General features: G+C 34.2%; 5 protein-coding genes across 10 annotated transcripts; 1 reads left to right on the top strand and 4 right to left on the bottom strand.

Annotated features, from left to right (window-relative positions):
• Window positions 1–10,030: 10,030 nt before the first annotated feature.
• Window positions 10,031–12,550, bottom strand: LOC114168794 (disease resistance protein RPP2B-like). Its single transcript, XM_028053746.1, has 4 exons — window positions 12,321–12,550; window positions 11,949–12,230; window positions 10,914–11,684; window positions 10,031–10,834 (listed from the first exon to the last, which is right to left on the bottom strand). Exons 1-4 carry the CDS (start codon window positions 12,540–12,542, stop codon window positions 10,265–10,267), a joined length of 1,845 nt encoding a protein of 614 aa, XP_027909547.1. The 5' UTR covers window positions 12,543–12,550; the 3' UTR covers window positions 10,031–10,264.
• A 12,227-nt stretch (window positions 12,551–24,777) lies between these two features.
• LOC114170268 (protein FAR1-RELATED SEQUENCE 9-like) lies at window positions 24,778–25,278 on the bottom strand. The gene has a single exon (XM_028055753.1). It carries the CDS (start codon window positions 25,276–25,278, stop codon window positions 24,778–24,780), a length of 501 nt encoding a protein of 166 aa, XP_027911554.1.
• Window positions 25,279–25,347: 69 nt separating this feature from the next.
• Window positions 25,348–26,577, bottom strand: LOC114170269 (protein FAR1-RELATED SEQUENCE 5-like). Its single transcript, XM_028055754.1, has 2 exons — window positions 25,701–26,577; window positions 25,348–25,475 (listed from the first exon to the last, which is right to left on the bottom strand). The coding sequence occupies exons 1-2, from the start codon at window positions 26,575–26,577 to the stop codon at window positions 25,348–25,350; spliced, it is 1,005 nt and encodes a 334-aa protein (XP_027911555.1).
• Window positions 26,578–27,312: 735 nt separating this feature from the next.
• On the top strand, window positions 27,313–28,405 carry LOC114170270. Its single transcript, XM_028055755.1, has 5 exons — window positions 27,313–27,556; window positions 27,643–27,779; window positions 27,853–27,954; window positions 28,043–28,099; window positions 28,190–28,405. Exons 1-5 carry the CDS (start codon window positions 27,313–27,315, stop codon window positions 28,403–28,405), a joined length of 756 nt encoding a protein of 251 aa, XP_027911556.1.
• Window positions 28,406–33,854: 5,449 nt separating this feature from the next.
• On the bottom strand, window positions 33,855–44,266 carry LOC114168792 (disease resistance protein TAO1-like). Of its 6 annotated transcripts, XM_028053742.1 has the most exons (9): window positions 44,122–44,266; window positions 42,913–43,541; window positions 42,535–42,813; window positions 41,511–42,281; window positions 41,253–41,433; window positions 40,810–41,117; window positions 40,570–40,610; window positions 34,319–34,372; window positions 33,855–34,235 (listed from the first exon to the last, which is right to left on the bottom strand). In XM_028053742.1, the coding sequence occupies exons 1-6, from the start codon at window positions 44,132–44,134 to the stop codon at window positions 40,882–40,884; spliced, it is 2,109 nt and encodes a 702-aa protein (XP_027909543.1). In that variant the 5' UTR covers window positions 44,135–44,266; the 3' UTR covers window positions 33,855–34,235; window positions 34,319–34,372; window positions 40,570–40,610; window positions 40,810–40,881. The 6 variants fall into 6 exon arrangements, with proteins under 6 accessions (XP_027909543.1, XP_027909544.1, XP_027909545.1 ...); XM_028053743.1 differs by lacking the exon at window positions 41,253–41,433 and having other exon boundaries at window positions 40,810–41,100; XM_028053744.1 differs by having other exon boundaries at window positions 40,570–41,100.
• Window positions 44,267–72,089: the final 27,823 nt, after the last annotated feature.

Consider the following 72,089-nt stretch of genomic DNA (forward strand, 5'->3'; position numbering starts at 1 on the left):
TGGTTTTTGGGCTAAAATCGACGAGTTTATGATCTTGGCATGTAATATGAATGGGATGGTTGGTTACAATGGTTGAAATGGAATTGGTATGTATAATGACTTTGTGTTGGTTGGAGAAACATGATTTTTTGTGTGGTCAGGACGTAATTCCATGAATCTCTAGGTGAGATCTCATGGTGGTGCCTCATTGGTCAGGACGTAATTCTATGACCCCTGTTAGTGAGAGCTCATGGTGGTGCCTCATGCTTAGGACGTAATTCCACAAAGTTCGTGATGGTGCCTCATTATATAATTTAGTAAGGATTCAAATAAGGATTGCATTCTGACTCTAAAGAGTCAGTGAGTCTCATGTAGAGTGTATTGGCCTTAGATGTTTGAAGGCTAACCTTGTGAGTGGTAGGGTGAAACCCATTGGCAATTGGCTCTACAAAGCAACAGAGGCCACCACAAGTGCAAGCATCCGGTGAATTCGACTAATTATATGTATCCGAATAATCGTGTCTTGAGTCGTAATGTTTTTTTGGGAGTCTTCACATGCTTGGTTGATGTATGTATCTTTGGCTGTAAAATTGCATACAATGGTATGATTAAACGTTTTTCTACTCTAGCTTACCCTTTCTGCTTGCTTGTATGTGTTGTGTGGTTTTTCTCCTTTTGTGATGATCATCAATTTATTGATGTGAGCAAATGCGAGAACTCCTCGAGGTCAACAGGGTGATGGAGATTTCGCTGCTGAACTCGTCTCGGGTCGAATTTCGCTTATTTTCGAGATTTCCTTTTGGGTTGTGGTCCATGTATTATCTGCTCTCTGAGCATTTATTTTGAATATTGTCGAACTTTTTCTCTGTCTCGTCATTGACATCGTGGTGTGCCTTAGTATTTCATTTTAAGTACTTTGGATATGTGTAAGGAGTGACTTTATACTCCACAACTTTGCTCTTTATGTTATCCTATGTAATATCCCATTTGATTATGTTATTATTTAAATGGGACGTTAGAATTTGGAATTTTGATTTTGGTATGGTAAATTTGTTTGACTTCACATTTATTGTTTGATTTTGTCAGTTTTCCTTCGTGTTTCTGTGATCTAGGATTAATTTTACTCAATCAAACTATTTGTTGAAATAAATTGACATTTTCAATTAAGACTACATATTCACATCTGAAATAAAGAATTGAAGTACCAAAAAAAACTTCCACTAACACCCAGTCTGCCAGTGTTTATCTTTCTTCCAATGGTTGCACTTAAATTATTCCTAGAGAATATGCTATATAGAAGGTGATTACTCTCCACACCGTCTGCTTGCAAATTAATATTTACTTTCTACAAAATATATATCATGCATTTTCTTTAGAATAGATAGAGCAATTGAACAAAAAAATTGCATTTCTGGCAAAAGCAAACGATCTTAGTATCTTTAATTGCAAATAAAGTGTGTTACCATTTATCTGTTTTCCTATATTTTATTACTTTATAAAGGACCTACTAAATGATTGAACAAAATTGATATGAACATATTGTCCTGTACTTTTTATACAAGCCTCCACAGAGCAATCTTTCACAGTTACAACTTCCATGCGAACTCAAAATACCCTAAGGACTGTATCCTCCTTTTTCCATAGACACTCTGGAAAACTCATTTCTTTTATCTTAAAATTTTTGTGCTGGAGTAAAATAAAAAGGGAGCACAACTCACTTGTCCACTTTTTCAAAAACCCCTTAACTTCCTCTCCACTTTTCTCTCTCAACTCCCCCCTCACAGTCACTATTCTCCCCTTTTCTAACTCAGTTGCTACCACTCCTTCAAATAGAGATTGAGTTTGAGATAGTTGCGAAGTTCTCCAGAGATCAAATCGAACCTTTCCTTCTTCCATGTAAGTTGAACTTCAAACTCCGTTTCCTTTTCCTCTTTAGTTTCAAAGTTTCTTGTCTGATTCGGTTTTTGGTCATGGACCTCACTGTCTTCTTCCTTTGTTCTTATTTGTGAGCTCCTTAAGTCGTATTCGTGTCGTGGTACTCTTCTGTTGGGGTTTATTTTTGCTGGGTTAGGATCTGTCAATGTAAGGGAAGCTAGGATTTTAAAGCTTTTTAAGAGTCTTGCATGTTTTTGGTCCTTAATCGGGTTTGAAATGATGGTTTAATGCTTGTGATTGTGTGGAAAATGAACTGTGTGTGGTTTGGATTGAATTTCTGAGTTTGCATGTGTGAGCAAGTTAGAAACTTATTGCTCTTGCCCAAGCGAGCAACACTCGCCTAAGCGAGAACACTACAAGAAAAACCGATATTATCGACGGTCAAAATCCGTCGGTAAATCAATATTATCGACGGATTATTGACGATCAAAAATTTGTCAGTAAAATGCTTGTCAATAAAATTTTATCGACGAAAATCATGTTTCGTCGGTAATTACCGACGGAAAAATCCGTCGGTAATTATCAAAAAATTCGTCGGTCATCTTCTTCCTCCTCCCTCTTTCAATTTTTTTTCGTTTTTTTTTCGTGGTCGCCGTCGCCGTCGTTGCCACCATCGTCGCCGCTGCCACCATCGCCGCCGCCACCACCGCCGATGCTGCCACCGCTGCTGCCGCCGTCGTTGTCATCTTCTTCTTCTTCCTCTTTCTCCTTCATCTTCTCCTTCTTCCACTTCTTCTTCTCATTCTTCTTCTCTTTCTCATTCTTTTTCTTCTTCTTCTCCTTTTTCTCTTCTTCTTCTTCTTCTTCTCCTTCTTTTTCTTATTTTCTTCTTCTTCTCGTCTCCTTATAAGATAAGATTTGGGTGGGAAAATTTTCGCTTTTTTTACCGATGGATAAATCCATCGATAAATTCGTCGATAAAAAAAAATTATCGATGGATTTTATCGACGAATTTTGAGTCATGTAAGTATCGACAGATTTACCGAGGGAAAAATTCGTCGCTAATTCAAATTTGAGCGGGAAATTTCTCGCTTCTTTTACTGACGGAAAAATCTATCGATAAATTTTTCGGTAAAAAAATTTGAGTTACAAATGGATTTTACCGATGGATTTTTCTGTAAGTAAAATTTGAGAATCCATCGGTAAAAGCCTCGGTAATTCAAATTTACCAACAAAAATATATTCGTCGGTAAAATTCCGTCGGTAATTTCAGTTTTTTTGTAGTGGAATAGCAGAAAACTCACTTTTGCCTCTTCGAGTCGTTACCTTTTGAGCGTAAGATTACGTATATGATTCAATCCATTTAGAATTTCATTCATCTGTGTTTTCACCAATATATTACGCAGGTTAAAATACCTTTTTGGTCCCAATTTTCATCAAATTTTTTCAAGTAAGTCCTAATTTTAGTTTTATGTTCAAATAAGTCCCAATTTTCGTCAAGTTTGTTCAATTGGGTCTTTTTTTGCTAACACCGTTTAAATCATTAACGACCATGAACAGTGACTGCCACATGTCACTTCGTGGTTTTTTTGAATTTTTTTATTTTTATTTATTTTAATTTTTTTAATTTTTTTTAAAATGTACACGTGTCAACGTAGGAGTGTGCCACGTGTCACTTCGTATTTTTTTTTGAATTTTTTTAAATTTTTTTAAATTTTTATAAATGTCCACGTGTCAATCCAGTAGCGTGCAACGTGTCAAACTCAATGTTCTAAATTCAATTTGGTCCCTATATTTGTTATTTTTGTTCAATTAGGTCCCAATTTTTGTTAACATTAACCAATTTGGTCCCTCTCCAAATTAAAACCAAATTTAATTTTTATATTAAAATTCACAATTTTTGTTAAATATTTTTATATAATATATTAAAATTTACATCATTATAACTTTGATATAAAAATTAAATTTGGTCACATCTTCGATAGGGACCAAATTGGTTAATGTTAACAAAATTTGGGACCAAATTGAATAAAAATAACAAATATAGGGACCAAATTGAATATAGAATATTGACTTTGACACGTGGCACACTATTGGGTTGACACGTGGACATTTAAAAAAATTCAAAAAAAATTCAAAAAAATAAAATAAAAAATTCAAAAAAACCACGAAATGACATGTGGCACGCTCCTGAGTTGACACGTGTCAATTTAAGAAAAATTTTAAAAAAATTTTAAAAAATATTAAAAATAAATAAAAATTAAAAATAAAAAATTTCAAAAAAACCACGAAGTGACACGTGGCGGTCACTGTTCATGACCGTTAATGATATAAACGGTATTAGCAAAAAATGACCCTATTGAACAAAATTAACGAAAATTGGGACCTATTTGAACACAAAACCAAAATTAGGACTTATTTGAAAAAACTTGACGAAAATTGGGACCAAAAAGATATTTTAACCTATTACGCATTGGTCTTGGTCCAATTGGGAATAAATAAACACCTTTATTATGCACCTTATATTGCTTATGAGTTATGCTTTTATGGACATTACTCAAACAACTTATTAATTGAACAATATTAGTCAAACAAGTGTAGAGTTAACTTATATAATTCATCTCCTCATATGCCCACCTTATCTTCTTTATCAATCATGGTTTACTGTAATTGACTCAAACAAGTCCAACCATTCAACACTGTTACTAAAACTTCTCATTTGTTCAATAACAATTCATTACAAAAACAAACAACCAAATACATACCTTCCTACTCACTACAGGACTGACTTTTACAACACTTCATGGGATTTGTAGCAACTTCCAAACTAATATTACATTAATCAAATCCAAGAAAAGTATAATCCCACTTCAAAACTTAACGCATTTTTCAGAAACCATAAATGACTTTCTTTTTCGTATATCTTTCTCCTTTGTCTCCCAATGATAGCATCTTTTTCGTCGTCATTATCTTCATTGAACCATTTGAAGTAATTCCATCCTTTAAATAGCTCATTGACATCACTCCGCTGCTTACAAAAACCAACAAAGCACAATTCCTCTATGAAAACAAAACAATGATTGCGAAAAGGATAGCATTACAACTTTAATAAAAATGAAATTAAAATAAAAAATTTGACATTGAAGTTAGGGTAACCCCAAAATTCCTTTTCCACCATTCTCAATTGTTTTAGCCACTCTCAACATAACAACCTTGTAACATTCTAGTCGAATATTACTTATTTAAATAGAATTTAAATCTTACATAGACATAAATCATCAATATATAAATAAACCTTTTTTCCAAAGCGCGTGAAAATTTTTAAATTTCATTAACGCGTCAAAGTTCAAAATACAATAAATCCTCAAAGGTTCCATGTCTCCCATTCATAAAGTAAAGTATCAGAAATACAAAGAAAACAATGATATAATAGTCTCTATGACATCCCCATACTAGCCCTGCTCCAACACTAAGCAACACCACTTGAAAAATCGTCTACTCCATGTAACAAGTTCCACAATTGTCAACACCCAATTTCGTCTGGGTAACTAAATAATAAATAAAATAAAAAAAAAATATTTTTTATTAACAATAATTTTATTTTTCTTATTTCTTAGACAACTAATTTAAATATATAATATAACATAACTAAACATTTTTTTAAATAGAAAAGTAAACAAAATAGAAAAAGACAAGACAAATACTTTTATAGTGAAAATGAGTTTTTAAAAGACAAATACAAAAAAACATAAAAAATAACTTTTATGATTAAGAATAAGAATAAAAAATAACAATAATAAATTGAAAATAAAAAAATAATTTTTAAATAACCAAAATAGTTTTATAAAATAATTTTGAATTTATAAAAAAATGGAAAAAAGATAACGGTAAAAAAACTATAAAAATATTGTGTTAAAAAAAATATTAGACTAATAAGTATATAAAAAACAAATAAAAAAAAGATATATATATATATATATATATATATATATATATATATTCTACTAAAGAAAGAAATAAAATTAAAATTAGGAAAAGTAAGAAAAGTTATCTTTCAAAATAATTTGTTATATGTTACCAGTACTCAACTACATCCTTCTTATACTCCCACAATCTAGATTCTCTTCCCATTTCTCTCAACCTCCGCACATAGTTAATATCTTAGACGATGCTAAAAAAAATAGAAAAAGGTCCTAGGATCTCATAGTCTTTGACGTTGGTTCCTCGAGTTCTTTTTTTTTTCTCCATTTCATTAAAGACAGGGTTTTCACACGATACATAACTAGACATTTCTCCTTTATCTACTGTCATCTTCTTATCAAATCATGTCATTGTATAAACTATACATAAAGTATAAAATAAAATAAAATGTACATGTAATTTTCTTCTATCCAAACTCACTGAATAAAATTATATTTACTTTTACTTTACATTCATTTATTTATTTTTTAATTATAAAATGATCATAAAATAAGAATCAAAGCAAAAAATTTAAATAAATAATTAGATAATGATTAGAATGTTATAAATAAATATAATAATAAAAATATAAATTAAACAGGACTAGTGCGTAACTGGAGATATATTAAATTAAATAAATTAAAAAGACTGGTTCATAACTAGAGATAAATTAAATAAAATAAATAAACATGATCAGTGCATAACTGAAGATAAATAAAATAAAATAAATAAATAGGACTAGTACATTACTAGAGATTAAATAAAATAATAAATAAACAAGACCAATACTTAACTAAAGGTAAATAAAATAAAATAAATAAATAGGACCAGTGCATAACTGAAGATAAATAAAATAAAATAAATAAATAGGACTAATTAAATAAAATAAATAAACATGACCAATGCATAACTGAAGATAAATAAAATAAAATAAAGGATTAAATATGTTTTTGGTCCCTTAAGTTTCAGTGAAATTTGGAATTAGTCCCTCTTCAAAACTTTATACCAATTTAGTTCTTCATCTTTAAAAATGTGTGAATTTAGTCCTTTTAACCAAATTTTGTTAAGTTTATCTAACGTTTCAAGCGCATTTCATGATAATATTTGAATTATTTACATTGTTTGACACATTTTCGCTTCAATGTTAACTCAAATATTATCATAAAATGTGTTTAAAATGTCAAATAAACTTAACAAAATTTGGTAAGAAGGACTAAATCCGCACATTTCTAAAGATGAAGGATTAAATTGGTATAAAGTTTCGAAGAAGGACTAATTCCAAAATTCACTTAAACTTGAGGGACCAAAAACACATTTAACCCTAAAATAAATAAGTAGGACCAATGCATAACTGGAGATAATTTAAATAAAATAAATAAATAGAACTTGTGCATAACTGAAGATTAAATAAAATAAATAAATATGACTAGTAAATAACTAGGGATTAAATAAAATAAATTAAATAAACAAGACTAGGACTAGTACATAACTGAGAGATAAATTAAATAGACAAGATTAGTGCATAACTGAAGATAAATTAAATAAAATAAAGGAACAAATCAGTACAGATAAATTAAATAAATATAAGAGGATAGTAAATGAAAATAAGTTAAATGGAAGTAAATAAAATAATATATGATTCAAAAAAAATAAGAGATTAATATAACACCCATGAGTTTATCAAGATTAATGTAAAAAAAAGTTTAACCTCACTCCCCCTTACCTTGTTTGATTGAAGGGCACACTAATAGAATTTGAAGAGGACTAGAATCTCTTTGAATCTTTTGCTCTAAACTTTCTCTCTCTATTTTCTCTTTCTCTTTCTCTCTTTTCTTTCTTTCTCTCCTTTCTTTCTCACTTTCTTACATAACTCACCTTCACTCTCTCTACATTTCTTTCATGTATTTATAGGTTAGGATAAGATTCCTTTTATTAATGAAAGGTAAGCCAAAACCTTCCAAAGTAATCCATGTAATACATGTGGATGAAGTAATCTTAGGTCATCTTTCTTTCATCCATTTCCAAGCCATGCATGTGCCAACTTGTCCAAGTAATGAATGGATGCATGAAATATAAGGTTATCACTTCTAATTATTCTTATCTTCCATGTATTAAGATAAAACTCCTTTAAATTTCCTTATCTTCTTTCTTTTTCTTTTTATTTCTTTTCTTTTCTTTTCTTTGTTTTTCTTTTTCTTTTCTTTTTCTTTTCTATTTTTTTTCTTCTTATCTCTTTAGAAGATTTTTTTTAATACACACACCTATTTAATAATTTTTTAATTAATATATTTTTACCTAATATTTTTTTGGGTTAAGTATGTTTTTAATCCCTGAACTTTGATCCAAAATTGGAATTCGTCCATGGTCGAAACTTTGATAAATTTTGGTCCCTAAACTTTGAATATTTTAACCCAATTTTGTTAACTTTTTTTAGGTTTCGAACGGCTTTCTCAGTGAATATTGAGTCGAGAATGTGTCAAACAACGTAAACAACTCTAATATTTACTGAGAAATGCGTTCGAAACCTAAAAAAAAGGTTAACAAAATTGGGTTAAAAGCACCATATTCATTCATTTTTAAAGTTTAGGGACCAAAATTTATCAAAGTTTTGACCAGGGACGAATTCCAATTTTGGGCCAAAGTTCAGGGACTAAAAACATACTTAACCCTATTTTTTTTAATATATATATATATATACACATATTTTATTAGTTTTGTTTTATTCTTATTGTTATTTTCAATAAGTAAAAACTACATCATGATAAAATATATTTTTAATATTTAAATTACATCATAATAAAATAAGAAAAATTAGTAAAAGTAGAAGATTTTCTAAGTGTTTTATTTAAAATAAATAATACAATTTATTAAAAGTAAGGATGTTACAACAACTTTGGATTGCAAGGTGCAGATATCATGATTTATCTATAATTGAGATAATGGAACGCTGTATGAATTTATTTTAAATTGACGTGTTGAAACAGTTTTAAATTTTCCCGCGTTTTGGGAAAATAAATTATAAATAAATGAGGTTATTCATATATTATCTTTTTTTTATTTTAAATAAGTAATTTTCGGTTAAGACGTTACAGTTCATAGCAGAAACCTAGAAACTAGGTTTGTTCAACATGAATCGCCTGATGGCTTTGAAAATGAGCACTCATGCATCCATTCTATCATGTAATAACAACAAATCAAATCAAAATACAATTGCAACTCCCCTAACCTAGTTTCCTTGCTCCAAGAGTGCTCTTAGGCTCCCTCATTGATCCAAAATCGTCCTTTCTTTTATCTCTATCCATAAGAACCCTCTCTAGCCCTCTTTGCACTCTTTAGATCACTAGAACAACGTTCTTCTAACCCTCATTCAGCTGGTATGCAAATTTCACCCTTTAGTTCACTCTCTTCTCTCTTTCGATCCAAAAATAAATAAAATTATATAAAGAAAAACAAAAATCCCATTAACTAGAGTTAATGGCCATTTAAGATTACACTCCCTCAGTTCACTCTCCTTTCTCTTTCCATCCAAAAAGAAATAAAATTATAAAAAATAACAAAAATTCCATTAACTAGAGTTAATGGCCATTCAAGATTACACAAGTAAAAATAATTATTTGGTTTTCGCTAAGGTTGGAACCTACAATCACACAATTATCAAGCCAATGCATAACCAACCAACCAATTCATATTTCTTAGTAATTCATACTTATCTATGCTTATATCATCATGTTCTACGATCAAGCATACATACCAAACAATAAAACAATTAAATTAACACATAAATGACATACATGGGACTTTAATCCAAGACCTCCATAATAGTCAAGTACTCTCAACCATTTAAACTAGTATTATTTCTTATCTTCTTTCTCTCTATATTAATTAACTTAGAGATTCCTGCTCACATTTATTAAATAAATATTTATTTATTTATTTAATTTTCCCGGATCTTACAAACCTTCCCATATTATCACATTGGTCATTCACTCAAGCCTCTAATTAAACCACAAGGGGAGGAGACGCTCTACTTCTGTGAACCCCACGAAGAACATGAACACCCTTCATTGCGAGAGATTGTAGAATTCAACAACCACCACCACCTCTTTGGGGATCAAGAACAAATTGAAAAGGAAAGGAAAAAGACAACGCACACCCAATTCACTAATCAGGGCACAACTTCAAAAGTCTCCCTTAATAGAAGAAAACCACGTCTACAGTTATGTTTTTACACACCAATTTGTTCTCATTTGACACGTATCTCTTCTCCACTGTCACATCACCACATTCTAAACGTCATATGTGAGAATTTAACATGATAGACCGCATTGATACATTAACCCCAAACTGGGTATTATCCAAGTAATTATTTGTGTATTAAATTTACCTGACTTGAGATTTTTTTATGGAATGGTGGTTGGGAAGAAATTTTTAGGCAGAAAGCTCTCCGTGGTTAATCAATTGTTAGAAGCTTCCTCGTTCGATATGAGGAATTTTCGCCGAAAAACATGTTTGAGTTTAGTTGTTGAAGATCCTCCTGAAATACCCAACGATACCCGCAATTCTTCACCACAACACGTAAACCTTTAGGACTTCGAATCGAAGTTTCGAATTCAATGCTGTGAAGATCATGCATGGTATTTGGATGTCTGCCTAGAAGATGAATGAATTCTTGCCGACAGCAAAAGACTGTCAACAAGTGATCTAATCCAATTGTCACCAAATCATTCTTGAAATGTATTGGAACTACTAAATAATATTTTGACAAATGAAAGACATTATTGAAACCGTATTCAATACCACGGTAAGGATGACCATATATTTCACCCAAATTCATAGGATCTTGGTGTGTGACAAATAGAACGCAAATGGCAACACCTATCCAATTTGGGTCATCTATAATAGCAGATGGGTCCATTCTTACTGATCTTGTTGAATACTGTTTGTTGAACCACTTTGGAATTTGACTTCCAGGAGTAACAATTTCCATCCTAGCTGGCGAAACAGTAGGTTGCAAGTAAACCTGATTAAAGCAAATTTAGTCATACATAAAGAGTGTACACAAGAAAAATGAGAAACGAAAGAAAGAATGGAGTCATCACCTTAAGAGTTTGTGTCATCCAAGGAAAAACCATGCTATAACAGTGTTCCATATCACTCAACTTGGGGCAATCAAAAACGTATAATCCCATAGGGTATCTGCCATTTTTTCCTGTTATTGTTGGAAGCTCAGGCAAATATTTCAGCTGTTTGCAGTGTTCTAAGTTGAAACTTTGAAGATTTGAAAGTTGCTTGATGGTGCTTGGTAGTGTCACAAATTTGTTTCCCCCCAACTTTAGTTTTGCCAAACTACGTAAGTTCCCAATTTCATCTGGGATTCGAAGTAGACCGCAGAAGCTTATATCAAGTTCAAACAAACACGGGGCAGAAAAAGAAAAAGAAGACATTAACAGACCAAGTGAATCTTCAGCTTCCAAAGGGTAGAAAAAATGGAAAGGCAACATTAGAAGTTTGTATACAGAGGATGTTGGCAATTGGATAATATTTTTATTTTTATCAGCTTTCTCCAAATGCTCTGTGTTCCTTGGCTCCATTAACATCTTACTATTAAGTAATTTTGAACAGCCAGAGACATTTAAGCTCCCAAGAGAACTAATCCCAAAAAGGATATTCAGATTAAGAACGAGATTTTTACAATTCCTCAAATTCAAATGATCAAGTTCTTTTAGAATATCAATAGATGGATCAATCTGCATTATTTGTATACATCCTTCAAGAATAAGTTTCGTAAGATGTGGAATCTCACTAAAGTTTGGCAACCCAACAAGATTTCTGGAGTGACTGAGATCCAACGTTTTCAAATTAGGCAAACACTGTAAGTGAAACATAGGTAAGGATATTTAGGTTTTCCATTAAAAGGGAAAAACATAATAATTTCTTTTATTTGCAGCTAGGAGATTAAATGAAAAAAAAAAGTTAACCTTTACTATTTTTTTTGAAAAAGTAAGTTGAATAATTGATCATTTAAACTTATTAAAAATATGAAAAAAAAATATTACCTCTCCAAAATAAAATTAAGAAAATCTGGGATGTTGTTTTTGAGACAAAGCAATTTAAAAATCAGATATATATAGTACCTTTTTGCCTTCCCATAATTTTTTGATATTGCTATGAGGCAGGATCAATTCTACAAGTTGATCTAGATGGAAAGTTGATGGCAAAGACATCCAAGAAAAGTTACTCCAATATAGATATTTCAGTTCATTAGATATATAATTGAGAGTTCCAAAACAGTTCACATTGTTTAGAACGAGCAACTCAAGGTGATTCATTTTTGAGAGAGCATCCACTCTTAATCTACTTAGTAGAAACTCGTCTGGATGTTGATCAATAACTATAGCTTCAACATTTTCGGATTCCTGAAGCATTTTATAGAGGAAAAAATCATTACATTATTATTTTTTGATAATTTATAAATTTCTTAAGAATGGTGAGCTAAATTCTATTACCTTATTTACTTTCATGACCTTTTGGAGATCCTTGTAGCTCCACAACCTGTTCCACTTTCTTGGTTCTTTGGGTGATTTTTCTCGGACAATACTCTTACCCAACTCTCTCAACAAGTCGTGCATTTGAATATACTGACGTGTACAACTTATGAGTGATTTCTCAATCAAAACTTTCATACCAATGTCAGGATAAAATTGTCGATAGTCTAGAAGTTTCTTCATTGTTGGCTCCCAAGTGTGTTATTATTTTTAAAATACTGCAACACATGCGTCGGATTTCTTTCAGAGTTTCCTTGAAATTATTATAAAATAAATGTAATGAACTATATATATACGTTAGTGTCGGCAATCATAGTTGTTTTATAATATGCACATAACTGCTTGAAATACTCCGCCATTTTAAAAAGTATTTGAGATAACGAAATTATAAAAGAGCATCTACTTACTTCTAACGTACCAATAATATGACTACTTTATTAGCTGAATTATGTGCAAGGGACACCATAAAAACAAAAACAAAAATATATATTCTATTTCTCAGTCTCGTGTAGAGAAGTGAAAGATGTATAAATACATACATGCATGCATGTATTTACTAAAGAAAATATCATCTTCTTCCTTTTTACTCTTTAACTGTTCTTTCTTATTTGAACATTTTTGAAAATAACAAATAATGTCAAACTTGTATTGATCTGTGAAATTGATAAGTGTGAATTAAAAGGAAGTCTCTTGAGTTGAGAATGACAGAGTCTTTCATTCACTACATACGTAAAGAGCTCAAAGAAAAAATAAACATGTTTGCTTGGAAGACTAGACGAACTGTGAAGATGCAAAGGACACATGAAGAGTTAAACAACCCTGAGATATCGTCTATAATCTAGGATTAATTTTACTCAAAATAAAGTGATATTTTCAGTTAAGACTGTATTCACCTCTGAAATAAAGAATTTAAGTACCAAAAACGACTTCCACTAACAAATTTTTGGTAGAGTGGCAGTTTTTTTTTTTTTCCGATTCCACACTCAAATTATTCCTAGAATATGTATTAATTTCGACAAACTATCATGCGTTTGCTTTAGAATAAAAAGCAATTGAACAAAAAATCTGCATTTCTATTTGGCAAATGCAAACGATCTTAGTATCTTTAATTACCATTTCTCTGTTTTTTCCTATATTTTATTACTTCACAAAGGACCAACTAAAGCTGGAACAGAACAGAATCAACTGAATCTACTCTAGTACGGTTAGTCCAAACCGGCATCCAAAGATGATACATTTTGTTTGAAACATTAACAACTGTTGCATTTTAAACACAACGCTTGAGAAAATGAATGGTGGCAACCCCCTGGACTTATTGTCTCCGTACTTTATATATAAGTTTTCACTGCAAAACTTATTTATTAAAATTTTTAAAATATATATATATATATATATATATTTTTTTTTTACTAAAAATAAATTATAAAATAAATAAATGTGTACAAAGTGACTTGTACCCTATAAATTATAGAAAATAAATTTTGATATACACTAGAGTCACAAGTCAATAAATTTTCTATCTTCTCTCCAAGATAATTTCATTGAGAATAATTGTTGAACTTAATGTGGGAGACAAATCATAGTTAGGATTTTTGTTGCCTATTTTTTTTTTCTTTCATTTAAAAGAATTGTAATTTTTTTGGAGTGCCTTTTTCAAACACTTAAGCTCTCTATTTTCTTCCACTCATACACTAAAGCCAACTGAATGTGAATACACTACTAAAAAAACTCATATTTCTGCCAATTTTTTTTTGATTTTTTTTTTTAGAAAATACTTATAAATTTTGTTATGAAAAAGATTTGTAGGAAATTATTGTCATTTTTTTTGCAAAATATTTTATAAAAAAAACTTTTTGTAATAAATATTGTAGAAAATACTTACGAATTTTATAATTTTGTAGGAAATAATTACCCACGAAGAAGTTACATGTAACACCCCATTTAAATAATATCCTTAATTTAAATGAAATGCCACACATATAGAGTAGAAGAAACAAATCTGGGAGTTAAACCACTACTCCTTACAATATCCAAAAAAACTAGAAGAAACCAAGACACACCACGATGCCAGATACAAAGTATAATACAAGAACTTGACAGTAGCTATTAAAGTACTAAAGGAAAAAATAGTACATGGGCCATAGCCCAATGAGAAAGCCCAAGACAGTAGAATCCAGCGCAGATGGGCTACACAGCGGAACCATCACCTCCCTGTTGACCTCGGGTGTTCCTCGCATCTGTTCACATCAATAAATTGATGATCATCGCAAAAGGAGAAGAACCACACACAAGCAATCAAACAAGCAAAAGGGTAAGCTAGAGTATAAAATAGTTTATCATACAGTTACATGCTATTTCACATTCCAATCAGTATATCTCATCCAAACATGTTATGACCTTTCAAACAATACACTAAGACTCAGACTCGACTCATTCGGATACATATAATTTAGTCGGATTCAGCGGATGCTTGCACTTGTGGTGGATTTCTCTGCTCACCCCCGAGCTAAGTGTTACAAGTGTTACAATGTCTCAATCCCCCACATACAAGGTTAGCCCTTAATGAGTTTCAGGCCTCCTACTACTCTCACCACAAGAGTCAGTCCGCTCTAAGCGAGACTAACTGACTCTTTAGAGTGTCAGGATGCAACCTTACCTTGAATCCTTACCAAATTATATAGATGGGGCACCACCATGAACTCCTACTAACAAGGGTCATGGAATTACGTCCCGACCACTGAAGCGCCACCATGAGATCTCACCCGGAGGCTCATGGAATTAGGTACTGACAACATACCACTCATATTCAAACAATCATGTAATATTTATCATGCTTATAAATCTCATGCCAACCTTTATAATCCATCCTCATACATGTTCCATGTTGAATCCATTCCAAATCATCCTTCCCAATCCATGAATATAGAAGTGTAATTCATACCGACACCATGCCACTTTGATTACCAATCATCTCATACAAGTCACACAAGGTCATGTTAAACTTATCAATCACAGACCATAAACCATTCTACTCATACCCATTCGACCAACTCATGCTTTTAAAAGTAATTGAATCAATCTACAAGTTCAAGTTAAAGTAAGGAATTAAAATTCTGCAGCTATTCTCGCTTAAGCTAGACTGATCTCGCTTAAGCTAGACTGGTCTCGCTTAAGCTAGAAATTCTCGCTTAAGCTAGACTGATCTCGCTTAAGCTAAAATCTATCGCTTAAGCTAAACTGACAACTTTTCATTGGTTTCAACATGTAAAAACACAAAATCCCAAACAACAAAAATTTAAGAAAACACAAGCACATTGTATAAAACGTTGGCATCATATTTCATGCTTTAAAAGGGTGAACAAATCAATCATGGAAGCATACAAACATTTAAACAACTGTGCTGTCAATCTCGCTCAAGCTAAGGAGCTATCGCTCAGGCGATAGGGTCTCTCGCTCAAGCGAAAAGCTTTCGCTTAAGCGAGATTTAAAATAGAGAGTACTTCGAGTTCTCGCTCAAGCTAGCCCATCTCGCTCAAGCGAGAGGCCTTCGCTCAGGCGATCACTCAAAACTAAATGGGGCGAGTTACTACCATGCTCGCTTAGGCGAGAGCTCCTCGCTTAGACGAGAGCTTCCCGTTTGGGCGAGAAATAGCTTGCTTAGGCGAGCATAGCAAATCTCACCTGCTCTCACGCATGTAAAGCCAAAATTCCATCCATAAACAATACACAAATTATTTTCACACCATCAAAAGCACATCAAATCATCAAGAGCACCTAACAGAACCAAAATAAGCACATTATTTATAAAAGCATAAAAAATTTCTAGCTTCCCTTACCTGGAAAGAGCTAGCCAAAAGACTCGTATACCCAAACAGTGAGCACCACAACTCTGGAAACAACTTACTAAGCTGGAAAAAATGGTAGAACAGAGGAAAACTAGGTTACCAAGAGGGACCCTTGTTGGAAACAAGACAACAATGCTAGAAAAATGGAAGTACGTGATGAGGGATAGCTTACGTGAAGAAGGAATGAGTTCGAACTAGCTTGACCATGGTGGTATTAAGCCCTAGCAGAGTTTCTGTGAAGAATAAAGGTAAGAGTGAGAACACTGATTTTGGAAAGTGAGTGCAGAATGAAGGACCTTGACTGGCTGCTTTAGGGGCCTTGGCACCCTATGGGCCAACCTTTAGGCCCAACTGATTAGGGTGAACCTTTAAAAATAGGGGCAGAAAATAAAGTGGGACTTACATTACTTGCCAATTAAAATCCAATTAAAAAAATTACAAAAAAAATTCCCATACAGAGAATTTTTAGTAATGATACCACTTTGTAGAGAATAACTCTTTTCATATTGTTAAAAAACTTGATTCGCCTCTTGTAGTTTTTTTATTTCATGCAATCATCAATACAATTTACAAATTCACATTTTCCTAACTGTTGTACTAAAAAAAGTTATAAACAGCAATAAAAGACTATAAACAATTATCCTATTAACTACCAATAAGTTAATTCACTAACTACCTATAGGATTCTGACGACTCATGCATTTAAGTTTAATATATACCCAACAATTATATTACTGATATGCAGATTACTACTTACCGTGCCTAATTTGATGATGGAGAGGTATTTCTTAACCTCTACTAATATAATTTGACTTTGTCCGATTCTAATAACAAGGGTTATGTTGGGTTATATATATTCTTTTTTACATATATGGTTTAGTATATCCAGATTATTGTCATTAATAATATTTCTGGAAATGGACAAATGTCAGTATCATATATACACAAGCACACATATGCATGCATTTTCGACATCACACAAGGTTGTGTTAGTGTCTCCCATCTTTGCATTTCCAACATTCCCTTCCCTAATCGAAAACAGGAAAAAAGAAGAAGAAGCAAAGATGCAATAAAAATAATGCCCATGTAAACGCCACAAATATAGGTTAAATACCATGAAATTTTTTACTTTGTAGGTTCTTGCATGAAGAAGATCATTCCTTTCCAACGATTTGTCAGATGATTTTATAGAAATAATATTACCATGTCCATCTATAGAAATAATATTACCATGTCCATTTTGCATAATCAAAATGTGACACCTTGTAGGTTATTGCTCCGAATGTGGACAACACCTACGTACTGGTGTACGGATTTCATAAAAAAGGGTCATTGCATGGCTTCTTTCATCTATCAGACGAATTTAGTTAACCATTAATATGAAATTCTCGTGTCAAGATTGCTTTGCGTACTACTTTAGAGTAAGTTAGTTGTGGAATAATGGGATTATACGGTCCTTGTACTTCATTTTTGGAATTATTGCATCAATTCATGAACCATATTTTAATTATTTTTTTGCCAGATTTATTAGCTCCCCTTATTTTTTACTTTCTATTTTATTTATTTTGTTTGGTATCTATTAATAATATAATTCAAGGTATACAAAAGGCAACTTTTTCAATGACCCACAAAAGAAAAACACATAATTAATTCAAAGGAAAATGATATCTTGACTCTATATTTTGACCCCTTATTTGACTCCATGAGGTGGCATGCACAGGTGAATTTTATTTTTTAAATTAAAAATAATTTTACTAAAGCATTTTACTTCAGACGTGGCTTTTAGTGGAGGAGTTGAACCGTTTCTCTTTTCTCCTTCTTCCGCGCACTCAGTTGAAAAGAAACTTTTGACCCTCTTCTCTCCGCACAATCGCCGTTTTTCTTCTCACCGGCAAGGAGTGGTTGTAGATGGCGAAGGGTTTTTTGGTCGAAAATTTGAATATTCTTTCCTTTCTCCCCCGCGCTCACTGGTATTTTCTCTTCTCACCCCCTTTTGTGGTCGCAGTCGTAGGTTCTCTTGTCACCGGCAACGACAACGGTTTTTGGAGTGGTTCATTTGGTGAAGGAAGATAGCAGAAGATAGCACAGTGTGGCAGAATCTCTGTGTCGGCTAAACCTCGAAAGGCTTAGGGTTTGTGGACGACGGGGTTTGTTGACGAAGAGGTTTGTTGACGTTAGGGTTTTATTGACGACGGGCATTTGCTATGACAGGGAGGGCGTTTGCTGTGAAAGGGAGTTGTGACGAAGTGTCTCCTCCATTGTTCAACCACTGTTTTCAAAGGTCACAGTTCTACAAAGGACGGGGTTTGTAGGAGATTGTAGGTATGACGATTTTTTTTCTATTTGTTGTCTTAGGGTTTGTTTTAGTGCATCAAGATAATTCTTAGATGATAATAGCCATGGATGAAATTACAAATATGCTGTACCTGCTAATAACCCTTTTGAGAAAGGGGAACATATGTGTGTTCACCTCTAAAACGCATGTAGTCAATACCACCAAAGACTATCTCACCACCCATTTCTTCTGTTGGATCTTGATTTAGCCAAAGAGAGAAAAATTGGTGGCATATTTGCCCTTGTTCTATCATATTATACCTGCATTCACCAATCTGTGAACCTTGAAATTGTTGTGGTTTGTTTCTGATGCTAATTCAAAGGATATTATCATGATTTTCTTTTTCTGCTTTTGTTTAGAATTGTCTTTGTTTCGTATATGGCTGGCATTTAAATGAACTCGGGGGTTTTTAACATTCTGCTGTTTACTTTAGTCAAACTATTGAAATTGTTAGCAGAACTGAAAAGGGAAAAGATTATCTGATTATTGTGATTAATATGTTGCTTTTATATTGCATCTTCTAAAGTTTATTGAACATGTTGAACCAGATGAGTTGTAAGAATGGGTTTGAAGTGTCTGCTGGTTGTTATGTGTGTTTGGGCTTGGTTAGGATCGTTGACTTTTGCAACTTCTGATGATGGGTTGATGAGGGTTGGTCTAAAAAGGAGGAATTTAGACCTTCAGAGTCTTAAAGATGCAAGAATCAAAGATTTCGTTCGTTCTACTGATTTAGGGGATGATAAAAAAATTATTGTGATGAAGACATAATATATCTTAACAATTATCTTGATGCACAATATTTTTGATGCACTAAAACAAACCCTAAGATACAATACAAACTGAAATTAGTCGAAGTTGTTTTAGAAGATACATACAAACTGAAACTAAGATTGAGGGAAAAAGTTATGGTAAAATATAAGTATCATTATAAAACCTAAATTCTTCCAACTTCCAACAGTAACAGATTTGAATTTTGTTGCTCTAAATATTCATGTTTTGTCAATCTCCTCAACCTTATGAAATGTTTCAGTATTCTCCAATAACTGACTACTGATTTTAGCTTGCCACACTTCTGAAACATTTGTTCAAAAATGTTTGTAGCATAAGCTAACAAAGGAATACCCTTTTCCAGCATTGATTTCACTTTCTAATAAGCAGCATCTAGTTCACCTCCTCTACACAACTTCTGCAATCTCTGATTCTCTAATTTTCTATCCAATTTAACACACAGATCCAACCTACCATGTTCTCTCAAAAGACTCTCCACTAAATTGTAAGTGTCAAAATTTGGAAGCAATCCCAAACCCAACATTTCAATCAGCAAATGATAAGCAATTTGATTCCTATATTTTTATTTTGTTTCAATTTTTAATTTTTTTACTAACAATTTGTAGGTTGATTGTTGATTGTTCATTGTTCAACCAAGTACTAGTTTTCTGAATAGGTTGATTAAATCTGTCTTATTTTTTGTGTGATGACTTGTGTGCAAATAAGTGATGACCTGTACAACATTTTTTGCAACAATGTGGTTTGACTCAATTTTTTGAACTCATACTATAGCAGTCAATACGTGTTTTTGGGGTGAATGACTTTGGTTAATATGTGTTGATTTGTAATAAGTGGGTTAAAGATGTCTGATTTGTTGGTGATGACTTTTGTGCACCCAAGTGATGACCTGTGCTACATTTTTTGCAATCATCTATTGAATCAATTTTATTATCTTTCTTGTTATAGCAGTCAATAATTGTTTATGAGGTGATTTACTTTGGTGCATGTGATCAATTTTCAGTTATATTTACTCCTTTGTAGATATGTGTTTGATGAATTTCAATGAACTTGGTATGTTATTTAGGAATTTTAAGTAAGATGTCCAGTAAACGTCAACGCAAATGTAGTCCGGAAGTAGGCAATAAAGGGAAGAAGACGAAGGTGGTGAAAAATGCTGATCAGGTATATTTGGAATCATTAAGTGATTTAATTTTTTTTATAATTTATAATAAATAATATTCTTTTCATGGTGTTATAGGTGCGAATTGTGCATAGGTGCGAAAGCAAGTACATTGTTGAAGTAAACAATGTACTAAAAGACACCTACCGTAAGTGGATTCAGGCAACACCATTTAGATGGTGTTTGGAGGTGGACAACGCATTGGAAATAAATTGTCCTTTGTTGAGGGAAGTTTTGCATAGATGGGTTCCACAAGGGGAATACATTCGTGTAAGTCAGCATTTGGTGGGGTTATCGGTTTATGATGTTTGTATATGCCTAGGTCTTAGTATGGTTGCTAAATGTGTTGAATTTGATGTTGATGTAAGTGGGGTAGTAGGTTCACTGTTTGAGAAGAAACCAATCACCTTGCGAGACATAATTAACAAGATTAAGAACTTAGTGGTTAGTGATGATGATGTAGACAATGCTTGTAGGTTGTACTTGTTACTTTGTTTTACTGTATTTTATTTTCCTAGGACCTCTAGGACAGTGAGCAATATGCCTTTCAAAGTCTTAGACAACCTTGACAACTTAAGCGACTATAACTGGGCAGAGTCAATTCATAGTTTTTTTATCTCTGCACTCAATCGTGGATGTAAGGTTGTACGAGAAAAGATAAATACTCGTAGCCTTAACTTAGCCGGATTTGTTGTAGTTTTTCAGGTAATTTTTGCTTTCATAAGCTTTATTTTCCTAATGCATTATTATAATTTTTTGATTTGTTTAACATTGTTATAGGTTTGGGCTGCTTGTCGTCTTAGCTTAGAAGATGTAAAGGGTGAGGTTCAATTCCCAAGATTTCTGCGGTGGCCCTCGGTGAAGATTAGGACACCTAATATTGAGTCTGCTTTTGAAAAGAATAAGGTTTTATTTGAGTTGTCTTCTTTGTATATGTTTGGTTAAATTTGGTTTTATTACGAAATGTGTTTAAAAACAATTTTTTTTATTTGTAGATTGTGTTTGGTTGGGCCCTTAGTGCAGAGGAGAAGAACAACCCAATAGTGCAAAATGTCGTTCATATTGAGGACCAATACATTGTTAAAAATGATGGCATTCAGGGTGTTTCTCATTCCAAAGAGCAAGTGGATTTGGAAGAAAAATTTGAAAAACATGAATGGATAATTCTAGACATGAAAGAACAGATAAAGAAGATGCGTGATGAATTTTTTGATGCTCCTGAACCTGACTTCTGTGCAGCTAAAGGAAATGATGTTTATGAAGAAGAGGGTTGTCCTTCTGAGCAAAGGAAGTGTGATGAAGGTCAGGGTTATCCTTCACACCAGAAAAAGAGTCAGCAACCTCAGCAGTGTGAGGAAGATGACCAGAAGGACTCTCCCCAGCTTGATCACATCTTAGAAAGAAATGATGCTTCAAAATCCGACCATAATGGAGATAACAAAGCTATTAAGCCTAACACTGAAGGTCAAACTAGTACACTATTTATAGATATGGCTAAATTGTATAAGGATGTGACTACTGCTGTTTGTACCAGGTATGCTATTTTGATTAATAATGTATTCAACGTGAACACACACTAATAGTTAATACTTTAAGTTGCTGCTTTTGACTTTTCATATCTATTTATGTTGATGTGAATGGTCAAATATTAAGGAGTGATGATTGTCAATGTTTTCATCCTCGTGGTTGGATTGATAACATGATAAATTATGAAACTTAAGTTTATATTTATATTGTTACTAAAACCATGTAATGATATAATTATTGTTTTTGTGTTTATAATGTTTGCAGGCTACGACTTCATGTATAAACAAAAAAGGCTAACCGGGAAGATTAGCAGGGTTATATTTAGTCCTTTTTATACAATAAGTTTTTTTTTTTGCTTTTAATATTTATGCTTAAATTGATGTATAAGTATTGACATGTGTTGTGGTTCAGAATGCAGTTATCCTTGATTGTAACAAAAGAAAGGTGAATAGACATGTGTGGTGTCTAGATGGCTACAAGCATTACTTGACACGTGATTTGGTTTCAGTGCAGGATATAATAACATCAGATTTTGTGAGTATCCTTAGTTGTTAAATGTTGTTATATTTTGTTACAAAATGAAATGTGTTTGTTAATGTTACTTCTATTCAGTTGTTTGCCCCAATGATTTATGCTGAACATTGGTGGTGTTATGCTTTTAATTGTCAAACGAAATAGTTCTTTGTCTTAGATTCACTTGCACACAAATGTCGAAGGTGAAAACAAATTGATAGTCACGTGGTAAGTCCATGTGTGACATTATAAATTTCCATTACTCATGTTTATTGTGTTGACAATATTTAGGTTTGATTTATATCTGTTATAGGTACAAAATGTGGAACACCTTTTTTGTCTCTTCTTAAATGACAAAAACAATTGAAGCCAACATATGAAGTCCACATTGAAGACGTTCCTGAACAGCCAAATTTGTAAGCACAAATTTAATTCAGTGGCCTATTCATACAAGTTTCTTACGTAATTAGGAAGTTGTCATTAAATGCTTTGGTAACCACTTCCAGGCATGATTGTGGTATTATGGTGTTGAAGTATCTTGAGATGTGGGACGACGCCAAAAGATTTGATGGGAAAAGCATGCCGGCTTATACTGATGTGAGTATAATACCCTTGGAACTGTTTACATTTAAGTTGCATAAAGTTATTTTGATATGAACTTGTAATTAAGTAGTTATTCTTTGGTGGCAGGAGGATCTACAACAATTCAGGCAGTAGTACATTTGTGATTGGATTCTTCACCCAGAAAATAAGCATAGGGAGGTTGTCCTTGAAATATTTAAACCATATTTAAAGAAATAGAAATGTCAATATTTTAGTGTTAATTAATAGCGTAACTTTTAGGTCTTTTTAGATATGGATGACGTGCAAATGAATTGTTAGTTGCACTCCTTTATACATTGTTTAGGGTGACAATGACTAGAATCAATTTTGTAAATTATGGTTATAACAATTAGTTCTGTTATGGATTCAATTTGTGGTTATATATTAAGGTTACATGCAGTTTATTTAGTGATGACCGACTTTCATATAAGTGTGTACCCACTTTATATTTTTCTTACCAGGTAACTGATAATAAATTGGTTGGTATCCCTGAGTTTGGAGTCAATGAATTAAATTAAATGAGGAACATCATGACTTGAACATGATTATAAATTTTGATAATATGATTCTAATAAAATGTCAGGGTTGTACACCTTTTTGTGAACAACTATATTGTGAGTCTTCAATCCAAAATGGTGACAATGAAAACTGTGAATAATATTAATCACTACTTCTGAAGTTGAACGTCATAAATAGTACTCAGTACAAATACTTTGACCATGTGAATAAATAAACATGTCATTGACAAACACAAACTCTAATAACAAAAGGTGTTTGGTTATGCCATGTTGATCATCCCAAATGATCCAAAAAATGTCGTTGGTTGTTGATACTAGTTCCTGAAAAAAAAACAATTACAATATTAAGCTATCATAAATATAAGGAAAAATTAAACATCTTTGTACTGTAGCATACCTAATGATATGTTCTGGACCAATAACTTGTTGATTACTTTCTATTGATGTTAAAAGTGATAAAAAGCCTGTGCACTGGACATCATAAATCTGGCCATGGTAAAAGGGTAATTAATTATTTCCATTTAATACCATAACAAGATGTAATTATGAAAAGAAAACTAACCATATTGGTTGCGGTATCCCTTTGACCATTCAAAATTTCATTAGTTGATGCATTTGAAGTTTGAAGTTCTCCATCCTAAAGTGCATGTCGACAAATAAAATTAACAACTAGACAGCCTGCATATTAAAAAATGGTACTATGAACACAAAAAATAAATACATACAGTGGCATTTCGAGATTCTTTATTCCTAGCTGCCGCAGTTTTTTTTTGCATATCTTTTCTACAGTTGATTGCATCCTTGTACCTCGTGGTCGACCCTTTCTTTTAACGTGAATCGGACTTTGTATCGTTGTTTGGTGAACACCACTATTAATTGGAGAAGAAATGTGCACATCTGGTTGTTCACAGTTTCCCATAGTAGTGGAACAAGATAACGAAGGATTCCTTGATAATAAGTCTAATTGGGAACACAAGAATTTTGTACCCCTCTCGCTTTGGCATGCAAACTCAGCAATGTCATAGAACTTCTTACACAATAAGTCATACCTATGAATAGTTGGTTCGTCTTTCTTAGTGTAATATGATGCTCTTATCAAAGTATGCCTTCGCAATATGCATTTGCTTCATCAACTCAAAATATACTTTTGTGATACAAATTTTACATCCTCTAGGGCAAGGACCATCAAGCTGTGGCAGCAAAGAACTCCTCTAAACTCAAAAAGCCAACAAGTGCATTCAATGTCTTTTGTCACAAGATCAAATATAACTTCATTATATTTGTCTGCACTTTGGTCTTTCCATATCAACGCCTCTTTAACAATATATTTTGCCTTACCACCATGAACTTCAACACTTTTGATATTACAATTTATCTTACACGTAAGCTCATTTTGCACTTCACCAAACTTCGCATGAGTGTATTCATCTTGAAATTGTCTCTCAATAAATGACTGAGACCCACATGGAAGGGTAGTATTAGCAGAAGCGAAATTTGCTTCGCACTCTTTCTCCACCTTAGAATGAAGGGCGTTGTCATATTGGACAACAAACTGTTGGAGTGTTGTAGTAGAGTTGATGAACTCATCAAAGAAAGCATTCATTCCCTCACTTCTTTGAGTTGTGGACATGTCTGCCCAGAAATGACATTTCAAATAACAAGGAACCCATCGACGTCTTTCTTCGTAAAGAGTGTAAAGTCATTCATTAAGTTGAAGATCATACTTTTCAATGAATTTTGCCCACCCATTCTCAAAATCTTCAGCATTATCTGACTCATATACCAATTGTTTTACACCATGCTTGATTTCCTTGTATTTGGTATATCCTACCAATTTTTCAGGTAGTTTTTTCATGATGTGCCAAAGGCACCAACGATGTCGTGTGTTGGGGAAGACAATTTCAATGACATTTTGCATGGCCTTGCATTGATTAGTGACAATTCCTACGGGGGCTTTATTTTCCATGCATCGCAACCAACTTCAAAATAGCCACACAAATGTACAAGTGTCTTCAACACATAGACGCCCACACCCTAATAAAATTAACTGACCATGGTGATTAACACCCACAAATGGTGCAAAAGGCATATCGTACTTATTAGTTAAGTATGTGGTGTCGAAGGACACAATGTCACCAAAATCTGCACATGCAGCCTGACTCCTTCCATCTGCCCAAAATATATTGGTTATGCGATTATCTACATCAACGTCAATTTCAAAAAAGAAGTCTTTGTTCAACTCCTTCATACTGAAAAAGTGGTTTAATAAAGCTTGTCTGTCACCTTCCTTCTCTAAAGCGCGTCGTTGTTGACCAATATAGTTTCTTGCATCTCTTTCGACAAAATATAAGTTCTCAAACCCCCCTGCATCACACACTAAAGAACGAAAGCTCTTGTGAATACGCACACCTGCTTCGTCATTTATGTCAAGGGTTCTTTTGGCTTGCATATTCAACTTCCTATTCCCACGAATTAGTCTTGACTTGGATGGACTTACGTCATGATTGTGTTCATGGACCACACTGTTAATCATCCACTTATCTTTTCTTCTAACCACAGTAATGCACGTAGGACATTGTTTTCTTTGTGTGGGCAGTGTCTTCATTTCAGGTGGTATGGAGGACACACACTTTCCCTCCCGCGAACACACTAATTTGAAGTAACATAATTGATTGTCATCGTCTTTTGTCGAAGTTCTGATTCTTGTTCTGAAACCACTTCTAATAGCGTATTCTTTGTAAAATTTCTTGACGTTGTCAACACTATCAAAATACATCCCAACACACGGAGAAACGACATCCTCAGAGTGCTTTTCGTTGTCTTCCTTATCAATGCCTTCCTCGTCGAAGATAGTTCCACTATCCCCATCTTCTTCTAATAAATTGATGTCCTCCAAACCTATTGCGTTGGTTTCTTGTAAGTAATCCATCTACAGGTAATTCATACAACTCGCTTAGGTTTGAAAAAATTTAACACATAATCATCCAATTTCTAATGTAGCAACATACATAGTAGGACAAAATAATGTTTTATGTCCATTTTAGTAAGTTTCCTTTGAAAAGCATACCACACGACCTTACTATAGAAAATATTAAATGCATTCATTTTTTAACAACGAAAAAAAAATATTGAGTTTTAGGTTTTCTAGCTATGTATTCACCTTCAAACAACGTCTACCACAACAATACTTACCTCGATTCTTTGGACGGGTATATACGAAACTTCTTTGTGGAGGTGCAGAATGTTAGTTTCAACATTTATTACGATTTGCCATGGTTGGTTTCTCCCGCATTCAAAGCAAATATCTTCTGAAGAAGGAGCTTGGAGGAAGTAAAAGCCATTTAATGATCTCTCTGTGCGGTGGGTGAAAAGCAATGTAACAGGGCATACTCGTTCAAAGAAAGCAAAATGAGCAAGCTTTAAATTTGCCGTGTTGAAAAAGCAATTGAAGGGCATATTACTCATTTGGGGTTATGTTTTAAAGTCTATAAAAGCTTGGTGATGTTACCGATCCTTATACTTGAACTACAAATATGTAGGTGCATTCAATTATCGCACACCACCTTGCTCATTAATTACGTTAAAATATCATTGCCTCACCATTTTTTTTCTCTTTCGTCTTAGGTATTAAGTGGAAAAGTGGAAACCACTATTGGTTCACAAAATGGATCCTTGGGAGGCTCTTGCTGTTGATGATTCTGTTTTGAAAGAATTTTTGGAACGATGCAATGACAACACTACTTTCATCCCTAGCCCTGTTGGACATGCCCAAGATGTTTTGCTTAACAGAGAGTTAAATGAAACACATAATACACAAGAGTTTTTGAACAACATGGTTGTTGCTAGCCTTGCACGAGATTTCTATAGCAATGGATGGACATGGGCAGAAAAGTTCATCAAACACCACGGTTAACATTTTTTCCTTACTACAAAACCAATGCGATTGAAGTTTATAGGATAAAATTTTAATTAATTAATATCGCATGATTTCCAGGTTTAGTTGACGACGGAGACATTAAAAATATAACTCCACTATCAAAGAGAAAATCAATGAATAGAATGCCTTTTGTGGCTTGTGTTGTCAAAGAGTGCAAACCAAACGACCTCGGAGATATGCTCATCACTATTAAGGTTATTTTTGATTTAGTGATTTTGGTGCAGTCCATTATTTACTTATCGCTTATGTAGAAAATGATTATGTCAGGACCCTACTGATACAGCCAAGGGAAACCTACATAATAAAGTTCTATCAGATCGTGAGTTTGGTAGTGACATTGGTGTTGGCTTTGAATTATTGTTGAAGGAAGTAAGTAAACTATGAAATTATGTTTCTTTATTGTTTTTCCTCTTCATGTACAGTTACTCATAAAACTTTATGAATTTTGATTGAATAGATTGCTATATTCAGACCTTTTGGGTACCTCAAAATCACACTTAGGAACATTGTCAAGGCAAATAACTAATCTTGAAACAAATATATGTTTTTTTAATTCATACCATGTATTCAAGTCACACAATATAATCATTTATGACATTAATAGGTTTTCAAGTATGACATAACTCATCCAACTAAAGAAGAAGTTAAAATTTCTATGCTTGTGGTGCGACTTAACTATGTTGTCAAACAAAATGTGGAAGCCAATACCCATACCAGTATAAATTTCAATCCGAATGCAAATGACAACACAAATATGGGACCCAATTCCGAGCCCAACGTGCAGCCTACTAACACTGTTAATGTGGAGGATATACTGTAGAGGATGGTTCCGCCATCCACCAATATTCCATGTTTTGAGATTTGGGGAGAGCTCCAAAGTTCAATCTTTTGTTCTGGATAATATATCACTTACGTAACTCATGACTGTTAAATGTCTTCAATTTTTAGGCTATTTATTTTTAACTTTAGTGTTTTTGTTGTTAATTTTAATTTTCATGACACTGTTGGAAGGATCTACTACATCTATGATATTAAACTTATTTTATCACTTTGATATCCATAACTGTCAGTTAAACTTATTATATGATTATCTATGTACTAATAATTGTTAATCACCGATAAAGATTTTGCACACCTTCAAAATTTTTAATCTATGAAAAAGGTTTTAGTATGAACCTCACTTACCCATGATGAAGTTGTGGGAAAATTGTGGTACAAGTAGAACATAACATACATGCCAACACTAACAATAATAAATCGTTATGAATCAAGTATTAAGTGCTGACCCACAATAAACATTTTGCACACCTTCCAAATTCGTGGTCTCTACTAACGTATATTCAACAAAAAAATACCTTACCAAAGTAGGTGTGTGATTATTGATAAAAGAGGAAAAACATCATAACTCTGATAATTGTAAATAGTGACCATTTCACTATTAAGTGCTGATCTACGCTTCACATTTTGTACACACATATAATCTAAGGTATTTGGGTAAGGGTCTTAATAACTACTCCATACTTAATGAAATATAACACTTTTATTGCGTATATGAAACATAGTGAACAATAACAAACTATGTGTGGGATAATTCATCCACAACTCCAATATGATATTCTTCTTATCTGTATTCAAATTATATGATGACTTAAGAACTATTAAGTAGTGACCTGGTCCAAACAATTTGCATATGTACAAAAAATCTGGTTTGAAATTAGAGTAAACTTTTTTGAAGAACATTAATTTTGGTATGGGCTATTTAGTTCGCAAGTTGTACATCACATAATATATATTAATCAAGTGTGTTATAATTGGTAAAGTATTGAAGACATGATAACTCTCAGATTTTTAAATGTAGATCAATCATATATTAAGTGTTGGCCTGTGAACAACATCTTGCACATAATTACTTATTTGTGATCTGTGTGGTAACCAATATTACTAAATTTCTGACCACATACGTATTCACTGTTCACCTGCTATAAACTTTATTTGCACTCAATGAAAATTAGGATGAACAACATTCAGCTATAACTTCACATAAACCACTCACAATTTCATAAATCAATCACTAAGCCAAACAAAAAAATTGTCATAAATCACTTCCACAAAGTCTAAACATAAAAAATACCAAAGTTAGCAATATAAATCCTAACTACAACAAACATAAAATTATTAAATCAACTACTTATGGCGCTTCCTCCCACTAAATGTTGCAAAAGGAGTTCTTATTGCCATACTCTTGACACGCATTCGAGGACCATCCCTTCGTTGCACATACATGTTGCTCTATTTTGATTCTTGTGCTTCCTGATTTGGAAAATGAACTTCTTCCACATGACCCCTCTCACCAGAATCGCCAAATTCAATACAGCCCTTCAGGTGGTTGGAATTAGGTGTTTGCGAATAACCAACACTTAGTTCACCCAACTCAGAAAACTTCATTTTGCCCTCCTGATGCTGGCGTTGGTTCTTCCTCTCAATCATCATTGCATTCAAGTCTACAAGTTCTTTTTGCAATTCCCCAAGCACACTTTCTTGATGTTCAACAGCTTTAATTAAGTCAACTATTTTAGTACCCTTATTTCGACGTCCATATACCTCAAAACCTTCTTTAACGAAGGAATTGGTCAGCTCTTCTGCAAAGGCAGCAACATCTGCAACAACCTGAAACAATTCACAACAACCTTCAATCAGTATAGATGACACATTTTAAAAAAAAATCGAACAACAAAATACCCAACTTACAGTGTTATTTGTCAAACTCCTTTTAATTACATTGTCCCCTGCTTTCATTTCCATCCAATGCAAGATTTTGGGAAACTTGGTTATGCGCTGACAATCCTTTAAATTCGGAATCAAAAAATGGTCAAAAGACCATAACTGCCACAATTGTAATCAAAATCAGTCAAAACTCATAACCACATATTTTAAAGTGATCAAACGAGTTTTAAATTAATTTAACATACACTAGCTGTAACAAATAAACACATCCAGCTATATGAAAGTGTTTGGTACTTTGTTTCTCCATCAAGAACAATTTAGCTTCACAAATACTGCTTGTGAACACTCAATTTCGTCAGGATAAATAAAATTTATTTTAAAAAAAAAAATTAAAATGAAAAAAAAGATTTAGTAAATAAAAAGGAGTAAAAAAGTGTCGTGTTTTCTACATTTTGGTTTTGGCCCAAATCATATTATTACCTACACCGTTTATATTTTCCTTTTCCACTTTATTTTTGTTTCTTTTACTACTAGTTTCGTTTTATTTTTATTTCAAACCAAACTTTTCCATTTCTTTTTTAAATTTCTTAAATATACATATCCATTTTCATTTTCTTTAACAACCTAAATATTTTTTATGTACCTGCACCATTCGTTTTCCTTTTTTTCACCTTGTTTTCATCCCGTTAAATGCCTAACTAGTTTCTACCATGTTCACACCATCTTATTTCATTCTTACACCTTTTTTTAATTTTTTTTCTTTTTTAATTTTATGTGTGAATGAGACCAATGATCCATTACGTTTCTCATTCTCACACCCACCTTTTCTCTCTTCGCATTCTAAAATTCTCCCAATCACACGCTATCACATTGCCACTCACATGTCTTCTCTCTCAACTTATTTTCTAGACCATGCAAAAATGGCTCTTTTTTTTTCTCCTACACCAGCATAACCTACTAGCTGCAACTCTATCTCACATTGTCACCTCTCCACGTAGATGTCATGCATTAACCATTGATTTCATGCATTAACCTTCATACATCTCCTTCGTTTCAATCAACAAGTTGTCGTTCTCTTCTTCGACATTGCGAATTCCCTCAAGAATCAACACGCAACCGTCAAATGTCGATCATCAATCTTTCTCTCTTCCAGCACGTTTCCTCTACACCATGAGATCATAATATCATTCAGATCCTTCATTCTTTTTTATCAATAAAAACACCGCCAACTCGCGTAGGGATTCCCTCTTCCATTCCATTTTTCCACCCGCACCTGAGTCTTCACAAGTTCAACACTGCATAATACCATACTGAATCATCATCACCTAGATCCTTCACGCAAATCCACCCATCTTCACGGACCCTCATCACGCCACTCACCTTCAAACCCCCACCATCAACCACCTTCATTTTCTTCATTTTTCTTCCTTTGCAGTTTCTTAGTTTTCAGTTCGAACCCACAAAAACAACAGCCTACAATGCCTTCATAGTTTGAACCCAAACCATTTCCACTGGATTCTCGATCCTCCATTTTTCTTCCTACACCATAATTCACTCTAGAGCCATTTTCTCTGCCTTTTCACGCACAACACACGTACATTTTCATCATCTTCCACCGTCGCTATTGTTCTTCACCATTCACAACCCTTCCAAAAGCTACCCCATTCACCATCTCCCCTCCATAACACCACCTATATCTCCCACCTGCAGAAAAACATAAAACAGAATACAAGCACAACAACAATCAATGCTTCTTTACTACCTCCATATTCTTCATCTTCACCATCACACAAACACGTATTCACCTTCTCACCCATAGGTCACCTCATCCACATCCATTTTCTTCTCACGGGCCTCCATTTCACTTTTTTTCAAAACCCATTTTCATCACATTTTTATCCTACACCCACAACCAAATCTGACTAAATAGGGAAAAAAAGGGTTTAGTGCCGACGGAGGAGAGGGTAAGTGGCAGCGCCGATTAGACTCTTGACCAACAAAAATTTGCAACATTGAGGGATGCAACGTTTGTAGGCTTCTGAGGCAATGGCGTTGCTTGGTTGAACAGAGGCGTGCAAGGACGATGGCACGATGAGCGACAACCATGAACATAGCTCGGTGAAGACGACACTATTGGAAGAGGAGAATGAAACCCGCATGCCAATCAGAGGAGCGACGACGAGGTGTTGTGACAATCCCGACAAGGCTCCGGTGTTGGTTGACGGTATCGCTGGAGACTACTGGACTCACGACGGTGGCTGGTACAAGATGGCTCGTGCAAGGAAGAAGATGGAATTGTGAAGCCCTAGTTTTGGTGTTGTGAGGAAGAAAGAAAGAAAGCTTCAGGCCAGAATCCACCATTTCTTCGTGCACCCCTGGTTTTCACTTTTCATACACCTCTTGTATTTATTGGGCTCTATCTTATTTTGCTGCGTGCACTCCCGTTATTATAACCCTGCACCCCCTTATGTTTTGTTTGTTATTGTGTTTCCTTGTTGCACCCCATTTCTCACTACACACCTCACAATATTTTGCTCAATACAGTATGTCTTTTACTATTCTGCATCCGTATTGGTTTCATTTTATGTTGGATTCTTTTTATTTTGGACCTTTATTTTGGCTCTTGGATACGTATTTTAAACTTTTCATCTTATTTGCTTTTTAACACCTCACTTTCTTGTATATTAACTTTTTTTAATAAAATAAGATAAAAATATAAAAATTAATGACATGTTCTTTTTAACTTTATTGTGTCTGTTCGGTCGGTCGTCTGCATCGTGTGATACTTATTTTTAAAAAAATATATCTTTCTCCTTTAGTGTCTGTTCGGTCGTCCGCACCGTGTGGCACTCATTTTTAAAATACCAAAAATAGTTTTCTTTCTCTTTTAGTGTCTGTCCGACCGTTCGCGTCTTATGACATGTATTTTCAAGTAATTCAAAAAATACAAAAAATAAATAAATAAAAACATCAACATTTTGAAACAAATATCTTTTAAAGAACTACGTAATCCTGATTTCTCGTTTTGAATGAGAATACGTAGGACCAAGTTCAATCCTTGTTAGGCCCAAAAATTAAAAAATATTTTTGTTTCTTTTTGTATTATTTGTCTTATTATTTTTGGGAAAAATTAATATTTTGAAAACCACATCAACTTTGCATTTTTAATTAAAGGTACCGCCCTCGGGCGGGTGCAGTAGGGTGTTAATACCTTCCATACGTGTAACCGACTCCCATATCCAAAATCTGGTTTTTCGCAGACTTGTTTTATTTTTATGGTTTTCCATAATTTTCCAGAATAACTATGGTGGCGACTCCAAATCTCTTTTCAAACTTGTTTTCTTTTTAGGTTCGTCGTCCCGTCGCGATTCCAGTTGCGACACTGCCAACCAAATACTCATACACCACTCGACCCCAATTAAATTTCCCAATACTACCAAGGTCATCAACAATGTTGAACAAAATAGAAAAAACTGTTCCACTACGATTGGGCAACAAAAACTCAGAAATTGCTAACAAAACGTAAAGCTTATCAAAATCCTCTAAAAAAAGCACTTTAATATGTTTTAAAATGTAATCATATACCATTTTGATATGAACAACTTTGGCAGCTCAAAATAAATTCTTTGAATCACTATTTAACCCTTCCTAGTTTAAATCAATGTTCTCACCAATCACCATCAAACCTAGACCAAGACATACATCTAAATAGGTAAATCCAACAACTTTTGTACTCATTTGAAACCCCCCCAATCTTTCCACCCACCTACTAATTAACGGACTCAAAAGATTCCTAGATATTTTCACAGACTCTTTCAACTCATCCATCCATCCAAATGGTGTTCCTCGAATAAATGACTTTTGTTCCTTTGTTAACTTATTCAAACTACCAATCAATTTTGTCCGGCATGAATGCCTAAAAAAATCTGAAACAATAAAAAAAAATTTAGTTATGTCATTTTTATTATAACAAATTTCAAAATAAATTGAATTCCAAAATATATCATACCTTGCGGTCAGCACTGAAATCACTTCCCTCTCTGACTGCAACCATATTTATCACCTGAATACATAACCCCAGGTAAGCACAATGTCAGCACTCAAATTTACTTCCACGTAATTCTTCTCACTTTGAACAACTACCACTCGTGCACAAAAGACTTATCACATATGCAAAAAATGCAGCACAGGTCATCACTTGTGAGCAAACAGGACATCATCAATAAATCATACAAGTTTAATCCAGTTGGATATGAAACCACATGAAAGAAATAACTACAAACCAACGCATATTACCCATACTTAATCAACCCATAATCAACTATTGACTGGTATGACATGAAAGATAAAAAAATTGAGTCATACCACATGCTTCCAAAAAATTCAACACAGGTCATCACTTGTGAGCAAACAGGTCACCATCAATAAATCATACAAGTTTAATCCACTTGGGTATGAAACCACATGAAAGAAATAACTACAAATCAACACATATTACCTATACTTAATAAACCCATAATCAACTATTGACTTGTATGACATGAAAGATAAAAAAAATTGAGTCATACCACATGCTTCCAAAAAATTCAACATAGATAATCATTTGTGAGCAAACAGGTCATCACTCAAACATCATACAAGTGTAATCAACTTAGCTATGAAACCACATCAAAGAGATAATTACAAATTAACTCAGATTATCCAAAGTGAATCACTTAATAATCAATTATTGACTAATATAATATGGAAGTTCAAAAAATTGAGTTAAACAACATGATTGCAAAAAATGCAGCACAGGTCATCACTTGGATGCACACAAGTCATCACCAACAAATCAGACATGTTTAACCCACTTGGGTATGAAACCACATGAAAGAAATTATTACAAATCAACACATATTACCCAAAGTGAATCACCCCATAATCAACTATTGACTGCTATAGTATGAGTTCAAAAAATTGAGTCAAACCACGTTATTGCACAAAATGCAGCACAGGTCATCACAAAAAAATTAGAGAAATTTGATCAACATAGTCAGAAAACTAGTATTCATGCACCTATCAAAGCACCAAAATCACATAAACGAACAAATAACCCAAACTTACCAACCACCGCCTGAATCGAACAATTGAAAGCACCAAAAACCCTAACTTCGCAAGGTTTGTCTTTTCCCTTTTTCTTCTGTGATTACAATGTTGTGGTGAACGACGATTTTGAAAAAAAAACACAAAACTGTTGGCGTAGTGGAGAAACGCAAAAAAAAAAACAGACCTACGAACCACGATGCTGAATCGAACAATGGAAAGGAACAAAAACCCTAACTCTGCAAGGATCATCTTCTCCCTTCTTCTTCTTCGATTTCACTACAACACACGTCTTCTTCCCCAATTCTCTCTGCACGAACGTCGCGCCGCCCTCTGCCACCACCAGTTCCGACGTTGTCGCCGACCAGCTGCCGTCGCCGTCTGTGGGTTTTCGTTGCCTCCATCTCCTCATCCATTTCTCTTTGTCACTCCATTTCTCTCCAAGCCACCTGCACCTCCATCAGACCAGCCACCATTCATGAAGCCATTGCAGCACCTCATCCACGAAAAACGCAGCAGGTCCACCATGCCTCGAAGGAGAATAACGAAACCTCCACTGTAGTGCCTGGAGTCGAACGAAACGCAGCCCACCACTGCGCCTGGAGTCGAACACCTTTGACGAAGCACTCTTCCACGTTCACACGAAGCCTCTCCGGAGAGTCTACCTCCTACAACTACATCATCAACACATATCTGCATAAACGACGTTCACGCAACCAACTAAAACGCGGTTTAGCAGATCTGGAACGCTAGGAAGCAGATCTGGAATGTCGGGAAGCAAATCTGGAATGCTGGGAAGCAGATCCGAAAAGCAGATCTATGGCTTCAGTTAAGGCGTGACCGGAGCAGAAAAACGCCTCTATGGCTTCGGTTGACAACCGAGGCCAAAAATCAACCCTTTTGGCCTCATCCCAATATGTCTCGGTTCTAAAACCGGGGCAGAATATCAAAAATAACCGGGGCCAAAAGCCATTACTGCACTGGTGTTCTCCTTTCTTCCTTTCTCCTTTCTTCCTTTTCCCTTTCTTTCTTTCTTTTCCTTTTCTTCATTTTTGCTTGCTCTGCGCACACCCACTCTCCAAAGAAAACCTACCTTCTCACCCTTGCTTGCTCTGCGCACACCCACTCTCTAGAGAAAACCTACTTTCTCACCCTTTCAATTTTCACGCCCACACCCACTCTCCAAAACGTCTTTCTACGAAATAAGTTTTAATAAAAAATAAAAAAGCCACGTCTGAAGTAAAATGCTTTAATAAAATTAATTTTATTTTAAAATATAAAATCCACCTATGCATGCCACCTCATGGAGTAAAATAGGAGTCGGAATATGAAGTCACTTTATCATTTTCCTAATTCAAAATAGCATTTTCTAACACTCTATTTTTTTTGATAAGTGGCAAAGCCTGGCGATGACACGTGTCAACTCATTTTCTAAACCCTAATTCCTTCACACTCAACTCTTCTCTCACTTTCTGCCATCACCCTAATTTGTTTCACTCTCTTCACACTCAACTATTCTCTCACTCTCTGTCGTCACCCTAATTCCTTTCACTCTCTTCACGCTCAACTCTTCTCACCCACACCATATTCATCTCCGATCAGGTTTTGGTTTTGCCTTCACCGTTTATCCTTTATGTTTTTCTATCATCTCTGATCATCACCGGTCAAGTTTTGGTTTTGGTTTTTACGGTTTATTTGTATCTTTTTTTGTTTTCCATCATATTCGACCACTACTTCGTAATTTTTTGTTGTTTTATGTTTACATGATAATTTCTTTGTTTTTACAGGCTGATTTCACATTTGTTAGGTTTTTTCCGATTAGGTTTTGGTTTTGCCTTCACCATTTACCCTTTATGTTTTTTCTATCATCTCTGATGATCTCCAATCAGGCTTTGGTTTTTGTTTTTAGGGTTTATTTCTATCTTTTTCTATTTTTCATCATATTCGACCACTACTTCGTAAGTTTTTGTTGTTTTATGTTTACATGATAATTTCTTTATTTTTACAGGCTAACACTATAAGAAAACTTCTAAATAGTGACCAATTTTAGTGACTAATAATGATTAGTAACTATAGTATCCAATTTAGATACTAATTTATAAAACTAAAAATGATTGATTACTAAAATAGTTACTATTATGAATGAAAAAATATAATTAGTCACTAAATTGGTCTTTAAAATTAGCTATCATGGATTTAGCTATCAAAGTAAATTGGTCACTAAAAATTAGCTACCTAGGTTTTGGCTACCAAAATGACTTAGTTTCTAAATTGGTCTCTAACTAATTAGTGACCAACTTAGTGACCAATTATAATTTTCTTATTCATATTAGTGACTATTTTAGTAACCAGTAATTTCTAATTTTATAAATTGTTATCTATATTGGTTACTATAATGACTAACTATTTTTTGTTTCTAAAATTGGTTTTTAATTGAAGATTTTCTTGTAGTGTGATTTCACATTTTTTAGGGTTTCTCCGATCAGGTTTTGGTTTTGACTTCACTGTTTACCCTTTATGTTTTTTCTATCATCTCCGATCATCTCCGATCAGGTTTTGGTTTTGGTTTTTAGGATTTATTTGTATCTTTTTCTGTTTTCCATCATATTCGACTACTACTTCTTAAGTTTTTGTTGTTTTATTTCATATTTGACCACTACATGATAATTTCTTTGTTTCTACCTGATGATTTCACATTTTTAGGGTTTATTTCTAGCTTTTTCTGTTTTCGATCATATTCGACCACTACTTGGTCATTTTTTATTTATTTTTGTTTACATGATAATTTCTTTGTTTTTACATGATTATTTCACATTTTTAGTGATTACCTATTTTGTAGGTTTTGGAGATCTATATATAGGATGTCTCAAAATGACAGTCATGAGTTTAGTCTGAAGTTGGAACTCATTGGAACTCATTGAGTTCTGTTAAAATGCAATGAGTTGAAGTTGGAACAATGATTATTCTTTTTAATTTTGATATGCATTGATATCATTTTAATTTTTTTTTATTTTGTTTCAATTAATTATGTTCATCTTAATTCATTATGTTTATCTTTTAGTGTTAGTGGTTGTTGATGTTATTGTATTGTATCCGATGTAACTGTATTAATTTTTAATTAGTTTTTAACTGTATCAGAGGAAATCCAAGTTATGCACTTAAATCCACACAATTTTATATGTTTGATTTCTGTTTTTTTTTCTGATTTTTTTAAAAGGACTTACTCAGATTTCTTGATTGGAACCCAAGGTGGATCTGTTTTCTCAAGCAGTGTTGGAATTCAATGCAGAGGAAGTAATGTTTTTTATGCAAATGATAGAATATTGGCTGCAATTTTATGCAAAAAAGATGGTCAGCTGCTTTGTTCATGCTCTGTCTTGAGGATCTCAAAGCCAGAACAAAAGTTGTAGTCCATGGGATTGTATATGAGAACTAATAATGTAGAAGTTTTGAAAAATGCATTGATATGAAGTTGGAACAGTGATATTTTTAAATTATGTTACATAGAATTCCATTATCCATTTTCAGGTGATTATTCCATTATCCATTTCCAAGCCAGTATTCCATTATCAAAGATATCATTTTAATTTTGTTAAAGAAATTAGATATCTCTTAATTATTTTATTCAACCTTATAATTTATTTGTAACCTTATTATTCATTTTTTTTATGTAGGTTTACCCATATTTTATGTTGGAGTCCTCGGTTAATTAACATCAGGTCACTTCTTTCCTTTATCTTCGATGCAGCTACATGATTGCATCATGTTACTTCTTTCCTTTTTCGGCTTTTTGTTCTCTTCATACTTTCTTTTTTCTTCTTTCCTTTTCCTTACTACTAAAAAACCTCATATTTTCTCCAAATTTTGTTTTGAATTTCTTTTTAGAAAATATTTATAAATTTTGTTATGAAAAAAAAATTGCAGGAAATTGCTGCCATTTTTTTTACAAAATATTTTGTATAAAACACTTTTTGCAACAAATTTTGTAAGAAATATTTACGAATTTTATAAAAAATAATTATCCATAAAAAAATTATTTGTCAATTAAAATTCTTAAAAAATATAGTAGGAAAAGTCTTTTCTTACAAATTCTTTTAACAAATTTACAATAAAATATCATGCAATAGGAAAATTTTCACTAGTGCCTTTATGGGTTCGACTGATTTCAAACTGAAATTTCGTTTCTCGCTTGATCTTTTCCCCAAATAAAAAGTTGTCTGGAATGTAGATTACTTTGTCTAAAAATAAAATCCCATGGGAAGAAAGTTGGATTTGATGTTCACAAGTATGCAAAAGACAATTAGATGTTTAATTAATGGTGAAACCATTAACAATTATATGAGGGAGGTCACTTATCAAATTTAGCTTTGGAAGAAGCGATCCATATATATTGTATGACATGGTAGACAGAAAGCAAGCACAAGTAATACCAGAGATCAGTCCTTGGGAAAGAAAATTATAGCAGACAAGGAATAACTAAAAAGACCAAGTGAGTGAACGAAGAACTTTAAGATCATGAAATGTCAACAGTTTTTAGTCATGAATGAGTATAAACTAAAAGATTTAAATAATCGCATTTCTATTCTACCTAATCGTAAATGTAATAATTGAATTACTGTGCAGCATAATTGTTTATTTTAAGTGTAATAAGTATATGAACAAATTCCTCTAGCTAAAGGTCTGTATCTAAAGTGGTCAATGGAACAGATTATAGATGGGGAGCTACAGAATTAATGTCTATTATTGTGCTCTGCCATACTCTTTGGAGATTGTGAATTGAATCCTTTAGTCATTCATTTTCTCTACAACCTCGATCGTGTCTTTCTTTCTCATTGGGAAATAAATTCCGAGGGGATCTTTAACAATTATATTCCCCGTCTCTTTTTCATGTTATTTATCAGACTTTATAAAATTCTTAGTGGGATTGGAAATGCACACTGTTTTTTAAGTGTATGTACATGTCAAAATTTGTAGATGAAAATTGGGGTTGTCTATGAATGTGTTTTGGTTGGATACAAATGAGAAGAGTAAGGTATGAATGCCCATTCAAATCATCTATATGTCTTCCTAACATTTTCTTGAAGAAGGTGATTGTGCTAAACATGTACCAATAAATAGATAATATAAAATTTATCCCATTCCAAGTTAATATACATAATTTCCGATATTTATTACCTTTTCTGTTTTAGCTTTTGTTAACCTTTCAATCTTCACACCTTTGAAAATTGCAAAGGAAACACCAACTAGTTAGTAAACTGATGTAAGGAGTTAGATTACCTCAGTTATTTCATGCAGAAAAAAGAAAAATTGTTCACTTCTAGAAACTTGAACTTTAATATATCACATAAAGAAAGGAAAAAAAGTATTTAATAATGATAATTATGACCATCGTAATATTTTTGAATTAAATTTTACCTGAAAAAGATTAAGATTTCTTTGATGGAATGGTGGTTGAGAAGAAATTTCTAGGCTGAAGTCTTTCTGTGGTTAGTCACTTGTTAGAAACTTCCTCTTTCGAGATGAAGAATTTCCGCTGAAAAACATGGTTGAGTTTAATGGTTGAAGATCCTTCTTGAATACCCAACGATATCCGCAATTCTTAACCACAACACGTAAACCTTTAGGACTTCGAATCCAAGTTCCAAATTCAATTCCATGAAGATCATGCATGGTATTTGAACGGCTGCTTAGAAGACTAGTCAATCCCTGTTGAGAGTAAAACACTATAAACAAGTGATTTAATTCAACCGTCACCAGATCTGTAGTCAAATGTATTGGAATTGATTGATAATATTTTCCACAACCATTGATATTATTGACACCGTATGCAATAGTATTGAGAAAATCATATATTTCACCTAAATTCATAGGATCTTGGTGTGTGACAAATAGAGCACAAATGGCAACTCCAATCCAATTTGGGTCATCTATAACATCATATGGGTCCATAATTATTGATGTACTTGCATTTTGTTTATTGAACCACTTTGGGATTTCACTTCCAGGAATAACAATTTCCATTCTAGGTTGCAAGTAAACCTGATTAAAGCAAATTCAGTTATACATAAATAATGTACACAAAAAGTGAGACACGAAATAAAGGATGGAGTCGTCACCTGAAGATTTTGCGTCATCCAAGAAAAAACCGTGCTATAACAGTGTTCCATATCTCTAAACTTGGGACAATAAAAAATTAATAATTGTCCGTAGTATCCATCAATTGTTTCTTCTTTCATCGTTGGAAGCTCAGGTAAATATTTCATCTCCTTGCAGTGTTCCAAGTTCAAATGTTGAAGATTGGAAAGTTTCTTAATGGTGCTTGGTAGTGTCACAAATTTGTTTCCCCCCAAATTTAATCCTCTTAAAGAACGTAAGTTCCCAATTCCATCTGGAATTTGAAGTAGATTGCCGAAGCTTATATCAAGATATTCCAGACATGGGACAGAAGACAAAGAAGAGAATACCAAACCAAGTGAAGCTTCAGCTTTTGGAGGGTAGAAAAATTTGAAAGGCAACATTAGAAATTCGTATACAGAGGATGTTGGCAATTGGATGATATTTCTATTTTTAACAACTTCCTCCAAATGTTTTGTGTCTCTTGGCTCCATTAACATCTTACTATTAAGTAATTTTGAACAACCGGAAAGATCTAAGGTCTTAAGAGAACTGATCCCAAAAAGAATAATGAGATTAAGGACAAGGTTTTTGCAATTATTTAAATACAAATGTTGAAGTTCTCTTAGAATACCAATGGACGGATGGATCTGGACTAGTTGTATACATCCTCCAAGATTAATATTCTTAAGACGTGGAGCCTCACTTAAGTCTGGCACCTCAATAAGATTTTTGGAATGACTCAGATCCATATTTCTCAAATTAGGCAGACACTGTAAAAGAAACATAAGTCAGGAAAATTTCATTTAACATTAAAAAGGTTAAAAGAGATAACCCTTAACTTTTTTAATTTGTGCATCTAAGAGACTAATGAAAAAATGTGAAGTATCTTTATATTTCAACATTTAAATTAAGAGAAAAATTAAAAAATTAAACCATGTAAAAGAAATCTAAGAAAATATGAGATGGAACATCTTTTTGTTTGTTTAAGAAAATAAAAATCTAAATACCAAAAATATATAGTACCTTTTTGCCTTCCCATAATTGCTTGATATTGCTATGACGCAGAATGAGTTCTACAAGTTGATCTGGATGAAAAGTTGACGGGAAAGACATACAAGGAAAGTGATTCCACTTTAGATATCTCAGTTCATTAGAAATGCAATCCAGAGTTCCAAAACACTGCACATTCTTAAGAATCAGCAACTCAAGCTGATTCATTTTTGAGAGAGCATCCACTCTTATTGCTTTTAGAAACTCTTTTGGATATTGTTTAATAATTATAGCTTCAACATTTTTTGCTTCCTGAAACATTTTATACAGGAAAAAATCATTATCGTTTTTAAATAATTTATAAATTTATGAAGAATGACAAGCTTAGAACATATTTTAAAGTTCGTTTACCTTGTTTATTTTCATGACCTTCTGGAGATCCTTGTAGTTCCATAACCTGCTCCACTTTCTTGGTTCTTTGGGTGCTTTTTCTCGGACAATACTCTTACCCAACTCTTTCAACAAGTCATGCATTCCAATATATCCATCTTGACAACTTATGAGTGATTTCTCAATCAGAACTTTCATACCAATGTCAGGATAAAATTGTCGATAGTGCAGAAGTTTTTTCATTGTTTGCTGCGAAGAATGGTGAGTCTTATTGGAGAAGAAACAAGCAATATCTAGAAATATTTCTTTCTCTAGATTCTCCAATCCATCAAAACTTATTCGCAACACATCCATGATATCTTTGCTTGGATTTTCTTCCATTCTAGTTAATGCATATCTCCATTCACAAACATCTCGATCAAGTAAAAATGAGCCCAATACTTCAAGAGCTAATGGAAGACCATTCACATACTTCAATATATCTAATGTCAACTCTTTATATTCTTCCCCAATATCATTCGATTTGAAAGCTTTCTTGCAAAGTAATTGAAGAGATTGAGTATCATCTAAGACTTGAACTTTGTAAACTTCATTTACTCCATAATTTTGTAAGATATGACAATTTCTAGAAATTATGATGATTCTACTCCCTGCAACCAGATATTCAGATTGCAAACCCAATTTCTTTAATTGTTCAACTTTATCGACATTATCAACAACAACAAGCGTTTTTAAGTGACATAGTCTAGTTCTTATCAACATAGCTCCATGGGAAACATTGTGTATCTCCATATTTCCTTGATTTAGAGCTTGACAAAGAAGTTGTTTTTGTGCACTTGCTGCTCCAAAATTACAATAAATTTTGCTTAAATCATCAAGGTAACAACAAGCATTGAATTGAGGAGAGATTTTATTGAACAATGCAGTTGCAAGTGTGGTCTTTCCTATTCCCCCCATCCCACAAATTCCCACAAGGCGAACAGTATCATTAGCACTCAGATCTAGAAGTTCTTCCAATTGCTTAACACGAGAATGAATGTCAACTAAATCATCTCCAAAATTCCAAATTTGATTACGACCCAATAAGTTGATTACCTCTTCAACAACGTTTTCAATTTCTTCATATTGTTGCCTATGCGTCCAAAGTTCAATCATAATTGAGTGTTTTGTTAAGACTTTTGAAAAACTAAATACAATATATAACATAAACATATGGCTATGTGTACTTACTTATTTTGCACATCCCACCCACAACGATCGCAACTTGTTTTGAGAGCTTCCCTCCATTTTTTTACCATTTCTAAGTCATCTTTGAACCGTTCTTCGTGTTCAGCAAAAGCTTTTGAAAACTCTCCACTCTGATTTCGGACCTCAGAGGGAGTAACATCAAAGAAAATAGGGAGCAAACTTCGACCAGTTAATTCAACCCAATCGACGATCTTTGTAAGCTCTTTCATGCACCATGTGGATGATGCATAGTCCTTTGAGAAGACAACAACGAAAACTTGTGATCCTTCAATTGCGTGCAAGAGTTCAGACTCCAAGAAGTGCCCTTTCTGGATTGTTTGGTCATCTCTGAAGGCAAGAACTCCTTTTCTTTGAAGAGCTGCAAAAAGATGATTTGTGAAACCGTTACGAGTATCTTCACCTCTAAAGCTAACAAAGACGTCAAAATTCTTGGTGTGTGATGAAGAGATGCGTTGACTTTTGTTGGCAGCCATTGCAGAAGGTGAAGAGTCACCTGCTTTAAAGATTAATGTGCGTATTTAATAGTACTCTCAAGGGGTCAATCAGAGTCAAGTATTTTATAAACAAATTACAAAACGCGTAATTGGAAGACGTGTTTGTAGGAGTGTGACTCATCGGAATAATTTCTATATAATATACATTCTGTTTAATAAATCTGTTGTTACGTTGAAATTCTTACTGAGTGTGATATTATTTTTAAAATACTGCAAAACATTCGTCGGAGTTTCTTTCAGAGTTTCCTTGAAATTATTATAAAATAAATGTAATGAACTATATACGTTAGTGTCGGCAATCATAGTTGTTTTTTAATATGCACATAACTGCTTGAAATACTCCGCCATTTTAAAAAACTATTTGAGATAATGAAATTATATCAGAGCATCTACTTACTCCTAACATACCAATAATATAACAACTTTATTAGCTGAATGATGTGCAAGGAACACCATAAAAAAAGAAAAAATATATTCTATTTCTCAATCTCAAGTGAAAGGTGTTTAAATACGTACATGCATGCTTGTATTTACTAAAGAAAATATCATCTTCTTTCTCTTTACTCTTTAAGTGATCTTTCTTATTTAAACCATTTTGATAATAACAAATAATGTCAAGCTTCTATTGATCTATGAAATTGATACGTGTGAATTAACGGAAGTCTCTGGAGTTGAGAATGACAGAGTCTTTTTATTCAGTACACACATAAAGAGCTCAAAGAAAGAATAAACATGTTTTCTAGGAAGACTAGACGAATTGTGAAGATGCAAAGGACACATGAAGAGTTAAACGACCCTGATATATCTTTCTTTCTTTCTTGGCTTTCACAGCAAATCTTTCACAGTTTCAACTTCCATGAGAACTCCAAACACCCCAAGGACCGTATCCTCCTTTTTCCATGGAGACTCAAAAGCTCATTATACATCTTATTCTTCTCCTTTGCGTTCCTTGTTCATCCTCATTACCTTCTTAGTTGTGTAGCACAAAACAATGCTTCTCTCTTCAACCGCATTTTCACCGGTAATTCCACCAACCAATGCTAAAGTTTTCGCTCAGCTCACAAATCCATGTTCCCAACACAGGAAGCTACATGTTGAACATGAAGAAGCATGGGACCCACTTGGTTCGTTTTCGTTTCGCACCTTTCAATCAAGGCTTAAGTAGGGGTGGACGAAAATTCCATTTGTCATAATTAAACTTATCTATTTTTGCTCTAATCCTATCTATTTCAAAATCATTTTACTAAATCTCCTAACCATTTAAAGTCTATTTTATATTAAATAATAATTTTAATCTGATTCATATTTTATAATTTTTTAGATTGATATCCATTTTCAACCACTACAAGAATCAATCCACAAAGCTAAGAAAATTTGTGTCGATCAAGAAAAAGCGGAAGCTAAATGTGTCAGGCGAGTCATAAATAAAAAAGAGGAATAACCATTTGAATTCAAGAGTGGGTTGGGTTTATCCCACTCTCCGGCATTTGTTATATTCTGTAAAACAAAATTAATTGGAAAAAAAATAATGAATAACAGCAGTGAAAGATGATACATTAATAACTTAATAGTGAATCGTCTGAAACGGTTTTTATTATTTGTTATATCAGTTGAATAAATCCCTGGTCTGTAGGGATATTTCCTATTTTGTAGGCACAACGTGTGCAGTCTATTATGCATTATTTGTTTTTGTTTTTGGCTATATAATAGCCTGAGTTTAATGAAATGGGGATCGAGTTCCTGCACCAATATATTCTATATTCTATTTGCTTACAAACTGGTATCAGAGCTCTACGGGGCCTGATACACAAGCTGCAGCTTTTGTGAGACGTGTGAGAACGATAAGATCTAACCATGCAAAGTGAAAAATTCTCCACCAAAATTCCCCACTTTGATGGTCAGCACTATGACCATTGGAGTGAATTAATGGAGAATCTCCTACGTGCCAAGGGGCTTTGGGATATTGTCAAATTTGGTGTTGAAAAACCAGATGAGAGTGCTGATCTAACTGACGAACAGTTGGAACAATTGGAGAACGCTAGGCTCGATGATCATAAGGTAAAGCATTACCTTTTCCGAGCTATTGACCGGACTGTCTTTGAGCAAATTTTAGACAGAAGCACGTCGAAGATTGTGTGGGATTCTTTAAAGCGCAAGTTTGGAGGTAATGCACGAGTTAAGAAATCCTTGCTTAACGCATTAAGACGAGAGTTTGAGGTGCTTGAAATGATTGACACCGAAACCATCACAGAATACTTTGCTCGGGTAATGACAGTGGCAAATAAGATGCGCAGCAACGGTGAAACTATGCCTGACTCCAAGGTGGTTGAAAAAATACTCCGCACTTTGACAGATCGTTTCACTTATGTAGTGGTTTCTATTGAAGAATCACACGACACAGAGACCATGTCTGTTGATGAACTACAAAGCACTTTGGTGGTTCATGAGCAAAAATTCAGAAGAATTAACCGATATGACGAGCAGGTACTAACATCAGAAAACAGTCGCAATGGAGGACGAGGCAGAGGGAGAGTGCCCAACCGAGGTCGTGGACGTGGTAGAGGAAGACAAGCTTTCTCTAAGGCCACCGTGGAGTGTTTCAAGTGCCACAAATTGGGTCATTTCCAATATGAATGCCCCCAATGGAACAAGGAAGCAAATTATGCCGAACTAGGTGACACTGAAGAGTTGGTCCTGATGGCCACCATTGATGAGCAAATCAACAAGGAGGTTGCATGGTTCTTGGATTCCAGGTGTTCGAATCACATGTGTGGTGATAAGAATGCTTTCATGGAATTGGTTAATGAAGCCAAGCATTTTGTCAAATGTGGCAATAACTCTCGAATGACAGTTGTTGGCACAGGAAGTGTCAGATTAACTTTTAATGGTACTGCTTTTCTGATACGAAATGTCTACTATGTCCCTGAACTTCACAAAAATTTTTTAAGTATTGGGCAGTTGCAGGAATGAGGACTTTCCATTCTCATAAAAAATGGAAAATGTTGTATTTATCACCAATCCAAAGGTCTGATTGTTCAAACAACCATGACCTCAAATCGCATGTTCATTCTATTTGATGAAGGTTGCACCACACCATCTCCCATTGATGATTGCCTGCATACTACTGCTGATACCACTAACCTCTGGCATCAAAGGTTTGGACATCTACACTACAAAGGCTTGAAAACCCTACAAACACATAATATGGTGCTTGGTCTACCCACACTTGACTCCACGGGTATTGTATGTTCTGATTGTTTCACTGGCAAACAACATCGCACTTCGATTCCTAAAACAAGCAAATGGCATGCCAGCACCATCTTAGAGCTCATACATGCAGACATCTGTGGACCCATAGAACCCATCTCTAACAGTGGAAAGAGGTATTTCTTCAGCCTTATTGATGACTATAGTCGTAAGGGTTGGGTGTATTTACTGTCTGAGAAATCTGAAGCTTTGGACTATTTCAAGTTATATAAAAACATGGTTGAAAAGGAGACCGGGGCGCTCATCAAGTGTCTCCGAACAGATCGAGGGGGGGAGTTTAATTCTCTTGCTTTCAGATCATTTTGTGATGAAAATGGTATCAAACGGCAGCTTACCACAGCGTACACGCCACAACAAAACGGAGTAGCGGAACGCAAAAATAGAACCGTTATGAATATGGTACGATGTATGTTGTCCGCAAGGAGGGTTCCTAAAACCTTTTGGCCTGAAGCAGTTAATTGGGCATTCTATTTGCTGAATCGTTGTCCCACACATGCAGTAAAATATGTCACACCACAAGAAGCTTGGAGTGGGATCAAACCTTCTATCAAACACCTTCGGATTTGGGGATGCCTAGCTCACGTTCACATACCAGATGCAAAACGAGGTAAACTTGATGATAAAAGTTTCCCTGTATCATGCTAGGTGTTAGTGATGAATCCAAAGGTTACCGCTTATTTGATCCCAAAGTCAAAAGAATTGTAGTTAGCAAAGATGTCCTATTTGAAGAAGAAAAAGGATGGGATTGGGGTACAAATTATAAAGAGCAACTTGAAACTGAATTGGTGTGGAGTGATGATGAACTCCATAGTGACGACGGTGAACAACAACAACACAATGATGGAATTCAACTTGAAGACAATACACTTGAAGACAACACAGAACTTGAAGAAGTTGGTGAAACCAGTGCAGTTCCAAGAAGAGAGCGACTACAACCAACTTGGATGCAAGATTATGTCAGTGGCGCAGGTTTAAGTGAAGAAGAAGAAGGAGAAGAGGCAACTGCCTACATGGTCCAAAATGTCATCAATGATGATCCGGTTCAGTTTGAAGAAGCAATCAAACATGAAAAATGGAGGAAAGCCATGGACAGTGAAATGCAATCAATTGAAAAGAATCACACTTGGGAGCTAACGGATCTACCGGTTGGAGCAAGAACAATTGGAGTGAAGTGGATTTACAAAACAAAGCTAAATGAAATGGGTGAAGTTGATAAATACAAAGCAAGGTTAGTAGTCAAAGGCTATTCACAACAACATGGAATTGATTTCTCTGAAGTATTTGCACCGGTTGCACGGATGGACACGGTAAGATTGATTGTGGCTCTTGCTGCATGCAAAGGGTGGGACATCTTTCAACTAGATGTTAAATCTGCCTTCCTGTATGGAGAGTTGAATGAAGAGGTTTATGTAGATCAACCAAAGGGATATGTGAAAAGGGGAAGGGAGCACATGGTTACAAACTACACAAAGCTTTGTACGGTCTAAAACAAGCACCAAGAGCTTGGTTTAGCCGTATAGAAGCACACTTCTTGCAGAATGGATTTCAAAAATGCCCAAATTTAGGGAAGATGAGGTTTTTCCTTGGAATTGAAGTCTTACAAAAACCAGAAGGAATCTTTTTGTGTCAGCAAAAATATGCCAATGACGTCTTAAAAAGGTTTGCAATGTTTGAAAGCAAACCTGTGAAGAGTCCAATTGTCTCAGGCAGCAAGGTTAACAAAGATGTTAACGGTATGCTTGTGGATGATATCAACTTTAAACAAATTGTGGGTAGCTTAATGTACCTAACGGCTACAAGACCAGATATTATGTTTAGTGTAAGCTTAATTAGTAGGTACATGTCCAGACCAACTGAATTACATCTGCAAGCAGCAAAAAGAATTCTGCGCTACCTAAAAGGGACTACCAGCTATGGAATATTCTACAGGAAAGGAGAGGAGGCAAATCTACTCGCTTTCACAGATTCTGATTATGCAGGTGATGAGGATGATTCAAAAAGTACATTTGGATATGTATTCTTATTTAGTTCAGGAGCTGTATCATGGATGTCAAAGAAGCAACCAATTGTTACTCTTTGAAGCACAGAGGCAGAATTTGTGGCTGCTGCAGGTTGTGCCTGCCAAGCTATATGGATGAAAAGGGTATTGAGATTTTTAACTAATTCTCAAAACAGCACCAGAATTATGTGTGATAATAGTTCAACCATTAAACTTTCAAAAAATCCTGTTATGCATGGAAGAAGCAAGCATATTAGAGTGCGGTTCCATTTCTTGCGGGATCTTGTGAAAGACAAAGAAGTTGAGATGTTGTACTGTGAAAGTCAGGAACAAGTTGCAGACCTAATGACTAAAGCCTTGAAATTTGAAGCTTTTGAGAAGCATAGGAAGAAAATGGGAATGATTGATCTTGCTGAAATAAACTAACTGCATATTGCAGTCAGTTTAAGGGAGGGAATGAAACGGTTTTTATTATTTGTTATATCAGTTGAATAAATCCCTGGTCTGTAGGGATATTTCCTATTTTGTAGGCACAACGTGTGCAGTCTATTATGCATTATTTGTTTTTGTTTTTGGCTATATAATAGCCTGAGTTTAATGAAATGGGGATCGAGTTCCTACACCAATATATTCTATATTCTATTTGCTTACATCGTCTACAAAAATTAGTTATCAAATAAAATTTAAGAAAGCCAAATGAAAAATCATAGATAATATAATTTAATAAAACAAAAAGAAAATATTTTTGAGGGCTAAATTCACGTATACAAATTAATTATTAGAAAAAAATTTAAAAACACGGAGAAAATTGTTAATTTAAATAAAAAAAGAAACTAATCAGTCCTTTATATTTAACTTTTGAATGAAAAAGAAAATAGTTCGGTCTAAAGAAGGTTAAACCGACACAAAATATTAACTAAGAGTAAAAATTTGAAAAAGTCACTTAAAAAGGGTTTAAGCGACATAACCGTTATCCATTGTGACTATTGAAATGCTTACACATGTACGTGTAGTGAACGATGTTAGAAATAAAATATGATAAAAAAAAACAAGTAAATTTAAAGTTAACGTTTTTCTTTTAAAGAACAGAAATAAAAAATTAAAAAGAGTAATGATATGTTAACAAAGTATTTTTAACAAAGTTTTAACAAACTTTCCTATTTAGGTAAAAAATTATTATTTTATTATTTTATTTTAATTAAAAAATATAAAATTAATCAACTTTAATTCTATTTATAGAAACTTTTGTTATGTTTGTCAAAATTTTGTTTGTGAAAAGGTAATTTTTCATTAAGAAAAATTGTGAAGGATGTAACGTCCCATCTAATTAATATGCGTAATTAAAAGAAACGCCACACATAAATAGTATAACAATGCAGTCCTGGGTTCTTAATGTCACCCCACAAAACTAGGCATGCCACGATGTCAACAGAAAACGGAATAACGGTTTTACCAAATGTATATAAATCCAAGAACAAACAAATACATGGGCCATAGCCTTAAAGAAAAGCCCAAAAGAAACTAAAGTCCAGTCCGCGCGGACTATGCGGCGAAACCATCACCTCCCTGTTGTCCACGGGTGTTCCTTGCATCTGCTCACACCAACAAGTTGATGATCATCGCAAAAGAGAGTACCACACAGTAGAACACACAACAAAGAAAGTAAGGTAAGCTAGAGCACAACAAATTTCATTCATCAAATCAGATATAACTTCACAAAATCATACACCCAAATCAACCAAGCATGTTATGACTTTTCAAGCAATACACTACAACACGACTTGACTCATCCGGATACGTATAACCTAGTCGGATTCAGCGGATGCTTGCACTTGTGGTGGATACCTCTGCTCACCCCCGAGCTATGTGTTACAAGTGTTACGATGAAACAATTCCCTCACCACAAGGTTAGCCCTTAATGAATTTCAGGCCTCCTACTACTCTCACCACAGGAGTCAATCCGCTCTAGGTGAGACTAACTGGCTTCTTAGAGTGTCAGGATGCAACCTTACCTTGAATCCTTACCTAGTTATATAGATGGGGCACCACCATGGACACCCACTAACAGGGACCATGGAATTACGTCCCGACCACTGAAGCGTGACCTTGAAAGTCTCACCTAGAGACTCCAAGGAATTACGCACTGACACAGACCAAACATAATCACACCACCAAATAATATTCACCATGCATGTACACGTTAATCGTACCAACCTTTAAAGCCAACGCCTTTCATGTTCCAAGCCCAACCCATTTCAACTCATCATAAACCATCCATGAATAAAGGATTTCCAACTCATCTCATTGTCATGCCTCTTTAATACCAACCATTTCATTAAAACTCATGCTAAACTCATATCAATCCGTTATTCACAATTCATGACTTGCACCACTCATTCATACTCATTCATCTCAAACTTTCAGCACAATACTTAAAACCAAGCAAGCATTATCCATACAAAGCCAAGAAAGCCATCACACCTCGCAGCACGTTATAAGAGTCCCTATAACGTGCGTTGAGGTCTTCGATGGTGAAGGAAAAGGTTAGTTGAAAAACTCCATTTTTTCGTCTGAACATGTGGTGGTGAAGCTCAAGATTGGTTAGTGGAGGTGAAATCCTTTGTAAACATAGTCCAAAGGTTAGATTTTCCTATCTTTCTCATCTACTTGAACCTACTTGGGATAAAATATTATCATGTAAATTATATCAAGAAAATTATGCAAACAGATCTGGGACACACTCACATTTTTTGTTTCCTTTTGATAAAACCAATGTAGTGGTGTTTGGATAGAACAAGTTTCCTTTTGATAAAACCAATGTAGTATTTGGATAGAACAAACCAAGTCCCAACACTTTAATGGCACATGGGCTTTTCTCTTGGTTTCTAAAGTGTGTTTGAAGATGTGGAAGGAGTTAGCTTTTTATAAGTATGCAAGTGTGGACTGGAAATGGATAGGTGAGTAGCACGTGCATCACCAATTGCCATCTTACATTGTATAGTCTACCATGTGAGTTAGGTGTCATATTTTAGAAGACTATCTTTACTTAACTCATTCATTTATTTTTTTTAATAGACTAACCAATAATTGGTGATATTTTATCATGTGTGTGGAAATTGGTTGTAGAGTGAATGTATGAATATTTCTCCTACCGTTAATTAACTACATATGTTGTGGGTTGACTTGTTCTAATCCAAGGTTGATTTATGATAATTGCCAAGTGAATTATATACCTATCAGGCCCACTAAAATGTCATATTCCTTCTGCCCTAAATTAAAGGGTTGCCCCATGTGAGTTGGGCCTAAGGGCTGGCCCAAAGGGGAAAAAGACCCTAAGTCTGCCCTAACCCCCATTCCTCTTACTTTGTTTAAAGAGATTTCCTAACTCCTTTGAGCAGCCGTCACCCTCTTCGCTAGGGTTAAGTCTTGGAACTCCGTCGCACTTGTTCGAGCCAGTTTCGTTCCACGTAAGTTGCATCCCATCCCATACCTCTCTTGTTTAGCACAACTGCTTCGAGTTCCAACTAGGGTTGTACTAAGTAGCTTCGTGTCTTTCTGTTCTTGTGTTTGCAGCTCGCTAAACCGCTATAGGAGCTACTGCGTTTCTCTGTTCGCACCCAAGAACCCAACTGTTAGCCCTTTTCCAGGTAAGGGAAGTCAGGGTTCACCCTTTTGTTGTGTGTATTCGGTTTATGCTACTATTTTATCGTTATAATATGCTTGGTGTACTAATACGAATGTGTGAACGACATTATTGAACCATGTGTAGGTTGTTGTGTGTTTGTACATGCGAGAATAGTGTTGAACTCTAGTTTTCTCGCCCAAGCGAGCATGTCTCGCCTAGGCGAGATCAACAGAGGCTCGCCCAAGCTGCTTCATGCGAGCGGTCGCTCAGGCGACCCACGTCCTTTCTGAGCGAGCGAGCGTCTCGTCCAAGTGAGAGGGGTCTCGCCTAAGTGAGATCCCGTGTGAGGCTACTGTTCCCCTTTTCGAGCCCTCGCCTAGGCGAGGGGGGCTCGCCTGAGCGAGAGCCTCTCGCCTGAGTGAGACCCTTCAGCCTAAGCGAGAAGCTGGGCGAGGCAGTGTGGTGCTTGGTTGTTTATTGTTCTCTGATGATTGACACTTGCTTGGGTATGATTGTTATGATAAAAAATATGTAATGAACTGCTATGTATGAGTGATATGATTCATGGATGGTGAATGATGGGTATGGAATGAACTTGACATGTAAACTAAATGAGATGGTTGGTGTTAAAGTAGCATGGTATTGGCATGAACTGAAATCCCATAACTATGGTTTGAGAGAAATGGATGGGTATGGAACCATTGGGAAAGAAATGAAAGAGGTGAATTATCAAGAGATGGTACGTGGCGTATATGTATATGTGTAATAAATCTTTATGGATTGGTCTGGTATGCTTGGTCCGTGTTAATGCGTAATTCCTTGGAAATCTCTACGTGGGATTTCAGGGTCGTGCTTCAGTGGTCGGGACGTAATTCCATGGCCCCTGTTAGTGGGTGTCCATGGTGGTGCCCCATCTATATAACTTGGTAAGGATTCAAGGTAAGGATTGTATCTTGGCACTCTAAGGAGTCATTTAGTCTCACTTAGAGCGGACTGACTCCTGTGGTGAGAGTAGTAGGAGGCCTGAAACTCATTAAAGGCTAACCTTGTGTGTGAGAGAATTGATTCATTGTAACACTTGTAACACATAGCTCGGGGGTGAGCAACTCAGGGGTGAGTAGAGGTATCCACCACAAGTGCAAGCATCCGCTGAATCCGACCAGGTTATATGTATCCGGATGAGTCGAGTCGAGTCTTAGTGTATTGATTTGGAAGGTCATAACATGCTTGGGTGATGTATGTATATTGGACTGCGAAAGTATATCTGATTGCATTGATGAAATCTTTATGGCTCTAGCTTACCCTGTTTGCTTGTTTGATTGTTTTGTATGTTGTTCTTCTACTTTTGCGATGATCATCAACTTGTTGATGTGAGCAGATGCGAGAAGCACTCGAGGTCAACTGGGAAGAGATGATTTCGCTGTATAGTCCGTTTGGGTTTGACATCGCGTTTTGTTTGGGCTTTTTTGCTAAGGCTATGGCCCATGTATTGCTTTACTCTTTAGTACTATATCTTCTTCTGTTAGACTTTTTAACTGGTTTACTTTTAGCATCGTGGTGTGCCTAAGATTGTAGGGGTTGTGTTTAAGACTCCATGACCGCGCTATTGTACTATTTGTGTGTGACGTTTCTTTTAATTATGCTTATTAATTAAATAGACATTAATTAGCTTCAATATTTTTATCTTGTTTAGGATTTTATAGTTTTCTGTAACATAGGTTTATAAATTGTGTGATGAGATATTAATTAGCTTCAATATTTTTATTTTGATGATTTTTAGGCTTTTATAGTTTTCAATATCACCCTTGGAAGGATTTGCAATAGGGATGTATGAGTTTTAGTATTCTTTTAGAAAAAAAATGATAAAATTCTTCAATTAAGAAGTTTTCCTAAATAAAAATAAGCACAATTATGGGTTGACTTGTTTTAATCCAAGGTTTATTGACCCACCCTGGTAGTAATTAATTGTTATGTTGTTTCATATGTTGCAAGGATATGCAACAAGGAGAATTTGACTATCTAAAAGACAATTACTAACAATTGAGATGATAATTAAGTTTAAAGTTGTTATATACCAATTTGATTCATATGTAGGTGTTTTTTAATTTTAATTTCTAGGAACTGCTAATATAAAAATTTGAGTAAGTTACACAGAGTTTTTTTTTTCAAAAAATTATAAAAAAATGTATTTTGTTTTTAAATTAAATTATAAATTATTTTGTTGTTCTAACTTTATAAAAAACCGTATAAAACATCCTTTTCTATCAAACATGATAATGTAAGCATTTTAAAGTAAGTGAATCATGATGACCTAAGCATTAAAAAGATAATATTATAAGGTTAAACTCAAATTTATCTCACTTTTTAAAAGTATTTTATTTTGACTATCTTTTTAAAAGAAATATATCTTGTAAAAAATATTTTATCACTCTTTTCAATTGTTGATCTCCTAATTATATCCCGGTGAATGAAGGTTGGATGTTCGAGATGGCAAAAAAGTGAATCATGAAGCATGTCTTAGATGGCAATTGAACTACCGGTGCATAAAGTACCTTGGACCCATAACTTGTTTGAATACAAAGTTCTAGGTAGAGTTAGTTTGGTCTAAGGTGATCATGGAATATATTTTTGAAGATCCGGTATAGATCTAGAAAATTGGACTAGATTTTAGATCCAAATTTTTTTTTTTAAACCAATTTGGATTTTTTTAAAATTCAGATCCAAATATTTGAATTAAGTTCTAAGTCTATATCTAAATATTTGGATCAGTTTTAAATCCAGATCCATTTGTAAATCCATATTTTTACTAATTTTTTTTATAACTCTAATTTTAATTTTATATTATTAAAAATATAATAACTATTTATTTAATACATAAATATAGAAAAAATTAAAAAATATAAAAAATATAAAAATATTAAAAATTAATCATAATATTTATATAAATTCTTAATATTAAAAAAAAACTAAGAAATTCACTACTTCAACTTATTCATTATGGATCTTCATATATAAAACATGCAACTTACGATTAGTCTCAAATACTTACAAGCTCATATACATAGAAAAACTATTCTACTTGATCTGACAACTTAAAATTGTCCACATTCAAGATCAACAACTACAATTTCCAAATTCAATAAACATCAAAACTTAAAATAAACATCTCCCTACCAAAAGCCCATTCACCATAAATGTAGTAGCTAGAATTTCCAATAAACATCAAAACTTAAAATAAACATTTCCATACCAAAAGTCCATTAACCACAAATGTAGTAACTAGAATTTTCAGTAAACATCAAAACTTAAAATAAACATCTCCATACCAAAATTCCATTCACCATAAATGTAGTAATTAGAATTTCCAAAAAAGCATCAAAACTTACAATAAAAAGTCATTGTAAGGGGAAACATGGAGAGTTATTGGGCATACTATCACTATCCATCTTCATACCAAAAGTCCATTCACCACAAATGTACCTGGAAGTAAAAAATGTATCATTGAGGGTATCATTATAACATCAAGTTACTTAAATCAACGATTAAATGTATAAAAGACATTACCTTCTACCACACGTATATCCATATCCCACCATAACAATAACAATCATTGTTACGTATTTTCTTCCACCTATGCATTTTTCAAACAAGTTAGAAAATAGCATTTATTAACATGTCAGCATTTATTAATCTGCTAAAGAAAATAGTTAATGTACTTACTGATTGGAGGCATAAGGATTGAACTTTAACTCAAAGAAATCATGTTGTGGTTAATATTTTCTTGAGAAATCAACTCTAAGAAATGAAAAGATTATCATTACTTAATACATATTTAACTATAATATTATTACATAATTGAAACATCAATATACCTTGGTCAATACATTCAAGATCTTCAAAATCATAGTCCAACAATGATGGTAAAGGTGTGTCTTTTAACCAATCATTTGTACATATAAGTGCCTCCACCTTTTGATGTGATAAAGAACTACGATATGGATCAAGCACTCTTCCTCCTGTGCTAAATTTAGACTCATATGCTACAGTAGAAACAGACATAGCTAATAACTCTCGTGCTATGTTTGAAAGGATTGGAAATCTACATAAATTAATTTTCCACCCATCGAGAATGTTCAAATTTTCACTTGTATCAAATTCTTCCTTTAAATACTTTTAAAGCTCAAATTTGTTCGAAGAGGTTAATCATGTTGTTTGCAAAAATTTGTTCGAACCATACGAATCATGTTTAAAAGAAGGTATCTTTGCATGTGGTTGTTGTGTGTCACTTCTAGCTCCGTTTCGACTTTTATATTCATCAAACACCAAATTCAAAGAAATATCCAATCTTGACTTTAACACACATCCATCATTTTTCTTTTCAGGATCAAAAAGTTAATCAATTGCCCAATTCATATAACTCATTTTGTATCTAGGATCTAAGAAAACAGAAATCAACAACAACATATTGAAGTTATTAGGTTCACCCAAATATTTCCCATATTTTTTTCCATTTTTGCAGCCATTTTATATGTCGAACTACTTGTATCATTGGACTTAAGCAAATGGTTGATCTCATTCCAAATTCCTACCACCTCCAACATGTACATATTGTTAGTAACATAAGAGTTATTAGAGATGCGCAAAGTAGCTTCATAAAAAATGCCCAAAAAATGTAGGATAGACTGAACATATTCCCTATCTTCATAAGAAGGCAATCCAATCCCCTTTCCTAACTCAGTAGCATATTTTGTATCATAAAACTCAAGTTGATCAAATGCCTTTTTATGCTTGAAAGCAACATCTAACATCAAATAGGTTGAATTCCACCTTGTTTCAACATCCAACCAAATATGACCCTTATATTCAATATTTTGTCTTTAAACATACTCTTTGAATTTAATAAATCTTGAAGGTGATGATCTAATATATTTCACTACAACACAAATTCTCAAAACAGAATTATCAATCTCTTTTAGCCCACTACTCACAATTAAGTTCAAAATATGTGCACAACAACACATATGAATACAATCACCTTTTAAAACCAAGTTATTCCAAGACAATAGTCTTTTCTTCAAGTGTTGAACTCTCATGTCATTTGACGTAGCATTATCTACTGTCAATGTCAAAACATGATTCAATCCCCATTCATGCAAGCATGACTCAACAAATTTAGCCATGGCCTCTCCCATATGACTTATTACTTGACAAAAATTCAAAATCTTTTTATGCAAATTCCAATCATTGTCAATGAAGTGGGCCATCAAACACATATAACTTTAATTTTGAGGTGAAGTCCATGTATCAGTAGTGAGACAAACTCTTTGACAATGCCAAGAAAGAAAGTTCTTCAAACATACCTTCTTTGCATTCCATAATGTCACAATATTACGGGATAAGGTATGGCGTGATGGGATCTTAAATCTTGGTTGCAAAGCATTCGTATACCTCCTAAAAGTTGCATGCTCTACAAACCGAAAGGGGAGTTCAACTTCCACAAACATTTTACTAGTTCTTCTTGACAAAGTTCTTGGTCAAATCTACCATAAGAAGGAGAGTTAATGTTCCTATCAATTGTTGAAGATGCACTAGCTTTTTGCCTCTTGTTTACTTCTTTATTGGGATTATTTGGACATCTCAATACATGATTACACATTGAAGTTGTTCCTTTCTCATATCGAATAAGGACATCACAATACTTGCATTGAGCCCTCTTATCCGATATAGGTACTAGTTGAATGAAATGATTCCAAGCTTCTGATCGATTTTTCCGTCCCTCATGAAAGTGGGTCTCACATTTGTAGAGCCACTAACAACTAGTGAAATAGAAAGTGCATTCTCAATTGGTTTTGAGACGGAAAAATTATCTTCTTCACGCACTAATGACATTTGTAGAACAATATTGCAAGAATGACTAACCAAGAAAGAACACAACCTAGTAGATATGAGAATTCAACAAACTCAGATAAGCCTTAACTGTAATAAACATATATATAAAAATTTATCGACTAGAAAAGGAAAGCAACCAGCCACGTAACATAACATAGAAAAAATGTATCAACACAAGCAGATATATAAGAAAGTATTACTATGCTTGAATTAAGTCATGGTAAATTTAAACTTGGTAGCATGCATTCACCTTTTTAGGTGAGGCACTTGATCCTGGCAGAGAAAAACGAACCAGTGATTGTGGTTTTTAGTTGAACATAGAAGAAGGTGGAAAGTCTGTCAAGAGCACATGAAACTAAAGAATAAAGAAGGCAACATTTGAATTTGCCTGAAGAGTGAATAAGAATATTTGAACCAATTAAAGCTAAGAATTAGAAATAATTTTAGTTTTTAGTATTTTTTAAATTTCAAAACAATTAAATATATCTATATGCACAGTAAGAAAATAATCTATTTTTTTTATTTTCAAGTTTTACCACAACCCTTCAAGAAACAAAAAAATATGTCTTAACATAACATCATAAATCCTAAAAGATCTCCAAACACCAATTCTATCATAATCACATTTACATTATTTTGCCACTGATTAAACTCCTTTCGACTTTACTCTCTCTCAGCTACGGAGCCTACACTCCTGATTATGGATACCACCACCAAGTAAGTGTGTTTCTCTGTTATGTAGATTTTAACGATGATATCTGAATTTAGCAAGTATTAGTGGAGAATAGTTGGATAATGTTATAAGTTAATGAATAATGATTGTACGAAAACAGGCCACGTTGTACAACCCACAAATTCAGCAACTACAATACTATCAACAAGTCTATGGAGCATCATCTTCAACCATGAGCACCCCGTATTACTATGGCTACTATGTGCAAGCACCAAGAAACACATTTTCTTCACCCCAGGCAAATCGCCTATCACTTTTACTTACTCTTCACTTACTTTAATTTCTTTACTTTTCATCATTCAATTATTCTTTACTTCAAAAGTATATTTCATTCACACGTATACCACAGAGATGGTGCGCGAGTAAGAGAGACAGATGTGTGAATTATGATGCGCTTACTGACACACTATATATTATGATTGACTAAGATGGAGTAACAACAGCTAGTTTCAATACATTAGGCCAAATGGATTGAAATGAGTGTAACCACATTCAAGCTTAAAGCACAGTTTAGGACACAAGTGATTGGTGGTGGTGAGTATGAATCATGGCAGTCTTTTCATTAGTTTAGCAGCCACATTACGCATTATTAACCTAGAAAGCCAAGCAAAATAGAAATTAGCACAATCAGGTCCAATTTAGGCAGGGAGGGATGAAGTGTTGTTGATGTATTTCAATTTGAATGTATTTTGTGCTTGAGAGATATTACACGAGAGCATGGGGAACCAAACTTAGTTTTTGGAGTTATACTTAATCAGAATTACTCACCATAAGAAAGCCAAGAAACATTCAACTCAATTTATACAACTCAATTTGTTCAATTGTACATTTGAACCTGCACAACAATTTCCATACATTTTAAACCAATCAATACATACAAATCATCTTTATTTCATTCAACTGCTGAAAATGAACTCTAATTACTAATGGTTCTTTAAGTAGAGAAATAAAATCTTGCTCAAATGTTAAAAGATTTGTGCTAAAAGAGAAAAATAATTTACACTAAACTTGGCTATATCCATCAAAGTTGCTGTAAACACTAACACTCAGAACAAGTGGCCGTGAAATATAAACTTCCAAAAGGTCCACTTGCTGTAATGAACTCCCTCCAATATCCACGGAAATAAAATAAAATCAAAGTAAATCGGTGCAACATAAAAAAAATAAAATAAAGAAAGAAATACTCGAAGATGCATGCAGGGTGGGTTAATAATGGCTCTATGAAAAGGCAAAGGAGAAAAATAAACGGCTTCGTGCGAATCAATCAATGAGTTGTAACTTTGGACCTCTTCTTGGCTTCGCTGTAAAACACCACTCCCATGATCGTGATTCCGAAACCCGCCATTCCCATGACCGTCACCGGATTCTTGAAAATCAAAAGCAAAACCACCGTCACCACGGTGGCTTTGGCATTCCCCAACACCTGAAGCGTCAATGCGCTGGTGTGCTTCGTGACCAAGAAGTTGGTCAAGTTAACCAAATAAGCGACGATGTGTTGTGACCTAAAGAAAGTAGAGGGAAGAGGATTTAGGGTTCGTAATCCATCGAACTTTGGGAGTTAGGATTTAGTGGATTGGAATTTGGGATAAGAAAATTATTTTCAGACTTTGGTTATTGAATAATGTGGTTCAGATTGTATGGATGTTAGTCTGGTCTAAAGAATAAGTTTAGACTATCTAAATTTTAAAATCCATAAAAATAAAATAGAAAATCTGCTTTGAAAAATTAATAAATATGAACCCAAACTAAAATCCAAATTTTAAAAAATGGATATTTAATGGATCATATTAGATTAAAACTAGATCAGATAAAGGAAAACAGATTTTTTGCCCATCCTTATTTGTGTCTGATATCATGAAAAATATTACTTGTATAGCTAATAGATTCCTTTAAATTATGATTCTTAAAGAGTTTTATAGGTCAAAATCTTCTACCCTTGACAGAAAAATATATAGGGATTGTTAATTTTGGGGATAGAAAAAGGTTCCTTAGACACTGTTTTATTTGCCTATCATACAAAGATTACAAAGATTATATGAATCCGTCGAATCTACTAGGCAAAGGAGATGGCATTTTGAAAATAAAAAAGATGATGGCTTGTTGTGAAATTCATGTGATGGGTAAGCTTGGAAACACTTCGATAATATATATCTATATTTTGCTGCTGACCCACGACATGTAAGACTTGGCTTGTGCAGGAAAAATGGTTCGAAGTAGAGGTAGAGACAGTAAAGTGATTAGATCGGGTGCTGTTAGACGTGGAGGTGGAATCTAGGCATACTGATAATAGTGGCCAAAATTCATCCCCTCTTTCTCATTCATCCTCTCCTTCTTTGTCGACCCCAGATCCATCCACACCCTCTTCATCCACCCCCTCATCCTCTACTGATCAACAACCTCCCATAAGAGAGTCTCAACCTTCTCCATGATCTATTCCTCATATTGTTGTTGGGGAACGTGTCGTTCAACGTCTTAGATTTAAATCTTTCCCATTAGCCGATCATACATCTTACTCAGCTCCCACAAACCACTTACCCTTTACTTCCTTCGGTCACATCCCCTCTACTTCCTTCGATCACATGCCCTATCATTCCTCAGGTCGAGCCTCCTCTGCTCCCTTAGCCTACATCCTTTCTCCCCCAGGCCAACACTTGTCTCCTCCCTTATTCCAGCTACATTATGCTCCAATAGGCCACTTCCTACTCCCTTAGTCGAAATCCCCTTTACTCCCTTAAACCACTTACCCACTCCTTCAGGCCAACTCAGGTCTCCTCCCTCAGTTCAACTCCCTTCTCCCTCAAGCCAATGATGAAGGCGTGACTACCACCACCACCTTAGAAGCTCCCTCAAGAAGGATCACTAGAAGCATGTCTAGAGGGGAGTCTTCTATTCCATCATCTTTATCTTTGTTTTGCATCACTTTAGTTTGAATTCCCTAAGTTGGTTCCTAGTTGACTTATTTTGGTTGACTTGTTGACTTTGACCCCAAAGTTGACCTTTGACCAAGATTAGATTAACTTAAACCAACATGTTAATCCTTTCTTGTCTTGTTTTGTAGGTAATTAAGAAAAAGTAGAGCATGGCTATGTGGCTAATGGTGATTGGAGCACATGGATGATGTGGAAGAGAGAGGAAAGATAAAAGCATAAAGCAAAAGCAAAAGTAGACATATACCTTGCTCCTTTTGCCTTTTCGGTTTATTCCTTTGAAGGCTACTTGGTCTCCTTCCTCTTTTGGCCTAGAATCTGTTAGTATCGCGCAACGGAATGTTTAGCATTTGGACAAAAACCAAGAGGAGGGTAAATTGGGTTCTTAATAAAAATTGTGCTTTTAAAATGATCCCTTTTAACATCAAATATCAATTAAAATTATCTCCTTTATTTTAATAAACACAATAAAATAAAGAGAGTAGAGAAGAAAAAATTGTACAAAGTATTTATACTGGTTCGGATCAAAAGACCCTACGTCTAGTTGTTAATCTCTCAAACAACGAGATTAACTCAATCACTAAAATAAACCAAACTTACAATGATAAATGATAAGAAAGATTAAGGTTTAGAAAACACCTCTCTTGAATCACATAAGAGATGAAGACACCTCCCTTGAAATCCACAAGGGATGAAAACACCTTCCTTGAATCACATAAGGAATGAACACCTCCTTTGAATCACACAAAGGATGATCGGATTCTCCTAGCAACAACAGCAACACTAAATCACTCAAGATCCTACTTGAGGAAAGTTATCGCTCTACCCACACTAGGTTTTTCAAAGCCTTCCCACAGAGAGTTCTCAAGTACTCAGACTTCTCTAACTTTTGTGTTTGATAATGAAAGCCTACCACTCTATTTATATAAGCCTATTTAGGAATTAGGTTAAAAATATGAAAAGTTAAGTCACAATTGCCATAGATAATCGATTATCATAAGTGATAATCGATTATCACAGAAACTTTTATGAAAATATTTTTCTCGCCGTGATAATCTATTATCAGTCAGGATAATCTATTATCAGCTGGTGATAATCAATTATCAACAGTGATAATCGATTATTCGAGGCTTTTCTCAAAAATCAGTTTTAATTGAGATAATCGATTATCACTAAGAATAATCGATTATTCCAGTGAGTTTTGCCTTTTGACTTTTGACATGCTAATTTAACTATTTTAAATAACATACACAAATTACAAGATCTAAACAACTAAACCCTTAAGTCTTCAATATATCTCTTGAATCAAAGCATTCTTTTAAGTCTTCAATGTATCTCTTGAATTGAAGCATTCTTTTAAGTCTTCAATATTTTTCCATGCATCATCATCAAGTCTTCCATAGTTCTTCATAAGTCATCATCATCATCAAAACTCCTTATTGGAGGAAGATGTCCATCTTCTTCTTTTTGTCAAAAATCTCCCCTTTTTGATGATGATCAAAAATTACTGAAGACTTGTGATATGTCCTGTTCATAATAAACAACTTAAGAGAAAAGAGTAGTTAATCAAAATAAAAGATAATTATTTTTTCTCTCCTTTTTAAAACATAAGGTATTATAAGATATCAATAAACACGTATCTTCCCCTTAAATAGGTACCACTTATCACAAGATAATAACACAAAAATATCTCCCCCTTTTTGATCATAATCAAAAATGAATTCTTTAGACAGCTCCCCCTTAATTAGATAACTTAAGTTCCCTTTTAAAAAAATTTGTTTAAGATAAAAACTCCTCTTACATGTAATATTTCCCCTTTTTGATAAACAAAAACATTTCAAGAACAAATACTCCCCCTTAATCAAAGACTCCCCCTAAATGAAAGAGAGACTCTAAAGATTAAAAAATATGGGTTTAAAGAAGGAAATGTTATATTAACAAAATGAACTCCAATGTACTAATTTGCATTTATGAAGTACCTAGTTGTTGCTGATGGTCTAAATTTTCGAAAAGCTCACTCAAACGGTAAAAAATTTGAAAATATGCATCCTATTATGCAAGATAATCGATTTTGAGCTTAAGATAATCGATTATTGTTTCATACCCACGAACAAAAACTTCCAGATTTGCTGATAATCGATTATCACCTAAGATAATCGATTATCACAGCGGAGTTTTTCGGAAAACACTGAAATCAATATTTTTACACCTTTAGACAAATATAATATTCTCAAACCCATCTAAGATCATAAATCTTACCAGCATACCAAAATTTTGATGAATAAACTAACTCTTAAACATCCAAAACGACTTTCTTGATTTTGAAATAACCTATGAGACAAAGAACAATAACATTTTGGTCCCCAAAAACTTATTTGGGTCCTTTGAGGTTAGAAACATGTTACTTTATAATAGGAATCCAAGCACATCTTCCATTAGGAACATCAAAATGTTTGATTCTACATTTGTTAAAAGTATGTCCTTTTTGCATACAATAGAAACATGTAACACGATTTATATTCCAAGAATGAGTTGTTCCTTTCTCTACCCATACTCTATGGGTTCTTTTATTTTTATTCTTGGGAGCTTGCTTATTTTTATGAAAGACCTTTCTCCTAAACATTGGTTTTTCAAAACTTTTATTATTTGTTGCATCTTCAAGTTGTTTTTCAAGAATGTTAATATCAAACATATAACTTTTGCAAGATGCACATTCTATAATTTCAGTCTTTTTATTTTCTAAAATTGAAATTTTATTTTTCAGAATTTCTTCTTCTTCAAAAGATTTTTCAAACTTACTTTGTAACTCCTTAAAATCATATTTTAGTTTCTTGTGAGCAACATCTAACTTACTAGATTTATGAAGTAGTTGTTGAAATGCATCATACAAAGAATCATAATCATTGTCATTACTACAAGAGCTTACCTCACTGTCAAAAGAGTCATGGTCAACAATCAAACATAGATTTGTTTCTTCATCAGATTCACTAGAGCTGGATGAGCTTGAAGAAGAACTTGAATCGTTATCCTCCCATTTCTTTTTCTTGAAAACCTTTTTGCCCTTCTTCTTTTTACCCTTTTTAGCATTTGGACAGTATGCTTTTACGTGACCTGTTTCACCACATCCATAGCAATTGAAATTTGAAACAAAGTTTTGGTTTTAGTTTTTATACCTTTTGTGATGTCCTTCGCCTTTGCTCTTCATAAACTTTGTGAATTTCTTTATGATGAGACTCATATTCTCATTGTTAGAGTCATCATCTTCTTTGAGGCTTTTGCTTTTTAAAATCTCAGATTTGAAAGCTATGTTCTTTTTCCTTCCTTGGTCCTCTTCTTCATTTAAACGCCCAAGTTCAAGTTCATGCTCTCTCAATTTACCAAAAAGAGCCGCCATAGACATTGTTGCAAGATTTTGAGATTCAGTGATCGTCGTAACCTTTGGTTGCCATGTCCTGTTCAAAGATTTCAACATTTTAATATTTAATTCATGAATATCAAAATTTTTACCTAACCCAGAGAGATGATTAACGATGTGGGTGAATCTCTTCTGCATATCATAAATGGTTTCGCCTTGTTGCATTCGAAACATCTCATATTCTTGAATTAATGAGTTCTTCCTTACACGCTTAACATCATCTGTTCCTTCATGGGTTACTCGTAAAATCTCCCACATTTCTTGGGCACTTGTACAAACTGAAATTCTATAAAATTCATCAAGAGTTAGTGCAGATGATATTATATTTCTGGCCCTAACATCATATTGAGCCCTTCTATTTTCTTCTGCAGTCCAATGGGAAAAAGGCTTAGGTTCCTGCAAATTATTAACAGTAATAGTAGGAACAAAAGGATCATTTAAAATAGCATCCCAAATACCTCTATCAATAGACTCCAAAAAGATTTGCATCCTAACTTTCCAGAAAGAATAGTTTTCACCAGTAAAAAGTGGAGGTTTGTCAATAGACGCACCCTCAGCAAAAGTTTGATTTTGTCCAACCATTTTCAAAAATTTTGAAAAACTATCAAAGCAAGCTCTGATACCAATTGTTGGTATCACGTAGCGGAATGTTTAGCGTTTGGACAAAAACCAAGAGGAGGGTGAATTGGGTTCTTAATAAAAAATGTGCTTTTAAAATTTTCTCTTTTAATATCAAATATCAATTAAAATTATCTCCTTTATTTTAATAATCACAATAAAATAAAGAGAGTAGAGAAGAAAAAATTGCACAAAGTATTTATACTGGTTCGGATAAAAAGACCCTACGTCCAGTTGTTAATCTCTCAAACAACGAGATTAACTCAATCACTAAAATAAACCAAACTTACAATCAATGAGAAATGATAAGAAAGATTAAGGTTTAGAAAACACCTCTCTTGAATCACATAAGAGATGAAGACACCTCCCTTGAAATCCACAAGGGATGAAAACACCTTCCTTGAATCACATAAGGAATGAACACCTCCTTTGAATCACACAAAGGATGATCGACTTCTCCTAGCAACAGTAGCAACATTCAATCACTCAAGATCCCACTTGATGAAAGTTATCGCTCTACCCACACTAGGTTTTTCAAAGCCTTCCCACAGAGAGTTCTCAAGTATTCAGACTTCTCTAACTCCTGCGTTTGATAATGAAAGCCTACCACTCTATTTATATAAGCCTATTTAGGAATTAAGTTAAGAATATGAAAAGTTAAGTCACAACTGCCATAGATAATCGATTATCATAAGTGATAATCGATTATCACAGAAACTTTTATGAAAATATTTTTCTCGTTGTGATAATCTATTATCAGTCAGGATAATCTATTATCAGCAGGTGATAATCGATTACCAGCAGTGATAATCGATTATTCCAGAGGCTTTTCTCAAAAATAAGTTTTAATTGAGATAATCGATTATCACTAAGAATAATCGATTATTCTAGTGAGTTTTGCAAATAAATAAAATTCTCTTGGTGCTCTACTACTTGAGTTTTGCCTTTTGACTCTTGACATGCTAATTTAACTATTTTAAATAACATACACAAATTACAAGATCTAAACAACTAAGCCCTTAAGTCTTCAATGTATCTCTTCAATCAAAGCATTCTTTTAAGTCTTCAATGTATTTCTTGAATCGAAGCATTTTTTTAAGTCTTCAACATTTTTCCATGCATCATCATCAAGTCTTCCATACTTCTTCATAAGTCATCATCATCATCAAAACTCCTTATTGGAGGAAGATGTCCATCTTCATCTTTTTTTCAACAGAATCCTCATGGGAATGCATCCACCAATCATATTCATTCACTTGGCCGAGACTTCATTAGCTTAGGTTTCTAGGGTTTGTTTGTTAGTCCATTCCATGTTTGTGTATTTGCTAAAGGACCCCTATGAACTCCTATTTAAAGGGTTTTCCTTGTCTTGTAAAAGGGTTGATCATTTTGTTTCTAAACTATTGTGTTTCAACCATTAAATTTTTGTGGGCTCTCCTTCCTAGAAGTGAACTCACCTTTGCCTTATCTTGCTTGCAAGTGGCGGCACCATCACTCATCTCTAGGGCTTGGTTGGCTTAGACCCCCCCTATGGGTGGCGTGCTTCTCCCATGCTTCATCTTCTATGATTTCCATTTTTAATGTTTCTTCTTTCATTTTGTTCTTTAACTGTTGTTAATGCCGTGTGAGTTTAAGCTTGAATCCAACTCTCTTCTTCCTTTCATGAGCTTGAGAAATGAACCTTCACATCTAAATAGCTTGCTATCTTAATGTCCAGTGGGAATTTTCAAAAAGCTTTCTTAAACAACTTCACCATATTCATAACTCTAAAAGAAAACAAGATAATCCTTCATCATTTGGTATCTAGAGCCTAGGTTATCTTGAATATGGTGCTTTTCTTGTGTTAACCTTTGTTTGTTGGCTTGTTTGGCTTGGGGGAGCCCTCGGCTTTTTGATGTTCAAGTTGGTGTGCTTATAACTTTTCCACTTCACTTGAGGTTAAAGTATCTAAAATCCCTATCTTTTGGATATATGTTGTTTGGGTGAAGTGAAAACATGAATTTTTTGTGCTTATGTTTCCTTTGGCCGAGAGCTTGCTAAAATGTTACCATGCCAAATTTTTTTTTCACATGTTAAAAGTCTTCTTAAAATGTTCCTAGCTACTTTTGAGCCTTTTTTCATATGCTTCTTTGAGTTTTCTTGTTCTTGTTTCTAAGCTTTTGAACTATTGCATGAGATCTATGCCTTGTGTTGTTGTATGCTCCTTGAAATTGATTTTGACCTAATTTTTAAAGAACTAAGTGTTCAAGACACCCTAAAACATCCTTCTCATCATCTTAAGTACCTAGTTTTGAAAAGAAATATTGTTTTCATGACCAAAAACAGTTTGGCCGAGAGCTATTACATTGCTTGGTGAATCCATTTGGCCATTTTTACTAGGTGTTATGCTACCAAATTTTATACTTGGATTTTGGGTGATATTGGCAAATTAGTTCCATGCTCTAACTTGGTTATGATCTTTCTTGGTGTATGCGTAACTTGAGGTATAATCTTGGCTTGTTCAAATGCTTTCCATAGAGTCTTTAAAAGTGCTTTTCATTGCTTTAGTCTTGTTCAAGTTTTGTCTTTAAAACAAATTTCCTTAGAAGTTAAACTTTCTTGTTTTTAAGCTTTGCTTGCTTGTCTTTAGGTAATCTTTGTTTTGTCTTAGTTGTTTTCATTTCCTTGTTTTCCTTAGAGTGTTGTGGTCGAACCACTTACTTGCTTTTGAAAGGTTTTCATCTTTTAAAAGGTGTTTTCACTTGTTGGAAAGGATTTTGAGTGCTAGCCTTGCTTGTGTTCTTTGGGAGAGTGATAAAAAACACTTGGGTGCGTGAGAAGACCACACTTGGTCTCGGGTTTTAGCATTGTTGATTATCTAACCTCTTCTTGTCTCGGTTTTTGGTGAGTTTTGGTGTAGGAACATGAATATGGATCCAATCTTGGAGGTAGAAGAGGAGGTGGAATTGACCTCACCTTATTCCCCTCCATGGTGACTCCTATGGCCCAAGAAAGTGAACAAATGACCCTTGGCAACATCTTACGCGAGATGGAAGTGAGTAGGAGAGAAACTTTTGATCAATTGAGGGCGGATTAGGAGGTAAAGTGAGATCTTCCTACAAGAGCACATCCAAAGACTTGAGCTTAGGGAAGATGAGAGGAGAAGGAGGAGGTCCTCTTTCGAGGACTCTAGCCATGGTGGAAGAAGAAGAAGGCACGACCATGATGGTGGTGGAAGGCGCAATCAACTCCCACAAAGACAACCTCCACCAATCAAGATTCCAAAGTTCAAGGGGGAGAATGATCCAAACCTCTACATTGAATGGGAGCAAAAAGTGGACCAAATCTTCAATATTCATTTAGTTAGTGATCAAGAACAAGTAGATTTAGTAGTTTTAGAATTTGAAGATTATGCCATGACATGGTGACATCAATTGTGTATGGACAATATTAACCAAGAGCTACCCGCGGCCTCTTGGATGGACATTAAGGCTTTGATGCGCGCTAGATTTGTTCCTTCCTACTATAGGATGGAGACTCTTTTGAAGCTCCAAAGGCTTCAACAAGGGTCTATGTGTGTGAATGAATATTTTAAAATGATGGAGTCCATGCTTCTCAAAGTAGGACTCCAATTTGAAAGTGAAGAAGAAAAGGTAGCTAGATTTGTGAGTGGTCTTAGAAGAGAAGTTCAAGATGTAGTTGAGTTGTATGAGTACTCCACTCTTGACAAAATTTTACACTTGGCCTTAAAAGTTGAAAGTCAATTGAAAAAGAAACAAGAGGCCAAGAGGAGTACTCCTTACAATGACTACTACTCTAGGACTTGGAAAGGAAAAGAAAGAAAGGATGAGAAACCTTCTTCCAAAGACCACCCACCTAGGACCAATTCGTCTAGAACATCCCATGAAAATGCAAACTCTTCTCAAAGTTCAAGAACTAGTTCCATCAAATGTTTTAAGTATTTGGGCTATGGTGACATTGCTTCAAATTGCCCAACAAAAAGGAACATGATCTTGAACCCTAAAGGAGAGGTTGAAAGTGAACATTCTTCTCCCCCCTCCCCAAAAAGTTCTTCCTCCCACACTTTTTCCCAATTTTCAAGTGAGGATGAAATCAAACCTAATGAAGGAGGTTTGTTGGTGGTTAGGCGCATGCTAGGCCAAGTGCCTACAGAATTTGAAAACCAAAGAGAATTTTTTTTTCACTCAAGGTGCCAAATCAACAACAAAACTTGCTTCCTCATAATTGATAGTGGAAGTTGTGTTAATGTGGCTAGCACAAGGGTTGTGGACAAGCTTGGCTTGAAAACCATCCCTCATGCCAAGCCCTATAAGCTTTCTTGGCTTAGTGAGGAAGGTGAGATCAAAGTGGACAAACAAGTCCTTATTAACTTCTCCATTGGAAACTACAAGGATGAGGTGTTATGTGACTTAGTGCCTATGGAAGCAACTCACATTTTATTAGGAAGGCCATGAAAATTTGATAGAAAAGCTTTTCATAACGGCCATGCCAACAAGTTTACCTTTAACTTCCAAGGCAAAAAGATCACATTACTACCTCTTTCACCAAGAGAAGTCAATGAGGACCAATTGCAAATGATAAAGAAAAGAAAAGAAGAGAAAGCGCAAAAGAAGGCGCAAGGGCATGACAATGAGTCCAAGAAGAGCATGATCACCCTCAAGGAGGTGAAGAAGGTAATGCATGCCTAAAAACCCATCTTCCTAGCTTATCCTAGTGAATCTTCCCCCTCCTTCCAAAAACCTCACTCTAGATGTCCCTTAGACTTGTCATTAGTCTTAGATGAGTTTAAAGATGTTTTTCAAGAACCTCCAAAGGGTCTCCTACCCCTAAGAGGTATAGAACACCAAATTGATTTCATACAAGGCTCATCTTTGCCTAATAGGCCAGCCTATAGGACTAGTCCCGAGGAGGCTAAGAAAATTCAAAAACAAGTGAATAAGTTGTTAGAATAGGGGTGGGTGCAACATAGCATGAGTCCTTGTG

Source organism: Vigna unguiculata, chromosome 11 (assembly GCF_004118075.2).
Source record: "Vigna unguiculata cultivar IT97K-499-35 chromosome 11, ASM411807v1, whole genome shotgun sequence".
NCBI lineage: Eukaryota > Viridiplantae > Streptophyta > Magnoliopsida > Fabales > Fabaceae > Vigna > Vigna unguiculata.

Excerpts from the sequence above, each read along its gene's own strand:
- LOC114168794 (XM_028053746.1), bottom strand. The coding sequence starts at position 12,542 with ATGAAGAAACTTCTAGACTATCGACAATTTTATCCTGACATTGGTATG. Across the intron at positions 12,231-12,320 it reads AGGTCATGAAAGTAAATAAG|GAATCCGAAAATGTTGAAGC; the intron begins GTAATAGAATTT and ends AAAATGCTTCAG. Across the intron at positions 10,835-10,913 it reads GGATGACACAAACTCTTAAG|GTTTACTTGCAACCTACTGT; the intron begins GTGATGACTCCA and ends TGCTTTAATCAG.
- LOC114170268 (XM_028055753.1), bottom strand. The coding sequence starts at position 25,278 with ATGTCCACAACTCAAAGAAGTGAGGGAATGAATGCTTTCTTTGATGAG.
- LOC114170269 (XM_028055754.1), bottom strand. The coding sequence starts at position 26,577 with ATGGATTACTTACAAGAAACCAACGCAATAGGTTTGGAGGACATCAAT. Across the intron at positions 25,476-25,700 it reads TGTGGGTGTTAATCACCATG|GATATACCAAATACAAGGAA; the intron begins GTCAGTTAATTT and ends AAAAATTGGTAG.
- LOC114170270 (XM_028055755.1), top strand. The coding sequence starts at position 27,313 with ATGGATCCTTGGGAGGCTCTTGCTGTTGATGATTCTGTTTTGAAAGAA. Across the intron at positions 27,557-27,642 it reads AAAGTTCATCAAACACCACG|GTTTAGTTGACGACGGAGAC; the intron begins GTTAACATTTTT and ends CATGATTTCCAG. Across the intron at positions 28,100-28,189 it reads CACTTAGGAACATTGTCAAG|GTTTTCAAGTATGACATAAC; the intron begins GCAAATAACTAA and ends TGACATTAATAG.
- LOC114168792 (XM_028053741.1), bottom strand. Across the intron at positions 42,814-42,912 it reads AGGTCATGAAAATAAACAAG|GAAGCAAAAAATGTTGAAGC; the intron begins GTAAACGAACTT and ends AAAATGTTTCAG. Across the intron at positions 41,434-41,510 it reads GGATGACGCAAAATCTTCAG|GTTTACTTGCAACCTAGAAT; the intron begins GTGACGACTCCA and ends TGCTTTAATCAG.